The 72,089-nt window shown below is 37.5% G+C and overlaps 1 protein-coding gene across 2 annotated transcripts; it reads right to left on the minus strand.

Annotated features, from left to right (window-relative positions):
- Positions 1-42,711: 42,711 nt before the first annotated feature.
- LOC132635961 (nuclear transcription factor Y subunit A-3-like) lies at positions 42,712-48,875 on the minus strand. Of its 2 annotated transcripts, none has more exons than XM_060352580.1 (6): positions 48,511-48,875; positions 46,225-46,623; positions 45,872-45,984; positions 45,142-45,213; positions 43,604-43,771; positions 42,712-43,525 (listed from the first exon to the last, which is right to left on the minus strand). In XM_060352580.1, the coding sequence occupies exons 2-6, from the start codon at positions 46,526-46,528 to the stop codon at positions 43,184-43,186; spliced, it is 999 nt and encodes a 332-aa protein (XP_060208563.1). In that variant the 5' UTR covers positions 46,529-46,623; positions 48,511-48,875; the 3' UTR covers positions 42,712-43,183. The 2 variants fall into 2 exon arrangements, with proteins under 2 accessions (XP_060208563.1, XP_060208564.1); XM_060352581.1 differs by having other exon boundaries at positions 46,234-46,623; positions 48,511-48,870.
- Between the last annotated feature and the right edge of the window lie 23,214 nt (positions 48,876-72,089).

The raw sequence follows: 72,089 nt of genomic DNA on the forward strand, positions 1-72,089 counted from the left end.
CCAGTTTTTTAGTTAGGGGTGCAGGTTGTGTATCTGTATACATGTGTTTAGGACCCCCTCGGCTTTGCTTTTCCATGTGTTCTTTTCTTGAAGGGTTTATTTTATGTTGAGCCTAGCATGTTTAGGTAGTGTTTAGGTATAATAGAGTAGTTTTGACTTATATGGTAGTACTTTTGTAACTTACGGCATGTTTGTGTTGTTTTTCTTTAAAATGGTAAACCCTCAAAATATTGATGCATGCTTAAGAGTAGCTACGAATTGATGTGATTGGTTCTTTTCATGACATGATGATTATGAGGTATCATGTAAGATAGATGATCGCTTGGGATGTTGTGTTAAAGTTGAAATCCCTATGCCATTGTGTGAGTGAGTTGTTAGTATATGTTCATGTATTTGCATTTGCAATCTAAAACTTGCCCTGTTAGTTGTGCTTAATTAATAAGGATAGTTTGGTTATTGAAATGATCCTAGCCTTTCTTTGTCTGAACAGTGAAGCCAATTCTGCCTTAAAAGCCTACCCAATCCATGAATATTATCACTAGTCTTCCTTTTTGAGCCTTTAGCCTTTTTCTTGATTAGCCGTAATTAGCCCATACCCTTGTTTGAAAATATCCCATTGTTTGCACCTATTCCCTCCTTGACACTAGGAATTGATGAAATAAGGCTAAAAGACTGAATTAGGGGTGAAACGTGTGTGAAACCGTAAGTTGGGGGTGTTGCGAGTTACTTAGTAAAGAAACTGATGTGGTTGATTAAGTAGTTGTATATATATATAAGAGAAAAAACAAAGAAAAATCAGAAAAGGATTGGAAAAAAAAAGGATAGCAGTTTGAAATAAGTTGATAAAACCACACTGAAAGCAAAGGAATAAAAAGAGGGAGAAGAAAAGGAAAAATGAGGTAACAATAGTGTAGTGTTCAAGGAGGGCGAGCCATTAATATCCAAATATGTACCATTCCTGTCCCGAAGCCTACATTACAACCCGATAAAAGTCCTAGAGTGATCTCAACCGAATAGACTGAAGTATATAGCATTAAAAATAAGGGCAAGCCTATGGTAGGTGTATTTGTGATACTTGAACTTCTTTGTGTGAGAGTGTTTCTCTTCTTCTTTGACTTAGTCCCTGTCTCATTGTACATATGTCTGAGGGACATTCTTTGGTCTGTGTGAGGGCGTTAGGATTAAATTATGAGCACTCCCTAAAGAAAATGACATTTGTGTGCACATTGATGCGTCCGATAATGTGATGTCATGGATTAAAACATCACTGTGAATTGTAGCGTCCTTGGTATTAGTCGTGTTCTAATTTTGAAAATTGAGGTGGTTACTGGTGATAAACATGCGTGCTTGTAGTTCGGAGTATAACCATTATAGACATCTTTACTCTATTGTATCTAAGTTAGTCAAGTCGTTTGTGTTGTAGGACTTGCTGGTGGACAAGCAAATACTTTAAGTTGGGGGTGTTGATGTGCCGAGAAATTACGGCACATCTAATGCCTTTTTATGATAAGTTTTACTTGTTTTTAAGTGAGTCTGTGTCGTTTTGATGTGTTTTTATTGTTTTTCAAGGAATTGAGGACTATAAGGCAAGAATGAAGATTTTCATTGAAGTTGGGAAATTTGGCAAAGGACGGGCCGCACTTTGAAGTACGGCTAGCACTTCCATCCTGTCCCTCGCTGGCAAAATCCACAGAGCACTGGAAATTAGAGGCCAAGGATGGGCAAAAAGGACGGACATTTCATGTCTGTTCAAATTACCCATACCGCCTAAAAGTTAGCCCAGATTTATATTCGTGAGATTGTTCATCTGCATAGGGTTCCTATTTCTGTCATATCCGATAGAGGCACGACGTTTACATCTCAATTTTGGAAGAATTTGCATCTGGAATTTGGTACTAGATTGGACCTTAGTATAACTTTCCACCCTCAGATAGATGGTCAGTCTGAGCGGACTATTCAGGTCCTAGAGGATATGCTCCGAGCTAGTGTGATTAACTTTGAAGTCTATTGGGGTCAGTTCTTACCGTTGGCTAAGTTTGCTTATAACAATAGTTATCACTCGAGCATTGATATGGCCCCGTTTGATGCTCCTTATGGGAGGAGATATAGGTCTCTTATTGGATGGATTGATGCTTTTGAGGTAAGGCCATGGGGTACAAATTTTTTAAGAGAATCATTAGATAAAGTCAAGGTGATTTAGAAAAAGCTCTTGTCTGCTATGAATAGGCAGAAGGAGTACGCGCATCGGAAGGTCTGAGATCTTGAGTTCATGGTTGTATTATTAAAGGTCTCACCTACGAAGGATGTGATGAGAATTGGGAATAAAGGTAAGCTTAGTCCCATATTCATTGGTCCATTAGAGATTCTCAATCGTGTGAGGGATGTAGCTTATGAGTTGGCTTTGCCCACAGTTTGTCAGGTGTCCATCCAGTGTTCCATGTCTCTATGTTGAAGAGATATCATGGTGATGGTTCATTTATCATTCATTGGGATTCTGTCTTGTTGGATGAAAATATGTCCTATGAGGAAGAGCCTATTGCTATTTCAGATAGAGAGGTTCGTAAGTTGAGGTTGAAAGAAATAGCATCCGTGAAAGTTCAGTAGAAGAACCGTCCCGTTAAGAAAGTTACTTGGGAGACAGAATCCGATATGCGAAAGAATTATCCCCATTTTTTTACTGAGTTAGGTACCTTCCCCTTGTTCCTTCTTTTTTCCATTAGGGACAAACGATTGTTTAATTGATATCTGATATAACGACCCGCTAGATCGTTATGGGGGTGACTTAGAAAACTAGACCTCCGTTAGGAATTTTGAGGTCACGGGTGAGTCCGTAGCGTGATTTTATGTGTATATGCATGTTTTGTTTGCATTTGTAGTGCCTTGAATTGGTGTTGGGATTTTTGGGTGAAAACTGGTATAAAAAACCCGAGCTATTGGTCAAAATGAACTGCTACAGCGGGTGTGGGATCGCGGCAGCGGGTCCGTCATAGCGGGTATAGGATCGCCGCTGCGGGGAGGCAGGACTTTCATAAGGTCCGCCATAGCGGGAGCTATCCAGCTATAGCTAGACTACTGCAGCGAGGCTTGGACCACTGCAGCGAGGCTTGGACCACTGCAGCGAGGCTTTGACCACTGCAGCGGTTGACGGGAGGCAGAATCCGTGTTTTATATTCTTAATTCCGAACCCATTCCACACATAACACCAAAACAGTCTTCAAGAACTACTATGGCAAAAAATTAAGGCTAGGGCTAAAGTGCGCTTAAAAGGTAATTCTCAACCCTTGACCTTATTAATTCCATCATCATGATAGATTCCATGACTAGTTAAAGGTCCATTAATGGTGAATGAAAGGGCTAAAACCCTAGAACTTAAGAAACCCTTGATTACTGAATGGGTTATCAATTTTATTGTTGTTTAATCATCTAGGAGTATATATTATCGCTTCATAGGATGAGAACTTGTCTATTAATGGTGGAACTTGTTGAATGAGACCCAGGGTTTCATAAAGATAATAACTTTGTTATACAAACTGCTTGTAAAAGGGTTAGAACGATTAGAAAACCCATGAACGGATAGATTATAATTATATGGGTTAATATTATGATAAAATAACCCTTAGTAGTAGTTCACCCATTTGAAATGGTTAGAAGTAGTTGAGTTCTTTTCCCCAAGATGTTGTATTGTTTGAGCAGATGACTTGAATACTCGTATAGCTCTATATTTCTAGACATTGAACGTTCAGAAGCTTTGCGAAAGGGGAAACCTATCGCGGAGTGATTACATTGTTCCAGTTCTGCTTTGAGATAGGTTACGGTCTACTTAAGTTAGACTTTGATTATTTGATTGTATGTGATACGAAATTGATAGGAGAAGCATAATTAGGGCTTCGGATATAAAGTATCGTTGATAATTCTTACAGTTTGATATAGATTGATTAATTATATGATGAATTGATATGAAATGATAAAAAAGGAGTTCATATATACTTTTCTTATTGACTTGAAGTAATCCCTTATTTATGATTATTGATGAATTGATTTTTGAGTCTAGATATGATTTGTGATATGGTGAGTTGTGTTCCCTAATATTGATTCTTGATTGTTCACATTCCTTATTAATTTTGTAACAGAAATACATTGTGATGAGAAAGATATATAAATATGAAAAGGCTCGTTTTACGAGAGTAAAGATGTGACCTAAGTTTAAGGCTCATAATTCGAGGTAAGATTCTGGAGCGAGGGTACATGGACACCATGGGTCCCCCGTAAGTCATGGCTAATGGGTCAAACACTACCATTTAGCATGTGTTTACGGATATGCGACAGAGTTGAGACAATTTGTGGTTTACGATTGTGTTTGGTGATTACGTGGGTTAAGTTACTCTTATTGATTTCTATTTGTGTCGATTTACCTTATCCCTGTGTTGGCTGATATTTCGGTGTCGGATGATTTCTGTTGATAGTTCTAGAGATTATGTGTTGTTATGTCTATCTGTCTATTTTATTGATTTTGGGACTGTATAGATGATATTGATCTTAGTCAGCGTATGATATCTATCGGTACATAGTGTTTGTACTGATACTACCTTGTTGTATTCTTTTGAATGCATATTGTGATCCAGAGACTTCTACGAGACCTCATATTTAGCTTGAGGCCAGTTTCCGACAGATTCGAGGGTGAGCTATTATCCATACCAGGCCGCCTGAAGATCCTTCCTATTTTAGATGTCTATTTCATTTTAGATATTTATGTTATTTTTAAACAGTGGTTCTTTCTTAAACAGTTATGTTAAAGTCCTTGCACGGTGACTTTCGGATTTTGGGTTGTAATAGTTTAGACTTCCGCAGGTTTTATTTAATAATGGCATGACTAGACTTTTGGTGACTTTATTACTTGTTATATCCTTGAATGCTTTAAATTTGGCTAAGTAATTTGATAATGGTTTGGATGGTTGGTTAAATAGATGGTTCGCCCACTAGGGAATTTGGGTGGGTGTCACTCACGACTATTTGGGTCGGGACAGGTTTAGATACTATAACATAGGTTATGACTTGTATCGTGGACATTGATTAGTGTTGACTTGTACCTTGTTGTTTTACGTGTTTATCTTGATTTGTTGTCTTTATATATGTTAGCTAGTCTTAGTCGGCTTATGATACCTACCACTGTTTGTTGTTTGTACTGACGTACACTTGCTTTATTCTTTTATGAATGCAGAGTACCAGGTTGGATCTACTTCTACCCCTCGTGGCTGATTATCGAGGTTACTGTCGAGTCTATTCAGGATGAGCATGAGGACGTTCGCTGCTCGAAGACTCTTCCTACTACTTATGTCTCACTTTTCATTTTGAGACTACTTATGTATTATTATCACTATTTAGACTTGTATTATTTGGTTTAGATGCTCTTGTATGACCAGACCAGTTACTGGGGTTGGATTTTCATTAATTCCTCACTTTCTTTATATTATTATCATGAGACTTACGTGATTCTATTTTCTTCCACTTTCCTTATGTTTTATGATTATTGGGATAAGGATTCACCTGCCGAGGTGGGAAAGGTAGGTGCCCGCATAATTTAGTGAAATTGGTTCATGACAAGTTGGTATCAGTGCCTTAGGTTACGCGGTCTATAATACAAGAGCGTGTCTAGTATAGTCTCATGAATTGGTACGATGAGCTCCGTATCTATCTGCGAGTGGCTATAAGACATTTTAGGAAACTTCCCATTCTTTCATTCTCTCGTGCGACTTCATTCAAATTAGTATCTAGTAGATTCCAATTGGTATATGAACTTTCTTATCTTAATCACCCACGGAGGGTAGAAACTCTTCCTCGAATTCGTATGTGAATGGTCGATCTATGATATGTTGTGGTATGGTACAAGATGTGTTATTCTGATTCGGATGCGTGATCAAGTTCAGTTTCTAATTATGGCTTAACGATTCGATTGTTTGGAGTCGCGATTAGATTTGGCTGTTGTGTGGAGTCGCGATTAGATTTGGTTGTTGTGTGGAGTCGCGATTAGACTCATTTATCATGGGGAATTTCTTGAGAAATGGGGAAGATTTTTGTTGAAAACGTGTAGGGAAGTAAGGCTTCTTAGGATATCTCGGATATGAGTACTTTCGTGATATTAAAAAAGAAAAAACTTTGGTATCTGACATGGTTGTGAGGAAAAGGTTGCAATTGATGTGAGGGTGAATTTTGTGTTCGGTTGTGAAAGGTAAAAAGGGTTCGGCATGACAGAATGGTACCGATGTAAGTGGTCATCTGAGCTATGGTTATTATGGAGTATTGAATCTTGTGGAAATAATGAGGCATGGTTTGGTAATAGTTGTACTTATACGTTCATGTGATATCTCGGAGATATGGCAGTAAAAGTCTTTCTTGCTATAAGCTCGTTGATGTTAAGGGACCACTCCATTATTAAGTGAATGATATGGGCATTCGCTTGATCTATAAATTTGACTGGGTTGTCGACTTATGAGAAGCTAGTAATCGACTGATAGAAATGACTTCAATTATAGGCGAATACGATAAGTTAATGACTTAAGGAGTTACTGGTTGTTTCACTTAGATTTGAGGAGAAATATTAATATTGTTTTGTGGTTCGTTTAGCTTAGATGGATAAGTAGTTTAGAGGATCGAGTGGATTTGAGTGTTTGTTGGTTGATAGTGATAAAAGTGATTTGAAATGAAATACGGGAACTGAAGGATTAGAATGAGGCATCTTGCTATCTGGTTCAGGGGATCAAGGTTCGTAAGAGTTGAGGTGAGGTAGTATAGCTACTTGAGTCATATTTGAAATGCGATGGAATTATATCATGACCTTCAGTAAAAGGTGTGACCGATGAGGTTGATTAGTGTCTTCGAGGTTAAGGGCAAAAGGGGAATTGCTGAAACGAGAGCAAGTAATGTGAGAGATTGGTTTGCGATGGTACAATGTAGAGTAGGTTTCAGAGTTTATGGATGAGTTGGTATGTTCGATTTTGTCGTGGGCAAATGGAGGTCAATGGTTGATAAATGGAACGATTATCAGTGTTGAGGTTTATAAGAAGTGGTTGACGAATGGGACGATTATCGGCAACTAGTGATAAGCATATTTCAGTGAACTGACATGTTGAGGTTTATAAGTAGTGGCTTTGTGGTACACCGTTGGATAAGTTTTGTAACATTCTACAGTGGATGGGTTAGCATGCTTTAAGAGAGAAGATTTTTTAAATCCCTATTATGTGATGGCTAGAGTTATATTCTCGAGATAAGACCGTATTCATGGTAAATATCATATGATACGAGTTATATTGACTGGGTGTCTTGGATGAATGTATTTGGATGCCAAGGACTTGAAGATTATTGTGTTAGGTTTACGTAAGAGGTTGCGAGAGTTGTTGCTTTCAAAAATGTTACGGGCTTGTCGAGGTATTACAATAGGAGATTCGATGGTTAAAGGGTTATATTAAGAGACTGCAGGTTTTGGCGTTAAAAAGTTCGGGTCATATCAGATTTGTGTATCGGGTCAAGGTTGAGAAACATGAAGATTGGAATCGTAAGGTATAGCTCTTCGGTACTAAGTTGATAACTTGGATAGGACTCAACTTGTGGAGTCGAAGGTAACAGACAAGATTTGTTATGCATGAGGAAAAGTTTAGAATTGGCTGCCACAGATGTGCGATAAAACTGTGATTCGTTTCAGAAATTTGGAGTCAGTTCAAATGAGTATTGGTGGTATTTGAGAGTTATGCATTCATTCAGGGTCAACATTATTCGAGTTAAGCTTAATGGTCTATATTTATATTTCCAGGAAGATAGATTTACCAAGCTTTGTCAGGGTTTTGTGGATTTGATGACATTTTCTGAGAATTGTTACTTGGCTAGAATAACGGTTCACAAAGAGCTTAGTACAGATTTAAGGAGGAACTGTTGTGCGAGAGGTTTTTATAGTGATCAGTTGAGTTCTGATGGACTTTGCTCGGCCAGATATTCAGTGTTATGGTTCCTGTATTGTGATTTGAAGGTTTAAAAAGACTTGGAACTAGCCAAGTTGGCTGTCGGTAAGATCAGTTTTGAAGGAATTGCGTAGAGATCTCAGATGGATCAAAGATTCTTTCTGGCAAGAGTAAGTCATGGTTTTAGGTTTGTGGTGTGTGTGTTCATGTGTTACTAAGATATCACGGTGCGAAAAACGGCTTAAGCAAGTGTGAAGGATAGTTTAGCGGAATCGGAATATCTTCTCGGTTCAAAATGGGCTACAGTTTGTGGCCACATTTTGAAGGATTATGTTGGTTTGGGAAAGTGTTTGTGGGACCCATTGATCGCGTTCAGACTTGCAGTTTTATCAAATTAGAGAATTCAAGTAAAAGCAATTTATTTATTCGAGAATCAATTGTAAAGGAAATTCGAATACGAAGATATGAGAATTAGAGCTTGAGATAAGTTAAGAGAGTTACGACTAGTAAAGTGAGGGAGATATGAGAATTCGATTTTGATCTGAGTTTAGAGAGTTGTGACTGGCACAGTGAGCGAGCAGGTTCTTCTGAAGGTTACACCCACGTAGGGTGTCATGCGATTTGGGAAGGAGGACAAGTGAGCCTGAGGTGTATTGGCCTATTTGAGACTATGAGCCCGTTTGGATTAGCTTATAAGTTGCTTATAAGTTGTTTTCAGCTTTTTTGAGTGTTTAGCTGGTCAGCATAAAGTCCTTTTGTGCATAAAATAAGCTCAAAAAAATAATTGGGCCAATTTGACTTAGCTTATCTAAAGCAGCTTATAAGCTGAAAACAGCTTATTAGCCAAAAAAAATAAGTTAGACTACCCCAACTTATTTTTTTTAGCTTATAAGCTGCAAACAGCTTATAGGCATAAGCCCATCCAAACAGGCTCTATCTGTTGTATTGACCCTGTGTTTTACGAGTTAGTTTCCCTCCAGACCGGTCAGGTGTTCATCCAGTCTTCCATGGTTTTATGTTGGAGCAGTACCATTCTGATGGTTCATGTATCATTCATTAGGATTTAGTTCTGAGCAGTGAGAATCCTTCCTAGTAGGAGGAGCTCGATATGTATACAAGATATCCCTAGTTGTTGCGGCCTCAGGTATCTTTCCCCGTTCTCTTCTTTGTCGCTCGAGGACGAGCGATTGTAACACCCTATTTGGTCGTTATAGTCTTTTCGGCATTTTCGCCCTTTCCCGAGCATTGATTAGCTCACTTTCAACCGGAGGTGACCGTTGACACGCTTCCCGACGTGTCTAGACTTGATTCGGGCGGCGTTTTGTGAAATATGAGTTTTAAGCGAAAAAAGTTGACCCGAAGTTGACTTTTGGGTAAACAGACTTTTTTTGGATATCCGTCAGTTCCGAGAGGTCCGGATGGTCATTTAGAACTTGTGTGTGTATCTGGTCCGGTTCCAAATGCACTCAGATGCATTTTGGGACTTAGTTTGGGAAATTAGAAATAAGGTAGGGTTGACTCAGTCAACGAGACCTTAGTTGGAAATTCCGAGGCCACGGGTGCGTTCGTAGCGTATTTTTATGTAGATATGTGTATGTGGTGTATGAGCAGATGGCCTCGGGAGTGGTTCTGTAACGATCCGTCCAGTCGTTATTTAATACAACGCGAAACTTTGCCAAACCTAGGTCTACGATCTTAAATAATAAGCCCATGGGGTGTTTTAAGGATTAATAATGGGAAAATCAGTTTCGAAAAGAGTTAAAACTCGTGGGCCCGGGGCAGAAATTTGACCACTGTAGCGGCAGCGGTCCCATTATAGCGAGACCCTGTCCGCTGCAGCGGATGAGGCGGGGCAGTGGCCGCGTTTCTGGTCACTTAGTTTATTTTTCGCCCTCCTTTTTAATAAAAGACTCTCCAAGGCTGCTTTTAGGTTTCCACAAGAAGGAAAAACCCTTGACACCAAGAAAAGAGATTCTTCCTACTTTCTCCATATATTTCCCCACGATTATCATCTCTCATGGATTCAGATGAAGGTTAGGAAGGCGAGCAATTCATTGTAATTCAATTAGTTGTTCGTCATCAAGGTAGGTTATGGTTTACTTGAGTTAGACTTTGATTAATAAGTCGTAAATACACTTAAAGTTGATGGGAGATTGCATGATTAGGTCTTCGGACACATAGTTTGGATGGATATATTCTGAAACCTAACGAAAATTGTGTGTAAATAGTAACACGGGTAATAATGAGTAATTATTTGAGTGCTACCGTCGTTAAGGTTTATGTGTACGGGATAGGAATTGATTATTCATTATGGCTAGAAAGGGGTATTGCGTGGTTTAGAATATGTATTCCTAGGAGTATTCGATTTCCATCATTATTTTCAAGTATACTGAAATATTCATATGATTGTCATACTTGCTAACAAGGGGTTTGTATTGGGGACTGGAGGAAATCATGAGAGTGCTACGCCTATCAAGGGCATGATCTATGACTTGCTTCATTCATTTGCATCATTACATACATTGCATGTGGTTATGAGAAAATAAATGGAGCAGAAAGTCTGAATACGTGTCAGTCATATTAGCTAGTCATATGGCCGAGTTGGGTTGAATATGAGGTACTATTTGTCAGCCACTCCTTGGCAGTGATTTAACGGTGAGTATATTTATGTATTGTGCATCCGCGTTGGAGGTTCTTTTCGGAGCGGAGGGTTTATGGCTCGGGTCCGATAATTATCTGGAACATGTGGTACATGGACACCATGGGTCCCCTGCAAGTCATGACTACCGAGCAATGATATCAGTTAGCAGGTATGTACAGCGTGATTGGGCCTTTGCATCGTATCTGCATTGCATTACATTCATACCTGCATGTCCCGAATGTGTGTGTGATGTCAGTCTATTATATTGCATTGTACATCTCATATGGTTCTGTCGAAGTCGTGTGAGGTGGTGATCATGATGAAAATAAGTGTAAGAATGATTTACTAGGTGGTAAGTTTTCCCATGGGTGCATCATATCCTAGTAAGTGAACTGGATAGGGAAGCTCTACGACCACAAGTTAGGAGTTAGATGTTAGTGTAATTGAGGAGATGAAAATTAATTAATTGGCTCAGGGGAAGGTGGAAATGGGATCTCTAGGACTAGCCATATAACCGGTATTTCTATGGGAATAGGAGAAGTGAATAGTGGGGAGTAGAAAGGTAAGTTCGTGATCGCGAAATAACCTATATTGAGAGTCCTGAGGATCCTTGGCTTATCTTCTTATCTTATTGACTTTATATTGTGTTGCATGAACTAATCTTAGTCGACCTATGATGCTTACCAGTACGTGTGGTGTACTGATACTACTCTTGCTACAACCTTTTTAGTTGTAGATATGTTGCAGGTTTTAGTTGAAATTTCTTCGTGTGGATTTGTCAGGCATTCTCCCACAGTCTCGCTCATCTCACTCCAGACAGAGGCTAGGTCATTTATTTTGTCTTCTTGTATAGTAGGAGCTCTTGTACCTATGTAGACTAGGTCCTGGGGGGTTTTTTCAGTGTTCTTGTATTTAAAATAGAGTCTGTATGAGCTTTTACTTTAATCATGTGATTTTTAAGAAATTGTTTATTATAAACTGGCTGCATTTTTGGGTTGGTTGGTAAGGACTTGCTTACTAGGCTAGTAATATGGTAGGTGCCCGCACGACCCGTGGGTTGGGTCATGACAGGTTCGGGATTTCAATTGAGACTTAGAAAATCTTGTGGGAATTCTGATACCTGGTGCTCGCATTGGTGGCACCGCCGTTGCGGTGGAGTGGCGCTAGGGAGGCCCAGTATGTTTTGGCCTAGACCGCTGGGGCAGTCTATTGGGCGCTGTTGAGGCACCGCCATTGCGGTCCACCATCGTGGCGGTAACGGACCTGTTATTTCATTAAGTGAGTTTTAAATAAGCCCTTAGTCTATTATTTATTACCATTATAAAAATAGAGCTCCTGGGATCTGTTCTTGGAGATTTTTAGAGAAGATTCTTGTTGGTAAGTTTCCCTATCCTTTTACTATTTCATTAATCCTAATCACCTTAGAATTCCCATTCCCTTATCAATTCCTTAGTTAAGGAAGATTAAAAGTCGGTTTTGATGTACATTCTATCTAGGCTTATTAATGATGAAATTGATGGTGTTTATGCTAGATTTTGATGAATCTAAGGTTATTGATCATATATCTTTCATTATTAGACTTGAATTCTTGAATCAAAGAGTTAGGGTTTATACCTAAAATTGGGGGTTTCGAAATTATGTGATTCCTTGATTTAAATTAGCAATTAGTTGTTGGGTTATGATTTAAATCAGCAATTAGTTGTTGGGTTATGATCACCTAGTGATTAATTTGATATTTTGCTCCCGAATTTCCCGTTTTGACTTGTGGTCCCGTTTCCCTAAATTCTAGGGTTGGATTTGACCTAAATTGAAAGATAGCAATATTAGTATCATTCTTTATGATTTCTAATCTAGATTTCGAATATGCCTAGACAACTTTGGTTTTGAGACTCAGCAGAAAGGCAAGGCAAAGGAGTGATTTGTTGGTGTTGGCTATTTGGCCATCTAGGTAGGTTATGGCTTACCCTTGGTGATACTTCGTATAGCGAACCATACATTTAAATTGTATTGTCGAAGAAAGCATGTAAGCCTTCGGGTATGAAGTTGGGTTGGATTTTGTCTTAGGTTGGGCCCTGTTGCGTGATTGGGGCTAGCCACCCCGTTGTGTTGTGACTTGATTGTTCTATTTGTTGGCTTGATGCCACATGTTGCTAGTAGTTATTGGAATCTGTTGTTCCTTCTTGATTATGATATTGTTAGCGTACCCCACTGTTGGTACTTGTGACTCTGATTTATAGTTGGCATACCCCTTTGTTGGTACTTATGATATTGAGCATGATTATTGATGTTGATACATGCATTGCACGCACTCTCATTCTTCATGATACACTGTTGAGACACTGATGAAAAATTGTGATGAGCATGGCTCGATCTTTAAATGAGAGTGATGTGAGAGTCCGATATCCGATGTTAGTTCCGGAATCGTGGATTGAGAGAGTCCATGGACTCCGCGGGTCCCCCAGGATGATGTAGGTGAGAACTCCCCGTGGGCAAAGATCCAGGGTCCCGTCTGTCTGTTGGGCAAAGATCGGGGACGGGTGGCACTTAGACTTTGCGAGTCACCTTGGGTTGTGCTACTGAGATGCCGATATTTCCATCCGGAGTACATATGTACACAGCATTTGCATGGCATTGCATTGCATCCATACATTATTGCATTACATTGCATCACGGCTTGATTTGGAGATGATTTGATGTTGTACTTATGATGTTGGATTCGGACTTGATATATTGAGAATTTGCACATTTGGGATTAGATGCTCTACTTAGGCATTGATGCATACTTGGCTTCTATTATGTTTGACTTATACTTGTTGGTTTATCTGTCTATCTCGCTTTATTATCTTAATTGTGTTAGCTATGCTTAGTCGACCAATGATACCTACCAGTACTGTTGTATTATACTGATCTGCATTTGCTGCATTCCTTTATGAATGCAGAGTATCAGGTTAGGTCTTCTTCCATCTCTCGTGGCTGATTGTCGTCTTCAACACAGTTGTGAGGTTCAAGGGTGAGCACGGACGCTCGCTGCTTTGAAGGCTCTTTCCATTTTATGTCTTATTTTTGTTATTTTGAGACATAGACGGATTTATGTAATCTTATTCCAGACTTGTATATTTTCGTTAGAAGCTCTTGTATGAGTTAGACAAGACCCTGGGGTTATTTCTTATTCCGCAATATCCAATTATATAATATTGTGAGACATACGTATTTATTCTTTTTCGCTTGCTCGATCATTTATTCTTATCTTTATTTATAGTTGGGTTGAGGGTTCGCATACCGAGGTGGGGAAAGTAAGTGCCCACACGATTTATGTAAGATTGGTTCGTGACAGCGATTGTTTAATTGATATCTAATGTAACCACCCGTTTGGTCATTACGGCTAGTTTGACCCCGTTGATCCTTTCCCGAGCTATATCAGTGTATATTTTACCTGCGCGGATAGGTGGTATACTTTTCGAGGTCTTTGGATATGATTTGGGTGTCTTTGTGGGAAATTTGGGCTTAAAGTGAAAAAAAAAGTTGACTCAAAGTAGACTTTTTAGTAAACCATCCTTTTTCGGGAATTCGTCGATTCCAAGAGGTCTGCATGATCTTTTAGAATTGGTGTGTATACTCGGTTCGGCTCCCAATGCACTCGGGTGAATTTTGGTACTTGGGGCGAAAAGTTAGTTTTGAGGTATCGAGGATTGACTCAGTCAACAATACCTTCGATGGGAATTTCGAGGCTACGAGCACATTCATAACGCGTTTTTATGTATATCTGCATATTTGTCCGGGAGGTTTCGGGATGATTCCAGGTATCGATTCCAAGTTTGGAAGACACCAGAAATTTCTGAAGACACTAGAAATTTCTGGTGTCTGGTGACCGCTTTAGCGGTGTGGTGACTGCGGAAGCGGCTGACGGACCAGATTCTTATTTAAAAGCCTTATGAAAACTCTTATTCCTCCCATTCATTATATTACATTTTCTAAGCATCTTAGAGGCGATTTGAGGAGACTTTGGTCAGATTCTCATGAGGGCAAGTTCTCTAATCTTAATCTCTTTCATTTACCTTTTCTAAGTAAGAATTCATGGTAGTAAATCCATACAACTTGGAAGATTCTGGTTTCTTTCTTGAATAAGCTGTTAATTATAAAACCTAGATTTGTTGGTGGATTAAGCTTGATTAATTATGGAATTGATGATTAGAAATTATTATTGCATGATTCCTTCCTAATTAGTGGCTAATTTATAGAATTGGGAGTTAGGGTTCATACCCAAATTTGGGAGTTTTGCCTAAATCCGAATTTAAGTGATTGTTAGTTCTTCTAGATTATAATTGATGGGAGTTGATCACCTAGAACATTAATTTCATGTTGAGACCTATAGATTCCTAATTTCATCTTTCTAGTTCATAAACCCCATTCCATAGGTTGGGATTTGGATCTTGAATAGAAGTAAGGGTTGAATGATGTTTCTTCCTGATTCTAACTTCATAATTCGAACATGATTAGACTTCCATTATCATGCGGCTCAAAGGATGGGCAAGATTAAGGTTTGACTATTGGAGATTTTCTATTCGGCTTTCCAGGTAGGTTACAACTTACCTTATGGTGAGACTTCGATTAGCGAAGCGTATGTTTAGTTGACGTTGTCAGAGAATGCATGTAAACCTTCGGGTACGGAGTTGGGTTGGATATGGCCACAGGTTGGACCTTGTTGAATGATTTGGGGGCTAGCCACCCCGTTGCGTTGTTGACTTATCTTGTTCTATTTATTTATTGGCTCGTTGCCACGTTAAGACATTGGATATTGGGGATCAGTGATATATCATTATTATGATATTTCGGTGCTTGACTTTGATTTGATATTGAGATGAGAATTGAGATTCCAGTGTGGCTTATTGTGTAGCCTCATTAGTGATATTGCTTGTGCACCATATGTGGTACTGTTTGGGATTGACTTGGTTGTTTGATATTACATTGCATCGTATTCATACTCATTTCCATGATACATTAATAATGCACTGTTGTCGTACTGAGGATGGAAAGTGAGAAGGAAATATAGATGTGTTGAAACACATTGTATATCGAGTCATCTCTGGGTTGTGTGCAGAATGACTGATATGAGGTGTATTGGTGGGAATGGAGTCATCTCTGGGCTGTGTACGGAGCGACTAGTACATGGACTTTTGGGGTCCCCCATGGGTTGTGCTACCGAGATGTGATGTTCCATCGGTCGAAGTACATGTGTACGGTGCATATGCATTGCATTCATCATTCATACATTATTGCAATGGATTGTACCCTTGGTTTTCTGTGATATGGTTGTGATATTATTGTGATATACTGGTTCAGATTGGTTATACTGAGACTTGGCACAGTTGGGTTTAGATGTTATAACATAGGTGATATGATTGTGATATACTGTTTTGGATTAGTTATACTAAGACTTGGCACAGTTGGGTTTAGATGTTATAACATAGGTGATGACTTGTGTCACATCCTAACCTTACTAGGGTGTGATGGGCACCCGACCCCATATTCGGAGCCGAGCGAACCCTCTGACTCTTATCACATACATACTCTTGTCGGACTTTTAAATCAAATAGAATGAAATACATAGTAATACTTTCAGAAATATTCTTTCCGTTATTCTCAGATCAAACCAAAATTCATAATCATATAGAATTTATATCATAATACAAATGACACATCGGCTGATGGAGCCGCTTACAGAACTGACAGCCAATACCCACGACTCTGTCTGTAAAGTCTCTAACATTAATCAGACATCATAGCACATGTACTCTGACTCGGCAGCACTCCAGGAACAAGTGGATCCTGCCAACTCCGCTGGAACATCTTCTATAATAGCTTCAACTCATCTGGGTGTACCTGCGAGGCATGAAACGCAGCCCCCAAAGAAAGGGGGTCAGTACGGAATATGTACTGAGTATGTAACGCATAGAATACAGAGAACAGAACCATAATCGACACAAGCAGTACAAAAGTAAGTACACCATTTAGAATACCAAACTACTTATTTTTCAGAACGCAGATCGTATCTGCCTATGTCATATGTCGGAAGAAGTACAGAAAGTAAGTGAATCATCCAGAATGTCCAAATACTTGTTTTCCAAACACAAATCTTATATGCCGAAGTCATATGCCAGAAGAAGTACAGAAGATAGGTGGCTTATCCAGAATATCAAAATGCTTACTCGAAACACAAATCATGCATGTCAGAACGGTGTTCGGTCCCTTGCGGGACCCGGGGAACGTGGTAGCCACCCCATCTTTGGCGCCACACACATCATACTCCAGAAGATTTACTCTGTAATCTTCGTCACACATAACACATCATAGCATATACACGGTACCCGGTACCCGGGAACCGGACAAATATACACGAGAACCCGAGAACCGGACACATCATACTCCATATACACGGTAACCGGGGACCGGACACATATACACGGTACCCCGGAACCGGACACATCTAACTCCGGAATTATATATATGGAACTCGGCCCTCAAGCAAGGGACTCGGCGAACCATACGCACGATATATACCGGCCCGGGACTCGGCGAAAGAAGTAATGACACATGCACGAGCAGAGTAGTGAGAAACTAAATGCACATAAATCAGTTTTTAAGACTCGATGGATAAGTATACTTACCGACACCTGAAGGCTCAAAAACAAGTTTCGAGTCAATCCGACTTAGTATAAGAAAGTTATGAGCGTTTGAAGTCTTACCACAGGATTCAAGCAATTAGAAACCATTTACGAAAGTTAGGAACATTAACACTTACAGAACTCTTCCGAAAGCATATCAAAAGTGAATAAGAATCATATACAAGCTCGGAATCACAGAATAGAATAACCCCAAGATGCATATCATACCTTACTTGGCTCTAGGACATGCCCAAAGAAAGGAAGGGTAAGTCTTACATACCTGTCCCACGACCATCTAGCTATGCTTATTTGTCCAAACTTGCTAGTTTACATTCAAGAGAATTGACATAATCATTAGATTCGTCATCATATACTTGTCTTAGTCTTTCAAACAAGTTCGTCTATAATCTGCCGAAATTTCGACAGCATCTCCCCTGTAAATACACCATCCCCGAGAATCTAACTCGGCCAATTTTATCAACAACAATCCGAGAATACAACTCGGCCAAATTATCAACAACAATACCAACAATCATACTAATAACTTCAACAATCAATCCAAAGAACATTCTAATATTAACAACTCTTGTCGCAAAATTCAACGGCATTTCATTTATATTCAATTCCAACACATATAGTCAAGCCAACATCAATGCTTACACATTCAAATACTTGCCCAAGGCCTTACAAACACAATTCAAGAATACTTCAAACAAGTCATACAATATTCAAAACAATCTAGCTAACATGCCATTTCACCCGAAACCTTCCAAATGCAACGAGAACCATAACAACACACTTTCTTCTTTCAAATTCAACTACAACAACCCAACTTAAAATCTTCCAACACATGTCTCACTTCCAAATTCATGAATTATGTCAACAACCCATTCATTAACAAATTTATTCTTACAAATATAAGAAACCACACTAACGTCACACTAACTTCTTCAATAATGCACAAACAATTTCAATTTCATTTCAAGGCACCAAACCTTCATTTTACATCATGGAATTCACAACACAACAATCAAACTACTAAATAAAATTAATTCATCACTTCTATACCACACCACTTCCATTCGGCCACAACACTACATCCATATTTTCATGAATTTCACCCTCTTCTACATACTACAATACTCACAATCATCCATAACACATGAAAGAAGATTGAATACATACCTTTTTCACTTAGTTTCTTCATTCGGCTAGACTTATAGGTTGTCCAAATGAATGATTTGCTTGTTCCAACAACCACTCCATGTTGTTAAGGACACTCCAATTGGTAGAAAAGCTAGAAGAAAACAATTTTTCTTGACCAAATTTTCCATGGCCAAGTTCGGCCAACCCCTTGGCCGAATTCCTTTGGGCTTCTCTCTTTCATGTTTCTTGAATTTTCATGAAGAGTAAATCTTGCTTGGTAAGCGCTCTCTCTCATATATATATATATACACATAGTCCACACAAGACTTGGCCACATGTCCTCCATCTTGGCTTGAATTAATTTGTCCAACAAAAGGGGTGGGTCCCACATGCACACACACACACACTACACGGCCAAGATGGCCTTTTCTTGGACTTTCTTGAACTTTATGAAATTTCCATTTTGCCCTTAGCCTTTCCACAATATTACCATGAACCATTTTGCGAATTTCCCTTTTTACCCTTAGTCTTTCTCAATATTTCCATACTAATAATATTCACAACAACTTGTACATTAAAATAATTTTGAAAATGGTCTTGCCTTCAACGTACCACGACTACCTCGAAATATCCGAACGTACAAAGTTCGGCCTATAACAACTTGTACCATGGACATTGATTGGTGTTGACTTGTACCTTGTTGTTTTACGTGTTTATCTTGATTTGTTGTCTTTATATTCGTTAGCTCGTCTTAGTTGGCCTATGATACCTACCATTACTTTTTGTTTTTACTGACCTACACTTGCTGCATTCTTATATGAATGCAGAGTATCAAGTTGGATCTACTTTTACTCCTCGTGGTTGATTATCGAGGTTACTGTCGAGTCCATTTAGGGTGATCATGAGGACGTTCGCTGCCCGAAGACTCTTCCTACTACTTATGTCTCACTCGTCATTCTGAGACATGACTTGAGACTACTTGTGTATTATTATCATTCTTCAGACTTATAGTATTTGGTTTAGATGCTGTGGTGTGACCAGACCAGATACTGGGGTTGGATTTACATTACTTCCGCACTTTCTTTATATTATTATCGTGAGACTTACGTTATTCTATTTTCTTTTGCTTTACTTATGTTTTATGATTGTTGGGATAAGGGTTCGCCTATCAAGGTGGGAAAGGTAGGTGTCCGCACGACTTAGTGAAATTGGATCGTGACACAAAGGCCCAAGAAATCGAATATAGAAGCAGGAATTATAATTGTAAGATATATCGAAAACCAACCAAGACTTGGAATTCTGATGAGTAGCAGAAAATCTGATCATTCATAAGCTTATTATGATGCAGATTGAAAGCTTGCCCAAATACAAGGAAGTAACTGGTTTCTTGGTGAAGCATGGAGATAGTTTGGTAACTTGGAAGTCCAAGAAGCAATCCACTGTATCTAGAAGTTCAGCTAAGTCAGAATACAGAAGTACAGTTACAATTGTCTTAAAAATTGTATGGATTACAAGTTTGTCTAAAGAACTTGGCCAGAAAATTGTGCTATCAATGTATTTGTTCTGTGATAGAAAAGCAACACTATAAATTGTTGCAAATCCAGTATATTATGAGAGGGCAAAGCATATCGAAATTGATTGCTACTTCATCCATAAGAAGATACAAGTGGATTAATCAAAACTCAGTAATTGGGAACCATGGATCAACAAGCAGACATCATAACCGAAGGTTTAGGCAGACCACAACATGAACTGTTATTGTCCAAGCTAGGAGAGCTCAATGTTTTCACAACTACTGGCTTGAGGGGGAGTATTGGAGATAGCAATATAGGCTAGTCATGTAATGGCTAGCTATGCAATTAGTGGACAGTTCTGTAAAAGTGATTAGTTGAGTAGTTAGGAAACTAATTAAGCTAATAAAATCAGTTAGAGAAGTAATTAGTGAATAGTGTCGGTGGAAATGTGCATATATATGATGTAACTTTGAGCTGGTGAATCAAGAGAAATACACTTAGTATACGTAAAGATTGAACAAGACGCTTCTTGTCAACTAAAGATCTAACATAAAAAATAAAAAAATAAAAAAAAAAATAAAAACAGAGGCCCTTGTACAAACAAGAGGACTAAATTGAAGGGGAAAAACTACAGAATTTTTTTTTTATTGTGCTAAAAATATACACAAATGACTTATCTCCAAAGATTGATTGCTCTAACCAATTTCAATAAATAGCATGCAAACGCCTTATCTCCATATAAACAGTAACTCTCATTGGATAAGACGCCCCTAAAGTTAATTATTCGAAATTAAGACATAAAAATTCAACTTCAATTATATAATTCCATCTTTGGAAGACATCTTATATGAAATGTATCAGTAAAAGGTATCATTTTGGATTAATCCAATATGTTATGCAGATTGTATTCAATGTGTCAACTTGCTCCCCTGCTTTCTCGGTTCTCAATATCGATATTTTCTTAAGCTAATAATCGCTTATTTATCCTCTTTTTGTGTGCGGATAGGTAAAATGAAAAGTTCTATGCAAATTACAACAATGTCCTCCTATTCATTTTGGAAAGTATTCTAGTTCGAGAATATAGAGGATGGCTTCTTTAATGGATAGAGAAAAATATAGTGAAGAGAGAAAGGTTTGATCCTTTAGGCTACACAGTTAATTAGCTGTTACTGGAAAGAAATTGAAAGATATACACTTTTTGCATCTAAATTCTAATTGCATGGCTCCCACGGACAAATCTAATGGGACTCTAGGAACTACGGAGATAACAGAGAATAGATCGAGAGTTTTTTTATCACAAACATCCTCTCTATTTGTCTTCTGTTGATGTTCCTGGAGTAGTTTAGGTCGGAATACGGTTGATAAGGATGGAGAATTACACTTTATGGAGCCGAGCTATGCAATGGGTGTTGTTGACCAGAAACAAGCTTGGATTTTTCGATGGGACTATAGTTAAAGAAGATTTTGAGTCAGATCAAGGAATGCAATGGGACCATTGTAATGGTTTGGCAGTTTCATGGCTAACACCCAAGGTAAGTAAAGATTTACTGAGTGGAAATCTTTTTAGATCTAATGTGCATTTGCTCTGCAAAGACTTGAAGGAGAGATTTGGTAAAGTAAACATGTCTTTTAATTGCATGAGGAGATTTTTCATTTTGACACAGAGAGTTGCTTCAGTTTCTGTTACTCATGACTAAAGGAACCCTGGGATGAGTCTGACTCTATTGTTCACCCTTCATTCTGTGATTGTGAGAGGTCGACATATTACACAAAATAGTTCGAACAATAGAGATTGCTCCAGTTCCTCCTATGGCTCAGTGAAGGATACAACCAAGCTAGCAACAGCATATATTACTCCAATTGATGATGCTGCAGACAACAAACATTACAAGAGGAAGTTACAACAATGGAGAAAATGTAGAACCTATTGCATTGTTTACAGCCAGAAGAGATGGACAGATGCAGAAGTATAAGAAGAACTATAATTAGACGATGTATGATTACTATAATATAAAATGGTATACAAAGGATACATGTTACAAACTAATGAAGTGTGATCAGTGCCAAGTGAAGGGATAACTAAAAAAAAGAATTACTATCAGATAGTAGGTTATCCAGCAGATTTCAAAGGGGAGAAGAGAGTCAATATGGAGGCTAAAAATGGTGGAGATATGGAAATCAATATTGGATCTGTCAGGCCAACAAGTAGCATTCTTCAACACGGGATCAGTACAGCCAGATTCTCAAAATGCTCAACAGGACTTGTGAATGAGGCTAGTGCAAAATGGGTGGCAATTCCTTCTTTCCAATCCTAGTTGAATTGAAACGGATAGTACATACACGGGCCAATAATCATATGATTGGTGAAGAAAGTTTATTAGATAATGATGGATCAATAGAACAGACATGAAAAGTACAGCTACCAAATGGGGATTCAGCAGCTGTATCACAAATAGGAAATTTCCAATTGGCAGGAAATACAAGACAACACAAATTGTGATGAACAAATCCATAAATATTATGTCATAGATTCAATTTTGTGATAGATTTGTGACAAACTTTGGGCCGTCACATATTCGCTCGTCTTAAAATATTTGTGAAGGAATAAGGACTTCTCCAAAAATGTTATGATAGATTTGTGAAGAAATGTTCGTCTAAAAGAGATGGATTTTACTAATCGTTCACAAACTATTTGATGTAATAAAGGTTAAATCCATCACCAAGAGTGATAGACTAAAAAAGATAAGTATGTGACAAATCCATCACAATATTAAATTTTTTAAATAAATTATAATTAGATAATAAATTTTATAATTTATTAATTAATAAACATTTATTTATTAATTACTCCCTCCATCCCAAAACACATACCTTGATTCAGAATACGAGGGTCAAACTAACTAATGTTGGTGTGAATTCGAACATAAAATCTTTATTTTATTTTTTTAAAGAAAAATTACATATTTAGAAAATACATAAAAAGTACTATAAGTCAAAAAAGTTAACAATTCAAAATATTTACAAAGTATTTGAAAAAACTATGATCAAGAAAACATTCTTTGACTGTTAAAATAGTAACTAAGAAAATCTTTTCGGGACAAATGGCGTATTCAGTTATTAAATGATAATTAAATCATTAATAATTTAGTTAATAAATCATATCTCTATAGGTTTCCCTCTCACTCTTTTATAATAACCACTTACGCTACATGTTTCATTATCTTTCGATATGAGACATTTGTTTTGCCAAAATTTGTGATAGAATGATCCGTCAAAATTTCGTCACTAATTGCTGAGACAGTATATTCCGTCACAAAATCAAATTATTTCAATTAGAATTTACCTTGTTAAAAATTTTGTGAGGGAATCACAAGGCCTTCAAATATTTGTGATGGAATTGTAACTAATCCTTATTTTCTTCATATATTTGCGATGAAATTGTGATAAACCATCATTTCCGTCACAAATTTGTAATTGAATTGTGACTGATCATCATGTCCGTCACAAAATTTATTCATATTGATGAATTATGTTATAAAATAATCACAAATCCGTCAAAAATATTCCATCACAATTTTGCATTTTTCTTGTAGTGATATCAATGATACAGAATGTTTTGTGTGTCCCGAATTTTACATTCAATTTGTCATCAGTGTCTAAGGTAACAAAAGAATTGAAATATTGTGTGAATTTTTTTCTTGAATTTTTTACTTTTCATGATCTCTTCATTGGTAGGGTGAAGAAGAATGGTCAGGAGGAAGATTGCTTGCATGTGCTTAGCTCACATCTAAGAGGAAACAAAGCTGAAAAAGGGAAATCCAAGGCAGTATTAAAGGACACCACTATAGCAGAAGTTTGGCATCAAAAAGGGGCATATACCAATGTCAGTACTTAGGAAGTTGAATAATTTTGATAGTAAAAAAGTTACAACAAACCATTACGGTGTAAGTTCATTAGTCAGCAGACAAGAATTCCTTTCGATATTAGTAAAAAATAAAGCAGTTGAGTGTAACGACCCGCTTGGCCGTTATTGTCTTTTGGGTGCTCTTTGACCTTTCCCCGAGCTTGTTAGCTTACTTTTGACCCGAGGGGACTGTTGATGCGCTTCCCGAGGTGTTAGGATTTCATTTGGGTGACTTTTTGAGAAATTTGGCTTTAAGCGAAAAAGAGTTGACTCAAGGTTGACTTTTGGGTAAACGGAGCTTTTTGAAAATTCGTCGATTTCGAGAGGTCCGGAAGGTCATTTAGAACTTGTGTGCATATCTGGTTCGGCTGCCAATGCCCTCGGGGGAATTTTGGGACTTGGGTTGGGAGATTGAAATTGAGGTATCGGGAGTTGACTCGGTCAACGAGACCTCCGTTCGAAATTTAGAGGCCACGAGTGTGTAGCGTGTTTTTATGTGTGTCTGTGTATGTGGTTTGTGAGCAGATGGCCTCAGGTATTAGTCAGGATTTCGGATTGAGATTGTGATTATTTTTTGGGAGAATCTAGTGCTAGTGTCTGCTTTGGCGACACCCTTACCGCCTCAACGGTCCCTCCATAGCGGTGGGAAGGGCCGCCACAGTGGCCATGTACATTTGAAGGCCAACCGTCACGGCGGTCTAAGTGACCATCCAGGCGGGACCACTGCAGTGATCCCGCCGCCACAGAACTGCTCTGATACCACTTTTGTCACGACCCGACTACGGGCCATGACGGGTACCCGGGGCTAACCACCGAGCACCACTCATTCTATTGCTTATCATACTCATTAAGCGTACATTCATTAATATAATATTCAAATAATAGGAAAACCATTTCTCATTTGGGAACATAATTACTTTTATATACATAAGCCCTTCGGCTATTAAAATAATAATACATATACAATAGTAACATCGTGAGACCATACTACCCACACATGCGTATCTACGAGCCTCTACTAGAGTACTAGATATATGGACGGGACAAGACCCCGTCGTGCCCAAAATACATATACATATACATACACAAAAGAATAAATCAAATAGCACCTCCGAAATAATGGAGTGCTCCTGTAAATCTGCTGATAGCTCCTACATGTCTGCACCGTCTCCCTGTCTACCTGTGGGCATGAACACAGCGTCCAAAGAAAACGGACGTCAGTACGACCATTGTACTAAGTATGTAAGGCATGAATGAAATGAACATGATAGAGAAATCATAAGTCATAAGGTGAAGATACAACCTGCGTAACCTTTAAGGGTGGATACATTTCAAAATATATATAATCATAGTGCGTGTATCATTACAGTGCATACATCATCGTATCATATCGATCATCATCGTTAACCCGCGTCCGGGTAACCATCATATGCCGCCCACTAGTGGTGATCATGCCCGGCCCTCTAGGCTCGCTGTAAACATAGCAGCCCGCCTTAGCGGTGACATGCCCGGCCATTTAGGCACGGTGGAATCGTATGCAGCCCGCCTTCGCGGTGACATGCCCGGCCAACTAGGCACATAATCAATCATAAATTCATCATTATTACACATCTCATAGGCATATCATAATCTTATCATAACTTAGCACCATCATACATTCATCATTAATCCTACATTAGAACTGGAAGATAACTATGGATATGTCGGGGTGACATATGGTCGTGAACCCCCGACTACGTTATGGAGTGATCATAATCTTCATGTCTCACCTTGGAGGAACTAGCAATTTAAGGTGAGTGTACACAAGGAAAATCATCAATGAAACTATATTTAGGATCATTAGCTTCATGGACATCTTATATTACTTTAGGACTCTTCATACTTATTTTCATCATCATCATCATCATTATCATGCTCATATCGTATCTCCTTTCGTTATCATGTGCGTAGATGATTTCTCATAGTCATGGACTCATAATTTCCGTTATTTAGAAAGATCATGGAAAGATAGAAAGATTATGCCATAGGAGTCATGCCATAGAAACAAGGGACTAGCCTTACATACCTTTTTCGTTTTGCTATTCTATTGTTTGATCGTTCTCCTTCGTTGTTCGCGTTTCAACCTTCAAGAGAGTTCATGCTCAAATTAGATAATCGATAACATAAGCGTGTTTGAACTAATGCTAGAGAAAATTAAGCAGCATCTCCTTTGTTTCTACTACTTTCTCCATATCATATATCAATTCCCAATCATCCATAACAACATTTACAATATCATCATCAATAACTTTTGTCAAATTCATCATTATCCAACCCCCATAATTTCCCCTCAAGGTCATCCATAATCATAATCACAATACAACGTTACATTAATTCTCATCTAATGTTTCTATCATGCTCTTGACATCATTCATAACGTAATTACAATCACAACATATCAACATTCATGATTCATTCCAAACTACTACTCAAAATTTACACTATTCTCACTTTCATGACCCATTTCCTATACCCTTCCACAATCCAAGTGTTTCAACTTTTCAACACCTTAAATAACATGTAAAAACCATAAAACTTACCTTAAATAGTGTAGGAATAAGCCTTGAGTTGAAATATTTCTCTTTCACCAAAACCCTAGTTCACTTCCATTGATATTCCTTGGCTTGGATGCACTTTAATGTGTTTCTTACACTTGATTTTTGTGGGTTTGATGAAATTGATCATCAATTTCTCTTGGCCTCTTGTATATGAAGTGTGTGGAAGTTTCTAGAGAAGTCTTTAGTTGTGGAGAATGAAAATGAAATGAAAATAATGAACTTGGGTGCTCTTTTTATAAATTAAAAATTTGTCGCGACGAAATTATACGGACACTTATACGGTCCGTATAAGTGACCGTGAAATTGCCTCAGTAACCATCCCTTTCTGTGTCAATTTGACGGCACATTATATGGTCCGTATAAATTTATACGGTCCGTATAAGTGACCGTGAAATCACCCCATCAACTTCTCATTTCTGTGTTCATTTTACGGCACATTATACGGTCCGTATAATTTTATATGGTCCGTATAAGTGACCGTATAATCCCATCAGTGAGGGACTTCACTGTGACGATTCTGCGGTCCATTATACGGACTGTATAACATTATACGGACCGTATAATCGGCCGTAGAACCCATCTTTTCTCCGATCTTGTTCTCGTCACTTCGTTTGATCTCCAATCCTTATGGAACCTTCTTGATACTTGTTTAACACCTCATTAACGATCTAAGGGACATTATAATTCTTCTCCAAGGCACTATCAAATCATCATTAACTTGTTACTCGTAAATCCTTTCTGACACACAACATATACCTTGCTCTCCTTAACAACTCTCGTCTCTCACCTCAAATGTCTTTGAAATCTTATTTAAAATCATCAAACGTTATTTCTTACTTTCTAACACATCGTGCACTTCGTTAGTTTATTCACTGTACGTTCACGGAAAAAATTTCGAGGTGTAACATTCTTCCCCCCTTTTGGAACATTCATCCTCGTACATTAAGTACTCGGGAACTCTACTAAAATTTCGCCAGAGTTTCCCCTGTAATAGGGCACTACCATCCTGTCACAACAGCCCACAATAACATTGCCTCACAGGGCTACAACACAATAGCAATATAAGTAGGCCAAACAGGACCCATATGCATAAAAAGAAAGCATACATACCTCATAATTTTCATGTTTCATCGTGGATCTCTTGTAGGGGCTGAAATAAGTGCGGGTATTTGGATTTCATACTCTCTTTCGCCTCCCAAGTCATTTCTTCCCGGTTGTTATTTCTCCATAAGACTTTAACTGAGGCCACTTCCTTATTTCGAAGCTTCCGTACTTGCCTGTCTAATATGGCAATAGGCACTTCTTCATATGCTAGCTTTTCTGTCACTTGAACATCATCTATTGGGACAATTCTCATAGGAGCTCCAACACACTTTCGGAGCATTAAGACATGGAAAACTGGATGGACTGATTCAAGTTCTGGAGGCAAGTCCAATTCATAAGCTACTTGACCCACCTTGCGGATAATCTTATAAGGTCCAATATATCGAGGACTTAACTTTACTTTCTTGTCAAATCTCATCACACCTTTCTTCGGTGACACCTTTAAGAATACCCAATCATCAGCTTGAAATTCTAGGTCTCGCCGGCGATTGTCCGCAAAAGAATTTTGCTGACTGGGCTGTCAATAATCGATCTCGGATCGCCTTGACTTTTTCTACTACTTGTTGAATTAACTCAGGGCCTATTAGCTGTACTTCCCCTATTTCAAACCATCCAATTGGAGATCTACACTTCCTTCCATATAAAGCTTCATACGGAGCCATTTGGATGCTGGAATGGTAACTATTATTGTATGCAAACTCGATTAGAGGTAAGTGGTCATCCCAACTACCCCCAAAATATAGTACACATGCCCTTAGCATATCCTCCAAGGTCTAAATAGTACGTTCGGCTTGCCCATCAGTTTGCGGATGGAATGTCGTGCTGAGCTTTACTTGAGTACCTAAACCTTCTTGGAAAGATTTCCAGAACTTGGCTGTAAATTGCGCTCCTCTATCGGTGATAATGGATATCGGAATACCATGGAGTCGCACAATTTCTTTGAGATACAACCTTTCATAATCTTGTGCAGGGTATGTGGTTCTGACTGGAATAAAATGAGTTGCTTTCGTGAGTCTGTCCACGATCACCCATATGGAATCATACTTGCCTCGAGAACGAGGTAACCCCACAATGAAATCCATGTTGATCACTTCCCATTTCCAAGTAGGGATTTCCATCGCTTGCAATAATCCTCCTGGCTTTTGATGTTCGATTTTCACTTGCTGGCAATTTGGGCATTGAGCTACAAATTCTGCTATGTCTCTCTTCATGCCATCCCACCAATATATCAAATTGATATCATGATACATCTTTGTTGCACCTGGGTGAATAGAATACCAAGAATAATGAGCTTCTTCTAGAATTCGACGGCGTAATTTTGCAACATTCGAAACACATAGCCTGCCTCGGTATTTAAAAATTCCATCCATTGAAGTTTCAAATGGAGACTTCTCTTTTTCATGAAGCGTGTCGCTATAATGGCTCAACTGAGGATCTTCATATTGACGCTCTTTTACTTCCATATTCAGGGACGAGACTGTGGGATCATTAATACCAATTCCTGCACTACCTGAATCAATCACACGTACTCCAAGATTAGCTAGTTGGCAGAGCTCATGAATTAATTATTTCTTTTCCAAAGGGACTTCACATAGGATGCCCATTGATCGGCGGCTAAGCGCATCAATTACTACATTTGCCTTTCCGGGGTGGTATAAAATACTCACATCATAATCTTTCAATAATTCTAAGCACCGTCTCTGCCGCATATTCAACTCCTTCTGTTTGAAAATGTATTGAAGACTTTTGTGATCTGTATAGATATCAACATGCACACCATACAAGTAATGTCTCCACATCATTAACGCGTGAATAACTGCAGCCAATTCAAGATCATGAGTTGGGTAGTTCTTTTCATGTTTCCGCAGCTGTCTTGAAGCATAAGCAATGACTTTACCGTGCTGCATTAACACACATCCTAACCCAACAACCGGAAGCATCACAGTATACAACATAGCCATCTGGCCCTTCTGGGAGCGTTAAGACCGGAGCTGAAGTTAATCTGTCCTTCAACTCTTGGAAGCTGCGTTCACAAGCATCATTCCACTGAAACTTAGCTGACTTTTGGGTTACTTTCGTCAATGGGGCTGAAATAGAGGAAAATCCTTCTACGAACCTTCTATAATATCCTGCCAATCCCAGAAAACTGCGGACTTCTGTAGGCGTCGTAGGCCTTGGCCAAGTCCTCACAACTTCAATTTTCTGAGTATCAACTCTAATGCCATCATCCGAAATAACATGAGCCAGAAATGTCACAGAATTCAGCCAAAACTCGCACTTTGAAAATTTTGCATACAATTCTCGGGTTCGAAGAATTCCAAGAACAATACGTAAATGATCTGCATGTTCTGATTCTGTGCGAGAGTATACCATAATGTCATCAATGAACACTATTACGAATAATCCAAGAGAGGCTTGAATACATTATTCATCAAATTCATGAACACTGTTGGAGCATTAGTTAACCCAAACGACATCACCCGGAACTCATAAGGGACATATCTCATTCTGAAAGCTGTTTTGGGAATATATTCTTCTTTAACTCTCACTTGATGATAACCTGACAGCAATTCTATTTTGGAGAACCACTTGGCACCCTGTAGTTGATCAAACAAATCATCAATCCTTGGGAGAGGATATTTGTTCTTTATCGTCACCTTGTTCAACTGCCTGTAATCGATACACATTCGTAGGGAACCATCTTTCTTTCTTACAAATAGGACAGGTGCTCCCCACGGTGATGAACTGGGTCTAATAAACTCCTTCTCAAGCAAATCTTTCAACTATGCCTTTAATTCTTTCAATTCTGCCGGAGCCATTCGGTAAGATGTTTGGTGTCCGGCAACACATCAATAGCGAAATCAATCTCTCTTTCCGGAGGAATGCCTGGACGTTCATCTGGAAATACATCCGGAAATTCATTCACTACCGGAACGGATTGGAAAGTTGGCGACTCTGCTTCGGTATCATGAACTCGGACTAAGTGATAAATATAGCCCTTAGCTATCATCTTTCTTGCCTTAAGGTAGGAAATAAACCTACATCTTGGAGATGCTGTATTACCCTTCCATTCGAGCACGGGTTCTCACGGAAATTGAAATCGAACTACTTTCATTCGGAAATCAACATTAGCATAACATGAGGCCAATCAATCCATACCCACAATCACATCGAAATCTAACATTTCCAGCTCAACTAAATCAGCTTTAGTCTAACGGTTGCATATCACAATTATACAATTTTTATACACTTGTCTAGCTATCACGGGATCACCAACCGGAGTAGATACCTCAAAAGGTTTTATTGGCTCTGGTTTCACCCCAATACGACCAGCAGTATACGGAGTAATATAATATAGGGTAGAACCCGGATCTATAAATGCATACACATCATGGGAAAATACTGGTAATGTACCTGTAACCACATCTTGGGACGACTCAAGATCCTGTCGTCTGGCTAAAGCATACATACGGGGCTGAGTGGCACCTGAAGTAGATGCTCCCCCTCTGCCTCTACCTCGACCTGCTGACATCTGGGGAGTCTGCCCTACCGGGCGCACTGAGGAGGAACCAGCTGCTGATCCTGTGGGCTGAGCCCCACCTCTACCATACCTCGAGGGACAATCTCGCATAAAATGCCCAGTCTGTCCACAAACATAGCATGCATCTGTGCCCTGGCGACATCCCCCTGAATGTAATTGACCGCACTGACTACATCGCGGCACTGGTGGTCTCCTCTGACTATGATCACCCCCAAACTGAGAAACCTGAAGCTCTCGAACTCTGACTCTGTCCTGAAGGAAAGGAGCGATCAAATCTCCTATCTGCAAATCGTGGAGGCGCACTAGTTGTCGGCTGGCCTGAATGTCTAGGATATGTCTGCCTCGATCCCCCTCTGTAATCACTACCTGCCCCCATAGATCTAGCCCTCTTACTTTGCATTCTATCAATATCACGATCACCCCTTTGCGGATGTTGTTGTCCTTCTAAATTCTGGGCATGAGCTTGAATTCGGGAAATATCTATCCCATCTTGCAACGAAGCCGTCAAACAATCCTTAAACAAATGTGGCCCTAAGCCACTCACGAATCGATGCACTCTATCTCCCATGTCACCCACCATATTCGGGGCATATATAGCCAAGGAATTAAATTGAAGGCTATACTCCCGGGCACTCATATTTCCTTATTTCAGATTTAAGAACTTATCCGCTCTAGCTCGGCGAACCTCGGGTGGCAAATAATGGCGGATGAAGGCATCTACAAATTCTTGCCAAACGAGAGGAGGTGCATCCTCTTTTTTTGATGATAGCCAATTATTGTACCATAATACCGCCACATCTCGGAGTCTATAAGATGCTAACTCCACAGATTCAGTTTCGAAGGCATGAATAATCTTCAACATTTCATCAATAAAACTTTACGGGTCTTCATTCGGCTTTGACCCAAAAAATCCCAGAGGATTTAAACTCATGAACTCACGGGCTCTGGTACTGGCTGCCCGATCACTTGGACCCGCATTCTTCCGTTGTCCCTAGGCGGCAACTAACTACGTCAATAGATGAATAGCGTCGGTCACTTGTTGACCCGAAGTAACCGGTGGAGGAACAGGAGCTGAAGCTCCTCCTTGTTCTTCTACATTGGGCGGGGCGGAGGAAGTGTTAGATGGGGCCTCATTATGTGACTCGCCCTCTTCTACATTCATTGGCGGCTCTCTTTCTACCCGCCTTTTCATCGTAGTCTTGCCCTTCTGGGCGGCTGTAGCTTTTCCCTTTGGCGGCATTTCTGGAATCATAGCACACTATTAAGGAGGAGATAATCTTATAACACAACTGTATCGCACGATCTCTTAAGATGAAAGATGGTGATTCTATTATGGCTTATTGTATGAGGATTGTGATTCTATTATGGCTTATTGTATAGACTTATCATTGATATTACTTATGTTCCCTATGAGGTACTATGAAGAGTTGTGATCCTATTGTGGCTTATTGTATAGCCTTTTCATGATATTGTTGGTATGCTCGTGCGTGGTACTTGTGATATTGAATTGATTATTGACATCAAACTCATACATTGCACGCATTCTGATCCGTCATGATATACTGTTGATATATTGATGATGTCACGACCCGACTAGGGGCCATGACGGGTACCCGGGGCTAACCACCGAGCACCACTCATTCTATTGCTTATCATACTCATTAAGCGTACATTCATTAATATAATATTCAAATCATAGGAAAACCATTTCTCATTTGGGAACATAATTACTTTTATATACATAAGCCCTTCGGCTATTAAAATAATAATACATATACAATAGTAACATCGTGAGACCATACTACCCACACATGCGTATCTACGAGCCTCTACTAGAGTACTAGACATATGGACGGGACAAGACCCCGTCGTACCCAAAATACATATACATATACATACACAAAAGAATAAACCAAATAGCACCTCCGGAATAATGGAGTGCTCCTATAAATCTACTAATAGCTCCTACAGGTCTGCACCATCCCCCTGTCTACCTGTGGGCATGAACACAGCGTCCAAAGAAAATGGACGTCAGTACGAACATTGTACTATGTATGTAAGGCATGAATGAAATGAACATGATAGAGAAATCATAAGTCATAAGGTGAAGATACAACCTGCGTAACCTTTAAGCATGGATACATTTCATACATATTATATATATATATATATATATATATATATATATATATATATATATATATATATATATAATCATAGTGTGTGTATCATTATAGTGCATACATCATCATATCATATCAATCATCATCGTTAACCCGCGTCCGGGTAACCATCATATGCCGCCCACTAGTGGTGATCATGCCCGGCTCTCTAGGCTCAGTGTAAATATAGCAGCCCGCCTTAGCGGTGACATTCCCAGCCATTTAGTCACGGTGGAATCGTATGCAGCCCGTCTTCGCGGTGACATGCCCGGCCAACTAGGCACGGTGGAATCGTATCGTCATATAATCAATCATAAACTCAGCATTATTACACATCTCATACGCATATCATAAACTTATCATAACTTAGCATCATCATAAATTCATCATTAATCCTACATTAGAACTGGAAGGTAACCATGGCTATGTCGGGGTGACATATGGTTGTGAACCGCCGACTACGTTATGGAGTGATCATAATCGTCATGTCTCACCTTGGAGGAACTAGCATTTTAAGGTGAGTGTACACAAGGAAAATCATCAATAAAACTATACTTAGGATCATTAGCTTCATGGACATCTTATATTACTTTAGGACTCTTCATACTTATTTTCATCATCATCATCATTATCATGCTCATATCGTATCTCCTTTCGTTGTCATGTGCGTAGATGATTTCTCATAGTCATGGACTCATAATTTCCGTTATATAGAAAGATCATGGAAAGATAGGAAGATTTATGACATAGGAGTCATGCCATAGAAACAAGGGACTAGCCTTACATACCTTTTTCATTTAGCTATTCTATCATTTGATCGTTCTCCTTCGTTGTTCGCGTTTCTACCTTCAAGAGAGTTCATGCTCAAATTAGATAACTGATAACATAAGCGTGTTTGAACTAAATCTAGAGAAAATTGAGCAGCATCTCCTTTGTTTCTACTACTTTCTCCATATCATATATCAATTCCCAATCATCCATAACAACATTTACAATATCATCATCAATAAATTTTGTCAAATTCATCATTTCCAACCCCCATAATTTCCCCTCAAGGTCATCCATAATCATAATCACAATACAACGTTACATTCATTCTCATCTAATGTTTCTATCATGCTCTTGACATCATTCATAACGTAATTACAATCACAACATATCAACATTCATGATTCATTCCAAACTGCTACTCAAAATTTACACTAATCTCACTTTCATGACCCATTTTCTATACCCTTCCACAATCCAAGTGTTTCAACTTTTCAACACCTTAAATAACATGTAAATACCATAAAACTTACCTTAGATAGTGTAGGAATAAGCCTTGAGTTGAAATATTTCTCTTTCACCAAAACCCTAGTTCATTTCCATTGATATTCCTTGGCTTGGATGCACTTTAATGTGTTTCTTACACTGGATTTTTGTGGGTTTGATGAAATTGATCATCAATTTCTCTTGGGTTCTTTTATATGAAGTGTGTGGAAGTTTCTAGAGAAGTCTTGAGTTGTGGAGAATGAAAATGAAATGAAAATAATGAACTTGGTTGTTCTTTTTATAAATTAAAAATATGTCCCGACGAAATTATACGGACACTTATACGGTCCGTATAAGTGACCGTGAAATTGCCTCAGCAACCATCCCTTTTTGTGTCAATTTGACGGCACATTATACGGTCCGTATAAGTGACCGTGAAATCACCCCATCAACTTCTCACTTTTGTGTTCATTTTATGGCACATTATACGGTCCGTATAATTTTATACGGTCCGTATAAGTGACCGTATAATCCCATCAATGAGGGACTTCACTGTAATGATTTTTCGGTCCATTATACGGACCGTATAATCGGCCGTAGAACTCATCTTTTCTCCGATCTTGTTCTCGTTACTTCGTTTGATCTCCAATCCTTATGGAACCTTCTTGATACTTGTTTAACACCTCATTAACTATTTAAGGGACGTTATAATTCTTCTCCAAGGCACTATTAAATCATCACTAACGTTTTACTCGTAAATCCTTTCCGACACACAACATATACCTTGCTCTCCTTAATAACCCTCGTCTCTCACCTCAAATATCTTTGAAATCTTATTTAAAATCATCAAACGTTATTTCTTACTTACTAAAACATCGTATACATCGTGCCCTTCGTTAGTTTATTCATTGTATGTTCACGGAAAATTTTTCGAGGTGTAACAGATGATACTTGAGAAAACACTGTTATGAGCTGGGCTCAGTTGGATGAGAGTGACGTGAGGACCAATATTCGATGGTTGTCCCGGATTTGAGGTTGTGCGTAGCGATTACCGAGGGAGTTGTCAGAATTGTGAGGTAGCGGTTGCCGAGGTTGTGCCGGAACTGTGAGGTACATGGACTTCGCGAGTCCCCTATGGGTTGTGCTACCGAGATGTGATGTTCCATCATCGGAGTACATGTGTACACAGCATTGCATTGCATTCACATTCCATACATTTTTGCATTGCATTGCATCGCATCATGGCTTCAATTGTGATATTCTTATGATGTATTTGTGATATACGGATTCGGACTGAGTGCTTGAGAATTGACACAATTGGGTTTAGATGCTATAACATAGGTGATGACATGTACTTGGATTTTGGCTCCTGTTTGACTTATACCATGTTGATTTACCTGTTTAGCTTACTTTATTAACTTGATATATGGTCGCGCCCCCAAAACCCACCTTAGACGTGATCGGCATCCGACGTCATGAACAACATCAGAAGAACCTGACCGATCACTATTAACACTTGAACCCGCCAGGTTCAATATCACCTCCGACAAATTTAAAAAAAATCAAATGAGTCATGATATATGAATTAAATCAGCGGAAGTATTCAATGTCATAAAACTTAATCAAAACGTAGCACATGCCCAAGAGTTAAACAACTCGACAACTACCCATAATAATGTCTACTATGGAGCTTCTAAGATAAAGAATGATTGTCTAACACATCGGGACGCAACCCGCAAAAATCCTAAAATAATGAATAACTATAATTAGGGTGTCCCACGAATGAACATGTGGGCTCACCAAGTCAGCAACAACAGCAAATCTTTCCTAAGCGCCAGAAGCATCAAGAACCTGCTCTTCTCCGTTACCTAACATACCATCAAAAACAACAATGGTATGCCTGAGTACTTCGTACTCAATGAGTGCCTCGGGGACAACAAGTAATACGAAAATAGAGTACAATAATACTTAAAGAAATCAGTTCTGAAAACCACATGAAATCAATGTAAAACAATTATTCAACTTGTATATCTCAGTAAGCATTATCAAAACCGATTAAGAAGCCTCTTGTCAAGTTACAACTTTCAAATAGGCACTTCAAATTGATCATGATTATCAATAACAGTTCCATGAAAGAGTAAGAATATCACACATGCCAATACAGGCCCAAGAATCAATCACATCGAAGGGATGACCATAGTGGTTCCCTAATCATAGCGCACCACACCGGAATATGTAATTCTCGGTGGCTATCCTTCCTCCCGGATAGCTAGGCATAAACAGCACTCCGGGTAGCGAACCCGACAGTGGACACTCTTCCTCCCGAATGGCTAGGCAATTACCACACTAGGATCCATAGTGGCTACCCTTTCTCCCGAGTAGCTAGGCCAAACACAAAAATAAAGTTCATAGCATAGAAGCCGATTCACAATTTGTCTCAAAGTAGTCACACCATCAATTAGCATTAAAGTTCATTATGCCATATCGTAAAGATAAATCATTTCAAAGAACGTCTTGAAAACGTTTACACTTCTTAAACTAAGATTTCAATGTCATAGTTCAATATGAAAAACATTATTACCAACCCTTAGCCATCCTTATTGACCATCTCTTATACAAGAAAGCAATTGTGATTTCACATATGTATATATAGGATAATACGATCAAGGTTTAATGTGGGCTTATCCCCTCACGCACACCAACCACAATCAAAACACGAATTAGGGTTTTTAAAGTATGAGAAGTTCACCTCTCTATTCAATAAAGAACTTTTGAAAAGAAGGCATACATCCAAAATAAGGTTTTTAAAAGAGTGACATACCTTAATTAAGCCTTGCGTATCCTAACAATTCACCTTCTTAGCGAAGAACACCCAAAACCCTAGCTTGAGTTACTTTGAGAAGGATTACTTTGCAAACCCTAGGTTTTTCATTCAAGAATCATGTTAAGAACCATGAGTTTAATGCTAGGATTGATTAATAACGTTAAATATGTTCTTACCTTAGAGTTTGGAGACTTGGAGAAAAGAATTTCGTCCTTAGGGTTTATGAGAAAGTGAACAAGCGATAAAATTAACTGAACCCGCTATATATATACACAGCTGGCGGCGAGCGAAATACGCCCAGAAATACGGACCTTATTTTAAAATACGGGTCGTATTCTGTGGTTGTATTTAACGTTAACAAAACAGTGAGCAATCTAGGGAACGGTGAAATACGCCCAAAAATACGGACCGTATTTCAAAATGCGGGCCGTATTTAATGATAGCAAGAAACAGTGAGCAACCAAGGAAGGTGGGTGAAATACGCCCAAGGCATACGGGCCGTATTTTGCCGTATTTTAAAATATGGGCCGTATCCTTTGGCCGTATTTTACATTAACCAAAAACAGTGGAGTCCGATTCTCCAAGACACTTTCACACTTAGCTTGGATTTACGGAGTGTTACATATGTGCTAGCTAAATTTAGTTGGCCTATGATACCTACCAGTACTTGTTGTTTGTACTGACTTGCACTTGCTGCAGTCTTTTATGAATGCGGAGTTCTAAGTAGGATCAACATCTGCTTCTCGTGGCTAATTGTTGTGCTAGATTTGCTGGAGAGTCTTACAGGGTGAGCACGGGGACGTTCGCCGCCTCGGAGATTCTTCCCTTTTTTTATGTCTTACTTGATATTCCGAGACATATTCAGACTTTTGATGTATTTTTGATATTTCCAGACTCGTAGATGTTAGTTAGTTGCTCTTGTATGATTAAATAGATTTCTGGGGTGGTTGATGTACTTCCGCACTATTCTATTTATTATTATGTCAGACTTACGTATTTCTATCTCTTCCACTTATTTATTTATTATTTCACGTATTTGAGATTGTTGGATAAGGGTTCGCCTACCGAGGTGAAAAAGATAGGTGCCCACGCGACTTAGCTATATTGGGTCGTGACACTGAGTCTTTTCATTTGATATTTATACATGTGTGGGTCTCTATAAAGTGTTTACTTACATTGGTGTGCAATATTTCCTTAGATTAGTTGATGACTACACTAGATGAACATGGATTTTCTTACTGCTCTGATGTTATTATTGTTCTTCGAAATTTTCTTCTAATGGTTGAGAATCAGTTCGGTAAGATAGTGAAGATTCTGATGTCTGATAATGGCTCAAAGTTTTTTAATCATAGCTGCACTAATTTGTTTACAAACCATGGTATTGTCCACCAAACTCTTATCCCTACACCCCACAGCAAAATGGGGTGGTAGAAAGAAGGCATAGATGCATCCTTAAAATAGCTAGAGTAATAAGATTTCAAGGTAATTTGTCGGTCAGGTTTGGGGTGATCGCATAGAGGGAGTTGTTCGTGTGACCAGTAGAAGACCTGGAAAATAAGTTTCCATACCAGATACTCTATGGAAAGGATCCTGACTTATCATATATGAGGGTGATAGGGTGCCTTTGCTATGCCACAAACCTACCTAGGAAGGACAAGTTTACTGCAACGGCAATCAAAGTAGTGTTACTAGGTTATGCAGACAGGGAGAAGGTTGACAAACTCTCTGACCTTGGATACAGAAGGGCTTTTGTGAGTAGGGATATTGTATTTCAGGAGGACATGTTTACTTTTCACTCTCAAAAGGCTCCCAGCATGTTTCCAAGTTGCCCATTACGTAGATAACTTAACCGCTTAATATATATCACCTCCTTTAATTATATAAATTATCCTCACGAAGCCGTAAAACCTCAGGCCTATTCTAAGTGAGAATGATGTGTATAATTATAGGAGATGTCATATTTTATGTGGTTAACTTAACTACCTAATAGATGTTTGAGAACACGTGCAAAAGTTTTTCCAGAATTTGAATCGAAAGTGTCTAATAGGAACAATTTATCATGTGTTCATGTGCTCAATTGGGACAAATCGTAATTTGAATGTATAAATGAAATATGCTAGTAAGTTTAAGAATTGTCTATGTATTAATCCTTTTTTCGAAACATATCATACGCATACACTAGTTGTTATACATACATAAATTATGCATGCATACATACACTAGATGTCGTACATACCTACTGTCATATGTACATAGAGTAAATACATCATTACCTCCCTGAACTTAGACCGTATTTTCAAAAAGACACTCTAATTTTGCAGAGGTCCTATTACCCCCTGAACCAATTCGAAGTGGAATTAATACAACCTTCCACACTCAATATCAGTCTTAATGAAGAGTGTAGACATCACGCACCACTCTTATTCTGACACGTCATTATTCTATTTTTATATTTCTTCATTTTTCTTTTTCCTTTTTCTTTACTCTTTTCTCTCTCATTTTCTTTTCCCTTTTCTCTTTACTGCGTCTCCAGAAGTTCATGACTTTTGTTCCCCTTATCACTTCTCCCCACCATTCTCTCTTCTTCTTCTTCTTCTTCTTCTTCTTTTTTTTTTTTTTTTGTTTTTTACTATAAACAAACTAATTGTTAAGTTTAATCAATGAAAGAGAAAAAGAAAAAAGGCAATGAAATATGTTAGGATTTATTAGCCAAAAAGCTTATTCGCCGGTGTCACCATTTTTTTGGACAAGGTGAAATGTTTTTATTTTAAAGCACTGATCAAAAACACTTTCTCAGATCTTTCCTTTGTAAACTCAAACCCAATATCTAACAAAAGAGACTGAAAATATTCTATCTTTACCAAAAAAAATTGACTTTCTACAACTTTTTTTTCCGGATCTTTTTCCGTCAGCGACGAAGAACAGCAGAGAGAAGGGCAGAAAAAAATTTCGGCCAAAACGTCATATTCTTGGTAAAATTATAGATAAGAGAAGGACAAAATATAATATGTAAAAAATAAAAAGTAAAACCTCCAAATCTCTAGCTTAAAAACTTCCCGTCTGCAATAGAGATTGAGGTTCAATGAAGAAGAAGGGAAAAACACAAGAAAAGAACGAAATAAGAAGAGAAAACAGGAAAATGAAAAGAAAAAATAAGAAAGTACATTTAATAAAAGAAAATGCTATAAAAAACATTATATTTTAACAAGTTTTTTGTTGCTCACTCTCTTAAAGAGAGTGAATCACACGCCCCATGCCCATAGGTGTAAAAGGGGTTGTTAATTCCACTTTGAATTGGTTAAGGGGGTAATAGGACTTCTAAAAAGTTAATGTGTCTTTTGAAAACGATAAAGGGTCATATTTACCCTTGTACTCTTCAAAAATGGTTGGTTATATTTGCCTTCCGTTATACTTTTTAAATATATTTGCCCTTACCATCCTACTTTGGATACCCCTGAACCATTAATTGCCCTTGTCCCCACCTTATTATCCTATGTGGATTTTCTTTACAAAAAAACTGTAAAAACAATTCAAACGATAATTCATCGGATCAAGTTCAGGGTTCATCAGGTAATGACGCGACGAATTCACGTAAGGGGTTAAAACCTGGATTTATTATATTGATCTGTTTAGCTAATGCATTTGGAGTGGCATTCATTGGACTAGTGATTATTTACTTGTATTGGAAAAAGAAAGACACTAGTGGTTACAACTGTACCGGAACAGGGAAATCTGGTGGGAATGAGGAGAGAATGTTTTGTGATTTCCCATGTACTAATGGGTTTCCGAATAATGATTCGAGAGTTGAGACTGAGATGGGAGGGGGTGGAGGAGCTAGTGGTGGGGAAGGCCATGTTGTGGCTATTACTTTAGGGCGCAAGTGGGTCGGTTTATTTGGGTTGGTCGGGTTTAATTTAATATGTTTAAATTGAAAGAAAATAATATCCACATAGGCGACATGTAGGATATAAGGTGGGAACATGGGGAGTTAACGGTTCAGGGTAAATATGACTCTAAAGTGAGATGGCAAAGGGCAAATATATCAAAAAAAATATAACGGAAGGCAAACATAACTATTTTTGAAGAAGAATACAAGGGCAAATATGACCCTTTTTCCGGTTTGAAAATAAGGTCCAAGTTTGGGGGGTAAAGATGTATTTATGTACATACATACACCGATCATCATTCATTCATACATACATACATACATGCATGCATATATACATGCAGTAAAAATCTGTGATAAAATAAAAATCTAATTATTTTTTTTGCAATAATTTAAAAGTATTGCTAAAACGGATAATTAGTAGGCTTAAGTCGTATCCCGTAAGTTTTTTCTTTAATTTATGTAGATGTCCATACATTCTATTTAGTGTGCTACTTGAATACATATATCAATTCAAGTTGTCACTTAATTCTTGTGACTTTCGGGATGTATTTTGTGACATTGGAGATGTACTTTGCATCCTATATTGCTCTTACTTTACAATATCAGTTAATTTCTTCTTTTTGTTCGTCTAGACAAGAATTTTGCGCATTCAGAACTCCAGTAATGAACTTGTACTCCTTTAAAGTTCTACAATGCAAATTGCATATATTTTCTTAAAATTAGTCTAAAAGTTTACTCTTATGATGCATGAGTTCATTTGGATTTTACGCTGGTGCTGCAAACAAAAAATCAAACTATCATGCAGCATTCGTTATCGTGTTGTGATATGTTGTAGACTGTATTAGATTTAGACATCTTACTTGCTCCTTCAGTCGCAGCTAAACATATCTTGTGCTAATAGTCTTCTTCTTTTATATCCATCCGGTATCCGATACCCATATTGTGACCGAACTAATTCAGATTCCCATCACATAAAACCCATTTGAGGGAGAAGCGCTACAAGATTTATTCTATAGTCCGGACTCAAACACGAGACCTCTAACTAAGGATAGAGGACTCTTATCCATTCCATCACAACCCCTGTTAATGCTGCTAATATTGTCTAATACCGCTTAGAATACAATCTAATCTGTTGATTAATTACACGACTAAAATTCTATTCATCACCTTGTGTTTCAAATATACCTTTAAAAAGAGTGTACACTCAACCAGGAGTTCGCTTTATGTTCAAGAATCCCAACTGAAAAAAGCAAAAGTCAGAAGACGCTTGAGAAACTTCTAGTAAATATGACATGACCTTATATTATTGCATGCAGGTACATAAATTTTCCCAGCCATTTCAGGAAGAAAAAAAACTTTGTGCATAATTGCATTATACTCTATTCCATAGAACATTCTTAGTAAACATTAACAATCGTCATCGATTGATCCAATAGAATCCGCAACACAAATTGCACACAAGAATTGAACTGTAATTAATTAAGTCATCCAGGTTTAAACTAAAGCCCTCATCAAGATAAAGCATGTTGCACAACCACAGAAGATATATTAAGCATGAAAATGGTTCAATAAGTTCACCTTGTTGCACAAAGCCCAAGTATTAACAATGAGAACAATACAAAGCACAGTAAAGTGAAATCCACAAATGCAAATAACAGTAACAAATACAAACTTAAAAGTGCAGGATGATCAACACATGGCTCGACCAAGAAAAGGAGAAAACAGCCTTATTCTCCGCTATTTCTGATTAAGAACAATATAATTTTCTTGCCCTTCTTGATGACAGGCAGGACCAACTTACGCTCTATTTATCATTAACCACAAACCATATACCGCACCACAACCAAAGCTTAGGAAAAAGTGCTGTTGATGATTTCAATTCTGGAAAAGGAAAGAGTAACATAGCCAAGGATGAACTGCCGATTATCCATTTGTGTGCACCAATAAGAATGCATTCTGTGTTGGCACCGCCACCATGGATAACACAAGCCTGCTGTCAGGTTCCAACATGCATGAAATCTTCAGCTTCCTGCACGGTAGGACCCATGTGAAAAGAGAAGCCAGAGACTCGGAACTCTGGCTGCTGGAACATGTCATCGCCACTGAAGATGCTTGTCACATCAGAACCAGATTGGGTGGGAGTCCCCCAACTACCACTCTCTGAGTGCTGAACCATCGAACTACATAAGTTGCCACCTCCCTGTCGTTTAAAGATATTTCTATCGTACTTTGGAGATGAAGGCTTGGATTGCTGCATATTCTTTGTGTTCAAAAAGCGCCCTCCAGAACCCCTAGCTCTCTTCATTGCGTGGCGATGTCGAGACTCGTGAAGATAGGGCTGAGTCATACAAGACATGGCGTAAGACCACAATTTCATTGTTAGCAAGTGCAAGAGTTATGTATTGGACGGACGTACCTTTCTGTCTTTGACAAGCTTATTCTGAGCCTCTAGCTTGGCACGGACCAGTCGCCTTTTGAGGATAGCACTGTATTGTTTCGCATTCACGTAAATGGGCAAACTCTCTGTGCATTCAAGAGGAAGTGCAACTCTTGTAGAGGTGATACCCACCATTTGAGGATAAATCTAGATAAAGCCAAGATCGAAAAGAGTTCCATATTAACAGCAAAACATTCAGTACCAAGTGAATAATATTCTAGGTTTTCATTTAAGTTGAAGATCGAGAAGCTCAGCAGAGCATTATATGAGACGAAGAGCTCTTCATTTGCAATAAAGACGCTAGATGAATTGCTAATCTCTGCTATTTAATAACTCGAACAAACAACTGCTAGTTGCTAGGAAGAGAGGGCATAAGTTAGTCGCGTGTTGCATTCCATAGGTCTTGCAAATCACAAAGTTCACATGGTAAAAGAAAGAGAGCTGTTTTGGTGCATCATTTGTTTCTCCACAGATCAGATTTGTTTTGGTTTCTTGTGTTTAATAAAAGAAACTCTATCTGTTTTGGTGCATCATTTGTTTCAATTTATGTGTTTACTTTTCCTTTTTAGCCAGTTTAAAAAAAAGAATGCCCTCTTTCTACGTTTAGTAAGTTTTTATTCCAAATTTTCGCTCTACCCTTGATGACACTCCTTTATGGGAATATGTCGTACACACCTTTAGTTTAAAACCACAAGATTCAAAAGTCTTCTTTACATTCTTAAACTTCCTGCCAATCAAACTAAGACCCATAAAATGAAATGGAAGGAGTATGATAGTAGAGAAAATATCACTTTACCAGCTTACCAAGTAAAGCAACCCAATTAGGATTTTGAGAGGTCAAGCCTATATGGAGATTGTCCAGTAAGGCAGTATTGTAAATTCAATAATTCCATGCAGTATAATTTACTTTTAGTTTGTTAGTGCTGACAAATCTCATAGTATCAGGGACTCTAGGTTTAGTGAGAAAACAGAGACAAAATTGGTAAACGATAAGTGTCCAAAGATACTTGATAAGTTAATAAACTTCAAAAACTGGAACTCAATCACCAAATGGCTCTCACCTCTAGCTCTACCTCGATTCATTTCAAGTTATTTTAAAAGCAAGAGCAGTGCATCAAAGATGACCAGCTTTAGCTTCACTATTCCTCTTAAGAACATATACCATATACAAAATCAATAGCATTAAGTTTAATAGTTACTCGTTGACAAACAACAGAATTTATGAGAAGCACCAAATGCCACTCAGATCCAAGAAAAAAAGATGAATGCATAAAATGAGACATTTTGACATGGAAAATAAAACAATTATACCAACATGAAAAGGTGAGAATACGAGCCACTTGGGTCGCAGTGACATTTAGCAACATCAGGCAGAAATAAACTAGTCCAAATTTGACTCTTCCATTCCAGTAACCTTATATTTTGGATTTTGAGTCATAAAAGAAATACTATAAAAGATACAGACAGCATTCTAACAAATATTTGTAGGTAAAAAGCATGTAGTCAAGGTTACTTACGATGGCATTTGATCCATAAGTAGTAACGAGCCTTCCAAAGTAAGTGTCAGCCCAAGGGTAGGATAGGCAAGCCTAGAAGAAAAAGTGACTGATTAATTTTACAAGTTATTTTGCTTTCATAAATCTTTTCGTCTGAATTGCTGAATGCAGATTTAAAGTGCACTCCACAAAATGCATCTCTGTTTTTCCCTCTTTTTCTTTCAGGAACAAAAATAGTTCCAATGTTGTGCCACCTATATTCACCAATAACTCATGCTAAACATTACGATATGTTCAAGAAAGGCAGAGCCAGATAGTAATTTACTGAGTTGTAGTGAGTTGGAACAGTGAAAAATGCTAAACTTAGAAAATGGAGCAATTTCATCAAAACCAGGTTTTTTTTTTTTTTATCAATGACTTTCCTCTGGTAACCAGAAGCAAGAACAGGAAACAGAAACAAAGGAAAGAAATTAGAGGGAGAGAAATGTTTTAGACTTAAGAGTTTAAGAGTATCTTAACTCCCCAGCCACACACACCCCACCCCCCACCCCCCCACCCAAAAAAAAAAAAAACCAAAGTCACGACAGAGGTAGTGGAAGATAAATTGTGAAAAGGAAAAAAAGAAGGATAAATATCGGTGGATGACACCAACTATTTGCACCAGTAAGTCTGTGGCAGTAGTAGCAAGCAAACAATGAAAATGCAGGTAATAAGTAGAAGATTATGATGAAAATAGGTAAAAATTACAGACCGTTGGATGATTATGATGCACTTGCGGCTGAGGAAGAGTGTTGGTTTCCCTTTCGCCTGATAAGGATGCTTTTTTTCTACTCTCTGCTTGCACCTCATATATTCCACCCCAACCTATGTGGAGACATATCATGTAATTGATGTCAGCGTACATATAAAATATATGTGTCAACGATATAAAAAGCTAAATTTCCTGCTACAGCCTATTTGCGGTCATATTGACAAGAACATCATTCAGGTTACTAATATTCTGATATTTCCACCACAAGGAGATGAGGTCTCAATGTGTTACCCTTTTGAGCACCCTGTCCGAGAGAATTGAAGTTTAACAAAAGATTACATTCCAGTTCATACATTTTGTACCTGGATGAGCTGCAACATTTTGCAGAACAGTATTGCTTTTTGCCATTGCGGTCTCTGCATGATTAGATTGACCAGTTGACAGAGTAGAAGTTGAATCCTGATCTTGGAACTGGGATTCTGATTTCTTGATATCGGAGTGATGTTCCAATGCAGAATCCACTCCAGTCAGCACACTCTTAGAGGGAGCATGTTCTGGTTGGTCACTGGAGTTCCACATAGATGAGCAACTCATGAACAGAGGAGCAAAAGATTGACCATCTTTTCCAGGGCAACCTTTCTTCGAGAAACTTAGCATCTTCTTTGAAACTGGTGCTCTAGAAGCTTTGCACCAAATATACGGAATACCTCTATGCTACTGTAATACACTTTAGCTCTCTAGACTGGAGTTACCTGATTAAATGGGAGCAAAACACACATATTAACAAGGAAGAAGAAGGCTGACTGACATAAATTTCGGGTAATAGACATCACAAATTACACAAGGACAGCCTACCAATAGGAAACTGAATATGATGACTCATAGACTACTTATTAATGATTAGTGCTCCTGCCAAAATTGAAGAACAGCAACAGATAATAATGTCCAGATATCAACAAAATGAGCACCAGAGTCAGCCAAGGAGAAATAATTGTTCCCCTCAACCAACAGCTTCACCACAAGCCAATAAGAAGTAACAAGCAAATTAGTGGTCTGGTCACCCAGTAATCAGTATGTTAACTCTGCTCTTCATTTACTAAGGGCACATGTTTATTATCACCTCAAATAAAAGGAGAAGTTGGTCCAAGAGGAGTAGTGAAGACTGACGAGCAGATAGAACTCTGACACATAATGTCAGAATATCAATCTTTTTTTTTATGACAAGGGAACCCGCAGCCGCTACCCTTCGGGTGCGCGCAGCGTAAACCCCGCTCCTACACAATAGCTCGCAAACCACATAGGAGAGATAACCCGCACTAGGCAAGCCCAGTGCGACGAGCTCAACCCAGAAGGCAAATCCCCTGCTGTTGTAGGTAGGGGGTTTCGAACCTGAGACCTCCATTATGGAAGCCCCATTTTCAACCAACTGAGCCACCCTTGCGGGTTCTTTTCAGTTGTTTATAAAAAAGAGATAACACAGAATCTCTCCAAACAGAAGCAACAGAGAACAAAAAGTATTAGACCATATAGAAGTGAATATCTTGTTTTTCCTTCATTAACCAGACTTGTTCAATAGTTAAAACAATGTTACCATGTTCCAAGAATTTACGCTTAAACCTCAGATTCAGATAACTAGAAGAGGTGAGAATGAAAAGAAGCTTCTTTAAACTGTCTTCCAGACTACTTTCTTTAGGCTTCATCGGAAAATTGCTTCAGTTAATCAAATGACCAGACTTTTATTCCCTGGATTTTTCATATTCCATTAAACCCAATATACATGAGAAATAACTGAATATGCTCAACCACTCAAATTTTTTTATTTTTGCATTTGAAATTTATATAAGCAAAGTTTTACACAAGATTCAGGGAAAAACTACCAAAATCGCAACTTCCTAAAGTTAAATGCAGCAGCAAGTAAATAACATTTTAACTTATCATCATAGTAAGTATGAGAAAAAGCAGAGGCGTCGTGTGCACAAAACAGTAGCTTTTTTATAAGGTACATAATTTGTTGATGTAGCAGATTTAAGTTCTGGTATACAAGTGGTATAAAGAAAGTTGAGAGCCTACACCATGATACAAATACCAATCACTCATCTATGCTAATAGGAACCTAATGGTTGCAACAAAAATTGACTTTGACTAGAAACAAAAGATTGCCTTTATCTGCATAAAATTGAATTTTACCCCATCAAAGACTCTCCCATTTCTTTCCCTACAAAGTACCTACCCAAGAGCAAAGGAGATAGATCCCATACCCTATATATTCTTTCCCTCACTAGATATCAAACCCTTTTGCACAAACAGTACATGTTTCGAGCAGCCAACTTTATCAGGAAATTTGGAAAAATTACAAGATCCAACCAAGCTATCATCATTTTTCTTCCCCCTTTTATCTTATTTTGGTTAAGCCAAGCAATCTTTGAACTGCTTTTTGGCCTCAAAGCTAATAACATCCTAACAATACCAACCAAGAATCTGACGTTTGAAACAGAAAGTTCCATGAAAACATCAAAGAAATATGCTTTACTCCTGTTTTACAAACCCCATATTTGCAAACTCCTAAATTCATTCAAGAAAGTTGTAACAAAAAAGGAAAGAAAAGAAAAAATGAGATAAGCTAGTGAAAGGGATGAGACCTTTTACTTGAGAAAGATGGATCCATTTGCAGGCATACTGATACAAACATCTGCTTAGCTTTTTGGCTCTTGGTTTGATGCTATCTTGTGCTGTTTTTTTTTTTTCCCCCACCTGAAGACTACTTCTGTACTTCTAATATACTAGTACTATTGCCTTTGCTTTTCCCAATTCTCATATAAAAAAGACTTAAAAAGAAAAAATGAAAAAACAAAACTATCTCTTCAGTCATCACATGTACAATACAAACAGTGAAGACAACACCACCACCAAGTCCTACTTCACTCTCTCTTCCCTCACCCCATCCACCATCTTTTGTTTTCTTCTGAGCATGTTCTTGATTTTTGATAATGACTAGATCACCCACCTAACCTAATTATTAGTATTTATGACTTTGGAGTTAATGATGGAACTAACTTTGGTCGACGAGCTTTTACTTGTTCATTTAACAGTTACACATAGACAAATTAGAAATACTATTTTTGATTTTAAATTTACCTCTTGGACACCTCAAGGGGATAATTGAATGAAAGCACTTTGAGTATTTATCAAAAGCATAAATAAGTCAAAATATACTTATAAGCGAATTTAATTTGCTTATTTATAAATTTAGTCAAACAGCCTCTTTGTTTTAATTACAATAGTTGGTTATGTTCTATATTTGAAATAAAATTATCTTGTAGACTAATAAATTGTCAAAGGATTATAAGTTTAGCCAAACAACCTCTTTGTTTTAATTACAATAGTTGGTTATGTTCTATATTTAAAATAAAATTATCTTGTAGACTAATAAATTGTCAAAAGTGTTGATTGAGGTGTGTTACACCAACAGTAACAACAACAACGTATCCAGTGTAATTCACACGTTAAATCTAAAAAGAATAAGATATACGTGGATCTTATCCTTACAATTAAGGTGTGGTGCAAACTAGTAATCAACACACCATGTCATAATGAAGTTTACCTCTTCAATTTTATATGTTACACGACAAACAAGTATGGCTTAGTGGTAAAGTAGACATTTAATGGGGAATATGAAAAACTATGATTTTTGGGAAAAAGAAACTTATATACTACTATCTTACTTTTGTGCTTAATTTAATATCGTAAACTGTTCAAGAAAGGGAAAAAACAGATTCCTTTAATTTGATAAAATTTCAGTATGAAAGAAGATAGACTTTTGGAAGATACATACCTACCCCATTGAACCACATTGAAAATGAAAGAAGACTTTATTATAGTTGCCTTCATGACAGGGAAAGAGGGTGCCCATTTCAAGGCAATAGTCTTCTATGATCATTTATATTATAATTTTGAATAGAAAAAAATAATTTTTTCAAATTTTTTGTATGTTATTTTTAAATTTCTCAAAAGAATTGAGGTGCTCCAAACAAAATAAATTATTTAATTCTACAAGTAGTTAACATCTTATGGTCTCCCATGCCTCAATCCTCAACTATTAGCGACCCAATAAAATTATAACAATTCTTTTTGCAAACTCAAGCATCTACTTCAAAAATATAATTGTTTTCTTCTTGTAGATGGTGTTCCTTTACAAGAAAACCATATAAGTTATAAATTCAAAAAGAAAGCATAAATATCAATGAAGTTGCTTTCACACTAGACTAAGGCAGCTCGCAAGGGAAAAGATAAAATATACTGTATTTATTTTATCTAGAACTAGAATAATGACATCTCCACATATGACATCATATAATTGGGTTGCAGCCAGCAAAAATTCTCAAAAAAATAATGAGAACGGAAAAAAAATTAATAGTAGCACGAGATGAATAATTTGATAATTTAAATCGCTATTATTAACAACAATCTATTATTATCCTCAAGGGGACAACTAATTAGAAGTCAGAAATCGAACTGCAATGATGATAAATTAGAATTCTTGTGCACTATGACCAATATTTTGCTAAATGTATCTTCCTATTCTTTGTTAACCAAGTATATGAACGAAGAAGGAAAAAAAAACTAGAATCCATCATGTGTTTTGTTTTTGTTAGCGGAAACATAAAAGAAAGAACACGAGATTTAACGTGGTTCGGATCAAAATGATCCTACGTCCACCAGAGAACAATTGTCTTTATATTATTAACAAAGGAAGGGGAGATTTCTCAATTACACCTAAAAGAATTGTTCTCTCAACTCTCTACTTCCTACAAAGGATTGTATTATTTTTGGTATGATGAACAAAGGAGAATTGCCTCTTCTTTTATAGGCAAACAATGACTAGGGCTCCGAATGTGCTACATGGACATTTCAATTCTCCTCTACATCTTAGCATCCTTTGGCTCCAAGCAATGCATCCTTTGGCTCCAAGTAATTAAGCATCCTTTGGCTCCAAGTAATAGAAAATCATCCAACTAAAATTGGCACATGAGTTGTTCTATCACATAACAAAAACCAACTCTTTCAATCTCCACCTTGGTTTGCATCACGAGCAAGCGTATGAACAACTCCGGCCAAAAGCTTCTAAGTTTACTGGGCAACCCCGTTATAAGAAACAAGAAGAATCAAACCATTGCTGAACATACCATCTCCACCTAACAATTGTTCTTGCGGAGTTGCATCAGTTGATATGTACTCCAGCTAAGTCCTTGCAGTGTGCAAACTTAGCGAGCGGGACTATCTTGGTCAACATGTCTGCAACATTATCGTCTGTGATAACCTTCACAACCTTGATAGTTCCCTTTCCAACAACATCTCGAATAAAATGGAATCTGACATCAATGTGTTTAGTGTGCTCATGAAATCTCTGATTTTTAATTAGATGAATAACACTCTGACTATCACATCTAAGAGTTGATTCCTGCTGAACCAAACTCAATTCTGCTACCAAATCTTTCAACCAGATAGCTTTTTTCACTACCTCCGCTGCTACCATATATTCTGCTTTTGTCGTAGACAAAGTGACAATCGACTGCAGAGTCGATTTTCAACTAACGGCACTGCCAACAAAAGTAAAGATGTATCCAGTTGTGGACCTCCTTCCGTCAAGATCACCTGCATAGCCAAAATCCACATAACCAAGAATTGAAATACCTCCACCGCCTTTTCGAAAGGTCAGACCAACATCAGAAGCTCCCTTGAGATATCTCAATACAGATTGAGCAATATCTAGACCTGTACACACCATAGCATACATAATGCTACCAACTGCGCTGGCATAAGGAACCTTTGACATATGCTCCACATCATCCTCGGATTAAGGCATTTGTAACTCTGAAAGTTTAAAATGAGGAGCTAACGGAGTACTTACAGGCTTGTACGTATGCATATTGAATCTCTCGAGGACCCTTTCAATGTACCTCTTCTGAGACAGATGCACAACACCGTCTTCTCTTGAAATCTCTGTACCAAGGATTTTCTTTGCAGCTCCCAAATCCTTCATGTCAAATTCCTTACTCAACAGTTTCTTCAAAGCAATTATCTCTATAATGTTGTTAGCAGCAATAAGCATATCATCAACATACAACAATAAATAAATCATTCAATTAACAGACATCTTCTTGTGATACACACAGCTATCAAATTTACTCCTTGAGAATTTATGTGTAGTCATGAATGCATCAAACCTCTTGTACCACTGTCTAGGGGGGTTGCTTCAAACCATACAAAGATTTCTTCAGTTGGCATACATGATCTTCTTTTTCCTCAGCTAGGAAACCTCTAGGCTGATCTATATAGATTGTCTCTTCTAGATCACCATGCAAGAAAGCAGTTTTGACATCAAGTTGTTGAAGCTCCAACTCAAATTATGCGACCAATGCTAGTAGCACGTGAATTGAGCTATGCTTCACGACTGGATAGAAAATCTCATTGTAGTCAATTCCCTCCTTCTGACTGAAACCCTTTGCAACCAATCTCCCCTTGAACCTAGCATCTTCCACTTCAGGTATTCTCTCTTTCTTTCTGTAGACCTATTTGCATCCAACTGTCCTCTTCCCCTTTTGCCTTTGTACTAAGACCCATGTTTGATTATTGTGAAGAGACTCCATCTCTTCAGCCATGGCTAACCGCCATTGTACAACATCCTTGCAAGAAGTTGCTTCAACATACGAGGAGGGCTCCAAATCCTTAATCTCTTCTTCTGCAGCTATGAACGCATATGCAATCGGGTTTGCTTGATCTATAAGGCATTCTGGCCTTCCTATCTACCTCTTCTCCCTTCCCTTCGTAATTATGTATGGTTCATTGACAATAAGTTCTTCAAGATCTACATATTTTGACTCATCTTTAAGTTGAGTCTCTTGACCCTTTTCCTTGGTAAGCTCCACCTGCTCGTTCTTCTCGTTTCCCGAAAACTCCACACAAATTTACGGGGATCAAGTATAGAGGATTCATCAAAGGTGACATCTCTACTAACTATAAATTTGAGTAAAGACAAGCACCAAAGTTTGTACCCTTTTACTACATCCACATACTCTACGAATATGGCCTTCTTAGCCCTTGGTTCAAGTTTTTCTTCATTAACATGATAATAAGAATGACGCCCAAATACTCGTAAGTATGAATAGTTAGAGGTTCACCTGACCATACCTCATTCAGAGTCTTGAAGTCAGTCACTGATATTGGAGATCGATTGACAATAAAAGAAGCAGTGTGAACTCCTTCAGTCCAAAATACTTTGGACATTTTGGCTTGTAAAAGCATACAATGATCCTTTTCAACAAAAGTTATGTTCATACTCTCGGCAACTCCATTATGTTGTGGGGTGTGCCTGACAGTCCTATGTCTTGAGATTTCATGAACCTTGCAGAAATTATTAAACTCTTCACTGCAAAACTCCAAGCTATTGTTTGTGCTAAGATATTTGATTTTTCGCTCCATTTGATTCTCAACCAAAATTTTCCACTCTTTAAAAAACATCATTTTTTTCCTTCAAAAAAAGCACCCAAGCCTTTCTTAAGAAATCATCAATAAAAGTGAGAAGATACCTCTTTCTACCCTTTAATGGAAGTTTTGAGGGACCCCATAAATCTGAATGAATGTAGTCTAGCGCCCCTCCTGTCTTGTGCTTGTTAGTGTTGAAGCTGACTTTCTTCTGCTTTCCTAGAATGCAGTGCTCATAAAATTCAAGTGTGCTGATCTTATCACCTTTCAAAAAGTTACTGTTGCTCAACATTTCCAATCCACGTGCGCTCATATGACCCAATATCATGTGCCATAATCTTTCCCTGTCATCATTAGATAACTGCACTGTAGATGCATTTGCAGAGTCAACAATGGTGCTTTCTGTCAATGTGTAAAAGCCATCCTCCACCTTGCCTTTTAGCATGACTAAAGAACATTTAGTCACCTTCATAGTTCCTCCTTCGCTTATGTGCTTGTAACCTTGTTCATCCAGAGTACCCAGGGAAATCAAATTCTTCTTTAGATTAGGAACATGACGGACTTGTATAATATTCCTCACAGCTCCATCATGGCAGCGAACTCGAACTGAGTTAATGCCAACTATTGCACAAGTTGAATTATTGCCCATTACTATTGCTCCTCCACTTTTCTCATAGTTGCTAAACCAGTATCTTCATAACATCATATGCAGAGTACAAGCAGAGTTTAACACCTATTTGTTTCCATAACTTCCATTATTGCACAATGTTGTGAGTACATAATCATTATCAGAATCATATACCTGTTCAACTGTGGATGCACTCGCCTTTTCCTTGGACTTTGACGTTGGGCAATATTGTTCAAAGTGCATGTAACGACCCAAACTAGAGGGTCATGATGGGCACCCAAGCCCTACCTGCCGAGCACCGCTATCATGAACAAGATAGAAATCTTCTAAGTCGTATGAGAGATATGCTGACAAGGAATGAGCCCATAATGATATACTAAACAACTAAACTGGATAAAACTGTACAATAGAATATAGACCGTGTCTAACCATACCACGACTATCTACAAGCCTCTATCGAAATATCTGTCATAAAGAAGTCGGGACAGGGGCCCAACGTACCCGTATATACACAAAAGAATAACATACCAAAACTCAACAGCAACTCCATAACAAGAGGAGTGCTCCCACGTCAGCTGAGCGCCAACCTACTGAGGCGGATCACCAGTCTGTCTATCTGCACATGCGGGCATTAAACGGAGCGCCCCCCCCCCCCCCCCTCCCCAAAAAAAAGGGATGTCAGTACGGATAAAGTACTGAGTATGTAAGGCATGAGAATAATAAGAAAGAGACATGAAAATATAGAATATAATAGAAGCATCCTGTGTATCTAACCTTCTTCTGTAGACCAATGTTGTACACATATACTGTGCATAACTGCTATGCATGCATGAGATCATACATATACATATGCGTATATAACGCCTGTAAAGCCTCTGTGGGCATCCCATTGTATCGTACCGGCTTCTATAGGCATCATTATCTTCATCATCATAATCATCGTGGTAGTGTGTATATAACGCTGTCACCTTCTCCATAGCCCATATATATATATATATATATATATATATATATATATATATATATATATATATATATATATATATATATATATATATAATACATAGTATACGCGCATATAGCGCCTGAGGGGTCACAGGTCTATATATGCATATATAAATGAAATGCAATACATAATCATACTAAGAATACTAGTAACTCCAGAGATCATACTGAATCTGTAGGAAGACTTTCTGAAGATACATTATGGAATATGAATCAAATGGATCACCCCTATCTCTAAGAGTAGAACCATTATGGATTAACGTTACGTGTACGTCTTGTTCATAAGGATCACGCTAAAAAGGAAAGAAAAGGGGTAACCTTAACATACCTCGTTGCTTACTTAATCACTCAACATCTATCCTCCCGAGCTTGCAAATCTACATTCAAGACGATTCATACTAAGGTTAAGTCGTTGAAACGCTTATAAGGTCAAACTAAACTGGTAGGTAAGCTAACGAAATTGGGTAGTATTTCCCCTATATTACTTACTTCCACCAATCTTCAAACAACACCCAAACATCACTAACAATATCAACAATATCATAGCCAAGAGATTATATGCAAACTAGACTCAAATTAATCCCAAATCCCCCTTCAAATTCCATCCATAGCCAACAACTACAACCCAACACACCTTATAACCTTTCTTCCATAACTATTTTCACATTTAAGCCTTGCTAAGCCTTCATATCAACCCAAAATAAGAAATAAAGTGAGAATCATACCTTATCACTTGAAGAACTTCACTTCACACAATTTACTCCAAAGCTTATCCACCACAATTTCAATTAGAAGCAAGAACACACCTCTTCCATGAACTAGCTTAGGGTTTCAAGGCTTGATCTTCTTTGGAAATAGCTTGGGATGATTTAGAATGTTTATGGGTGTTTGAAAGAGCTTAGAGGTCTAAAAGGATCTAATTTTTAGTGATAAATGAACCTAAAGTCGTGGCCCTTTAATTATAACAAAAGAGAAATTTTCGACCGCCTTAATTTCACGGTCACTTTCACGGACCGTGAAAAATTTCAGGGGCCGTGAAATCAGTCCAGTAGCTCCTCTCCACTGCCTCTAATTCACGGTGGCCAACCACAATTTTCATGGCCCGTGAAATTATTCACGGTTCGTGAAAGTGGGCGTGAAAATGGTCCCAGTCCCAATTCCGACAAAACGTATTCTTTCCGATTCATTTAACGCCAACCTTCATACTCTTTCCCAAGCATGTTTAAAAACTATACATCTCTGAGATACACTCATAGGCCTTATACATGATTTCCCAATAGAAGCTTACAATAAATGACTTAAGATAAAACTTTAACGTATACGAATAATGAGGTATAACAGTGCTCCTTCTTGCCGCAACCCTAACAATATGCATTCTTCATGTTCACACAAGACTTTAATCTGTGATTTGATTTGCTTCTTCCCTGTTGGCTAGTCCGGCCTCTCACAAAGAGCCTACTTGCCTGATCATCTCTGTCTCTTTCAAAATCACATCACTAGAGTTAAGTGCTTGCCACACTTGCTCAAGGTTAATAGACTCCTTGCTATACTTCATTGAATTCTCGATATCATGATATCCTAAAGTCAATGAAAATAACAAAGCAGATGCAAGCATCTCCTTGTCCTTTTTAATTCCTGCAATCTGTAAGTCCATGATAAGTTTATTGAACGCGTCTAAATGATTTTGTAACGAAGTACCTGACCCCATCTTAAATGTTTGAAGACGCTGTTGTAACAACATCCTTGTTGTCACCGATCGATCCTGGTAAAGCCCTTATAGTTTGTCTCATAACCGCCTGGCTGTCTCTTCGTACTTATACTAACCTCACAATGCATGTTGGGTGCAAGGGACACTTGGATTACACTCAATGCATTCCCTTCAATCTTCTCCTTGTTGGAAGCCGATGTACTATCGGGATATTTTCCGTCAATAGCATGGATTGAACCTTCCCTCAGCAATAACACATCATCTGGATCTTCCAGATATTGAAGTTGTTGCGTGCACTGAATCTATCGATTTCAAACTTCATGGAACTCATCTTTTTTGGTTCTTCCTCCTTGGATCGTCAAAGAGCTCGAACGCTCTGATACCAATTGTTAGCGGAAACGTAAAATAAAGAACACAAGATTTAACGTGTTTCGGATCAAAATGATCCTACGTCCACCAGAGAACAATTGCCTTTATATTATTAACAAAGGAAGGGGAGATTTCCCAATTACACCTGAGAGAATCGTTCTCTCAACTCTCTACTCCCTACAAAGAATTGTATTATTTTTGGGATGATGAACAAAGGAGAATTGCCTCTTCTTTTATAGGCAAACAATGACTAGGGCTCTGAATTTGCTACATGGACATTTCAATTCTCCTTCATATCTTAGCATCCTTTGGCTCTAAGCAATGCATCCTTTGGCTCCAAGTGATAGAGCATCTTTTGGCTCCAAGTAATAGAAAATCATCCAACTAAAATTGGCACATGAGTTGTTCTATCGCATAACAAAAACCAACTCTTTCAATTTTAATATAATATTGTTTGTTTTAGTTGTTCATGCGTGATATATTAAAATTAAACAAGAATACTAAAAGCTTTCAAAGGTAAAATACTCCCTCTGTCTCAATTTACGTGGTACCATTTGACTTATCACGGAGTTTAAGAAAGAAAGGAAGACTTTTGAAATATGTAGTCCAAAATAAGTCTTATATAAATTTGTGATTGTAAATCATCTCATAACATTAAATTGTTTCTAAATATAGAAAGATGACATTATTTTTTAGACATACCAAAAAGGAAATGATGCACATAAATTGAGAGAGAGGGATTACTTATTTTCAAGTAATAATATAGACAATACAAGCATCTTATCGTAACAAATTTGGCTCTAAATGCAAAAAGGGTTTCCTTAGAGAATGAGAGTTATCCATTTCCCTTTAAACCTACTTTACTCTTTGAACCAGTGGAGACTTTTCTTTTCTTTACTTCTTGTGGATCAAAAGCACAACAATAATTATAATAAACAATCCGAAATACATATTCTTGTCTTGTTCCCTTGTAACCACATGTCCTAAAGCTCAGAACAGAATTGAGCAGAATAAAAATGCACCAATATTTAAAAAAAAAAAAAAAAAAAAGGAAGAAAGGTTGGAAAATTAACAACCAGACATCATATTAACGTACTTGTTAATTCTTGAAAAATAGTCATGCCAATATAAAAAGGGTGAGTATAACAGTCCAAATTCGATCTTATCAACTCCTAACAAACTTATTAATTACTACATCAAACTAATAAACAATGGCATTAGTTTAATTGTCCTTTATTTGTTCCTAATGGGTGCCAGATTAAGTCACTTAAACTAATTGTTGTCGTGATGCTGGACATGGAATTTAAATCAGCTGAAGGCCAAATGTCTTTAAGTGTTTGGTTACTAAAAATATTTTAAAGTCAAAAGATGCCTTAAATGATAGAGCTGATGACGTGCCTATTAACAACAATAAAAAAATGTGCGTCACAGTACACTATCAAATTAACGTTAGATCTTCTATCATGTTGCATCTGATGAGTCTGAACAGTGAACATATTCCATCAAAGAACTGACTAAAATGGGGAAAAAACTTACCGAAATCGGGGTTTATATCAAATCACATTAATTTGTTAAATAATAAAATTAAAGAAAGAATATGTATTACTCCCTCCTTTTCAATTTAAGTGTCTTACTATCTTTTTTTGTCTGTCTCAAAAAAAGTGTTTCTTTCTAAATTTAGTAAATTTGAGCAAGTTTATACCACAAGATTTAAAGAACTACACATATTTAGTTTAAGAGCACAAGATTCAAAAGTCTCTATTTGTTTTTTAAATTTCGTATTCAGTCAAACTAAGACACTTAAAATGGGACGGAGGGAATAGTTAATCATAATTAGTGGTAATGGTGTATATAAAATACAAGTTATTAAGTTGGTGTAAATTTCAATTTATAGATCAAGAGCTGGCAAAAATCTGAGTATGTTGATTTTCTACCTTTTGTCCCACACTTTCTTTTTAGATCTCAAGTGATTCTGGCATTAAAGTTTTCAATTATGTCATGTAATTAGACAAGATAGATACACAGAATCAACAAAAAGTTACTGAGCATATAGTATCGTATGTTGGGGAAAATGTATATATCATCTACTACTACTACTACTTGCCGACATGGAGATAATTTTGAATTTTCGTTATTTAATGCTTCATTGGTAGTGTACGTCTTGCTTTTGAATATGTACTCTTCAACTTAAGGTCGAAAAAAAGATGTTCTACTTACCCCCACGCGTGTCCTATGCCCATTTCGAGTTCATCTAGGGTATTTTGAGTAGTTCAGCAGAAAATGGTGCAGGTAGGCATTTGAAGTTTATCAGATCTAAAATTCATAAAACACTTTGAATTAAATTATAAATTACAAATACATTAGTCCAAGTAAATATTGTCGGCTATTATATTGGATTAATTATGTAAGTCTAATACATGTGGATTTAATTAGAGAATTATACATTCACATACGTAATTAAGAACTCAACAGAGAAAATAAAATATCTCAGAATCTAAGGACTGGTTGTGTGTTGCACAACCATCGTGTGACAAATTCCAGGAAGTTTCTAGAATCCCACGCGATAGCTATTCGTCGCTTGAAAAGGAACATGAACTCCAGCTGGCCTTGAGAAATAGTTGCGCGCCACGCAAGCCATAGTAATGACAATTTATTTTTGGTACATTGAAAAAACTAAATAATACTAAAATCTTTCAAACGCTACACTGTGTAAATCTGCTAGGAGCAAGAACTCTATCTCCTTGATTGCATCTTCCCATATTTTCAAATTTTCATCATGTTTGTGATCTTCATTGATTTGCCTCTCCTCATATGTGGATAATCTCCACCTTAATGTAACGTAAACTAAGCCAGTGACCTATGTATTTTTCCAGGGTCATAGTGTGATGGCTCAAGTTTGCCTAGAATCTTACTGTTTCAATCTTTGCATTTTTGCACTACTCCGTGTAAGATATGTATGAGCACTGAGCAGCCCAATCTTTGTACGTTCATATTTAGCACTTAGACAATTCTAAATTAAATGATAGAGTCCATCAATAATTTCTTTCATTATTAATTGAGTTTCAACATAGTACAACAACAACATACCCGGTGTAGTCTCATAAGTGGGTTCTAAGGAGGGTAGAGTGTAAGCAAATCTTACCCATACCTCATAGAGGTAGAGAGGCTGTTTCCGGAAGACCCTCGGCTTGAGTAGCACATATTAAAGCGGTTTTAAAAATAAAATATAGAAGTAAAACAGACATAACAAATAATAGAAAATTCATCACATATCATTCACAAAAATGGAACAGTACAAAAAATTAATGCGATAACTGAAGCAAAGAACAACGGGTAGTAACAAAAATCGAAGGACAAGAAACTACGAAACTAGTACTAATGCAACTGGTATACAAGGATACCACACCCAACTAACTACTAAACTTCTACCCTAATCCGTGTCCTTCAAAACCTCCTATCTAAGGTCATTTCCTTGGTAAGCTGCATGAGTGCCATGTCCTGTCTAATCACGCTCTCTCCAATACTTCTTCAGCCTACCTCTACCTCAATAGAATCCATTACTCAAATGGTCATTAAACTATCTGAAATTACTTAGAAAGTTATGTTTCTTTTATTTGTAACAGAAAAGTCACTTAACTATGCATTTATCATACATACGGTCACTCAACCAGCCAAATACCTGTTTTACCTGCTAAATTATCAACCTTTCTCCTTTTTTTTTTTTTACTTTTTAGATATTATGATATATTTTTAATCTATATTATACTATAGAACAAATAAAGTTTATTATAAAATAAAAAAGTGAAAAATAATTTTCAAGCATATATAATGTTAAAATAATTGAGCATAGTAAAAGAATTACTTTGATTAATTTTCGCATCAATAATTTTTATAATAACAATATTTTTAAAAAAATTACACAATTGATAATGAAAGAGAACTAAAGCTTTAAAACATATATTCAATGCATGTAATACAAAAACATATTTAAAATAGAGGTATATTTTATCATATACATATAAATACTTGAATACTGTGCTAAATTGTTTTATTATTACACCATTATATATGCTTGAAAATTATTTTTCAGTTTTTTCCTTTGTAAATACAATTTATTTGTTCTATAGCTAAGTCCATTATATAAATTAAAAAGATAAAAAAATATAAAACAATGAAGATTGATAATTTAGAAGGTAAACTAGGTATTTGGCCAGTTGAATGACCTTCTGAATTTGATAAAGTACGTATTTGGCCGGTTAAATGCTCTTTTGAGTGTTACAGACATAGTTAAGTTACTTCTCTGCTACAAACAAAAAAAGAACATGACTTTACTAGATAACTTCGAATAATTGAGTGACCATTTGAGTAATGGACTAGATTTTAATACTAGTTTTAGTGTAAATAATAGTTGTACTGGACATTAAACAATTTACACTTTAAAAGTTGGTTCTGCTCAATTTTGGACTAATAGTCACTTTCCGTGTTAATCATTCACCAATCACCTTGCCAGACCATAATATGTCCAATAACAAGTTTATACAACCTTTGCTTATATGGTTTAGAAATTTATGTTGTAACTTTGGTTGTATGCTAAATCCTTTTGGATGTGAAAGTTACTTACAGGTTTAAAACTTCCCCACTTTTACACATTGATGGAACGTGTAAATAAAGTTCCAGAAACTCTCAACTATATAGGTCCTCTCTCTGCCTAAGAAGAACACTTTTTCTATTAAAAGTTGTTCTGTAAGTAAGGAAAGAGAGAGAAACTGATTCTTCTCAACATACAAAACAATTGCTTTCGCTTCAATCCTAGTCAAGAAGAACACAATGGCTGATTCGAGTATGTTTTCTTGACTGAATTTCTTATATCTTAAGATTGTGAAAACACATGTAGTTCCACAATCCTGAAATTATTGATAGGATTTTATATAGATTGTTTATGTGAAAATCCTTACATGTGGTATCAGAGGCAAGTTGAGGAACTAATGGTTTTTCATTAAAATTAATGATTACTTTCAATTTTATGAACCCTAATTACGGTACTTTGGGATTAGTTTTGTAATTACTGCTAGTTTACGAAAAATAGTTTGACTATTTTAGGAGACTGGTTTACTGCACAAATTATATTAAGTTCTGATTATGCTTGTAGTCTCTGGTTTTGATGCATGATGTGAGATATAGTATTTTGTTCTCTATGGGTTTATCACTTTATCTCCAATTACTCTATAGAATATTAATTGTTAATGGTAAAAGGCTATAAAGTGGGAAAGCTGGACCAAAGGACGTGACGGGGTCTAGTTTCTCTCTCTGTGCATTTTAGTAAGGTGTGCTAACATAAGCCTAGTAGACTAAAACGATGACCCGTACCACCAAAACCACCGCGACGCCGGTGAAGGTAGTAACACTGGAAGACGGTTTCAATCACTGATATTTGGGAGCTTTCTACTTCCTCAGTTTCAATCCATACCTGAGGAGGTGGAGGAAACGGCTCAGACACAGATTCACAGACTTCTATACACCTTAAGGCTTATGGAGAGGGGATTACACCGGCGACTCGTCGGCTTCAGTTCTCTGAGGCAGTCTCATCAAATCATCCATCGCCGGTTGTACAAAGTGATTTCAAAGAGATTCGTCTTGCTCAAAAAGGTAAATCTCTTACTTATGTACCTCCGTCTACGATGCAAGAGAAAGCATATGTTAAAATCGATGAGGATAATGTAAAACCCCAACTCGAGTTCTGGAAAAATGCCCTAATTGGTTATGTGATAAGGGATACACCATTTTTGAAGACTATGGATAATTATGTAACTCATTACTAGAAGAATGTGGCAAAACCATAGATTCTAGCTCATGATGCAGGTTATTTCATATTTAGGTTTGAATCTAAGACTGATTGTGATAGGATTTTGATGGGGGGTCCTTACACTTTTCATAATAGACCATTTGCAATCCATGATTGGAAGCTGAACTTTGAATTCAATCCGGATTGTATCACAACAATTCCATTGTGGATTCTTTTCCCTGGGTTGCCTGTGGGTTATTGGTCGAGTGAAGCACTTAGTAGTACTGGCAAGTGTTGTTGGTAGACCACTTTACACTGATAAATTCACTGCTGAAATGGAGAAAATATCCTATGCTAGAGTGTTAGTGGATGTGGATGCCTCTCATTCTCTCCTAGAATCTATTGAAATTCTTACACCGGCTGGAAGTTTCCAACAGAAGGTTGAATATGACTGGAAGCCCAAGTTCTGCAATCACTGGATTTGGCCATTATATGGAAAATTGCTGGATTAGGGAGGATAAACAGCAGCCTGAGGTTCCATTAAAAGAATTGCCTAAGAAAAGAAGAAGACAGAGAATGAAAAAGAGATAGGTAAGACAAGAATGGGCTGCTAAGGAAGTGATAACACCTGCAAATGTGATAGTTGAGCCAAGAAATGGCAAGGACAATGCTGTTGATCTTGGTGCATCTTCTACTTCAGCTGGCCTAACTGACTCAACTATGTCCATTATAGGGGTTACTAGCCCTAATAATTTTGCTAAGCTCCAAGACAATTCCACCAATGCTAGACCTGGACAAGCTGGAGACCTTGGGGTTGCTCTTGACCCCAAATGATTATAGTAACTTGGAATGTGAGGGGTCTCAACCTACACCTCAAACGGAAGGAGTTGATACTCTTTCCGAAAAAGAACAATGTTGATGTGTTTGGGTGTCTTGAAACTAGAGTAAAGGAACATAAGGCAGGGAATATACTGAGAAAGGTAGCACAAGGACGGAATACATGTTGCAATTATCCTATGGCTCCTAGTGGTAGAATCTGGTTGTTTTGGAGGCCTCATGTCACTGTCCAGATCATCACCAAGAAAGAGCAATTTGTCCATTGTTTTGTTGGAAATTCGGCATCATCTTTCTCTTGTTATTTGGCTATTGTATATGCACATAATGAAGCTCATATGAGGACTGAATTGTAGTAGGATTTGGGTCAAATGAACATCACACAAGAAGCATGGCTCTTAAGTGGTGACTTTAATGCAATTTTGTCATATCATGATAGGTTGGGATCACCAGTGGTACCTGCTGAGACCAAAGACTTCCAAGAGTGTGTGGACAGCCTACAACTTACTTCTATCAGATCAAAAGGGTGGTATTATACATTCTGCATTAAGCAGCAACGGGCTAGTAGGGTGTATACAAAGATTGATTGGGTTTTTGGAAACTTTAAATGGATCCAGGATTATGGTCAAGTGGAAGCTAATTTCTTGAATCCTGGAATGTCAGATCATTCTCCTGCTCTCATTCAATTTGCACCACAACTGAGCTTACATCCAAAGCCTTTCAAGTTGTTTAAAACAGTGTTACATCATCCTGACTTCAAAGATATTGTCAAGATAGTGTGTAATAGAACTTATAAGGGGACAAAAATGTTCAAACTATGGAAAAAACTAAAACAATTGAAGGTTGGGTTGAACACCTACATGGCATCATATTAGCAGAAGCTCCACAGAGCTAGACAAGAGCTGAGTATTACACAAGGTCAAATGGCAGTCCAGCCAAATGATCAAGTGTTAATAGATGCTGAGAAGCATTTGTTAGGTGAGATACACAAGTGGATTCTGGTAGAAGAGCAAGCTCTACGACATAAATCTAGAGCCTTATGGATATCTTGTGGTGACGCCAACACAAGGTACTTCCATGCTCAATGCAAAATCAGGGCCAACCGAAACACTATATCTTATATTTATGATGAAGCTGGCAACAAAATTATTGACCCAGTATTGGTGGAAAAGGAATTCATTTCTTTCTTTACCAATCTAATGTGGTCACAACCTGAGGAGATGCCATACCCTAACTCTGTGGTCAATATGAAGGGCCCTTGTCTCAATTATCAGCAAAGATATGCTTTAGTTCAACCTGTCACAACTCAAGAGATTTGGGCAGCTATCAAGGAGATGCCTCATGAAAAAGCACCAGGTGTGGATGGATTCCCTGTGGAGTTTTTTGTTCATAACTGGGAGATCATTCAGGGTGATGTGGTTCAGGCTGTGAAGGAGTTCTTTGAGACTGGTAAGCTTCTAAAATCAATTAGTTGCACTGCAGTTACTCTTATTCCCAAAGTTCCTTCCCTACTATTATAAAAGACTATAGATCTATTGCTTGTTGTACAACAATTTACAAAATCATCACCAAGGTCTTGACTAATAGGTTAAAATCTGTGATTAGTACCATAGTAAGCCCTACCCAATTAGCTTTTATTGAAGGGAGAAGTATCATTGACAACATTTTATTTAGCCATGAGTTATTAAAGTGGTACCTAAGAAAAAGTTTGTCAGCTAGGTGTGTAATGAATGTGGGCTTAAGGAAAGCATATGACTCTATTGAATGGTGTTTTCTGAAGAGTATGTTAGTAGAGTTGGGGTTTCCTTTTAAGTTCATTCAGTGGGTAATGGAGTGTGTGAGTTCTGTGTCTGTGTGTAGATCATTCCTATGGAAAGGGTCAGCAGATATCTCAAAAAGAACTCTGGTTTCATGGGCAAAACTATGCCTCCCCAAGGCTGCTGGTGGGCAAAACATTTTGAATTTATGTCTGTGGAACAGGGTTGCCATACTTAAGAAACTATGGGCTCTAACTGAGAAAAAAGATAGTTTATGGATAAAATGGGTACAAAGCTATTACATCAAAGGTATCCCCTTGGATTCTTGTCCCACCCCTGCCAATGCCACATGGGCGGTAAGGAAAATTATAGATGCTAGAGAGTATGTTTTACAGTCTGTTACTCTACAAGGTGATTTGCTTGCAAGGCTGAAAATTGTGGTGACTGGATCAAAATTCTCAATACACAAAATGTACCTGCATGCCACAGTATCCAAAGGTTGCTTGGAGGAGTATTAGTTTGCAGGCAGGAATTCATCCAAGGCACAAATTTGTTACCTGACTTGCTATTTGGAACAGATTACCAACAGTTGATAGATTGGCAAAGATTGGGATAAAATTTCCTCCTACTTGTATCTTCTGTAACTTGCATGATGAAACATTGACACACTTGTTTTTTTTAGTGCCATGTAGTGCATGATTTATGGCACAAGGTGTTGATATGGCTAGGATTCCAAAGGCAAATTGGAAGCTGGAGTACAGAGGTCCTATGGGTTGCATAATGGGCAAAGAAGAAGTCAGGCAAAGGAGCAATTATTAGCTGTTTGTTTGCAATGGTGATAGGACTGATATGGAGGGAAAGAAACTTGATCAGGTTTCAAAAGGGGGACTACTGTGCTAGCAGACTCTTAAGAGAAATGAGCATTTATATACACATCAGAGGCTTGGGAAGGTCCAAATGGCAAAGCATGCTATCAACTCTCAATTCCATACCTTGACAGTACCTGATGATCAAAGCTGTAGCTGCTGGTGTTTTCCTTATTTTTGTTTAGTATAGTTGAGATTAGTTTGTGTTTGCACTTCTATGTTGCTATAGTTTGTCTATTTTTTCTGTTACTACTTCTTGTAATAGAAATGATAGTGTAGTACTCCAGTGCTGCTGTTGTTGAGTTAGTCATAGAATGATAGGAAACAGGAGGTCAGCCCTGTTTGGGTTTCTAATGAGCACTTTTGGTATTAATAAAATCTTTTATTTACCCAACAAAAAAAGGCTATAAAGTGAAGAATGATTGTTGCATAGTCATTATTACATTTACTAAATAACAGTTCCTTTGAGAACTTTTCCTCAATACGTGTGAGGATATTTTTATGCAAAAGTTTAGCAGAAATTAAAAGTTTAACAACTTACTTTTGATGAATACTAACCGGCAAAGTCACGAACTTACGTAAAGCATTGATTTTTTTTTTTGATTGCTTCAGTCTTAAACCTTTGAATTCATAAGATTTAAGGTTGTTAAATCTATAATTATCTGGAATTATGTATATGAGATTCGTTAATCACCAAAGTGGTCGAATCTTTGAAGGTTTAATTCCAAAATTAATGATTGAATTTATATAATATCAATTACCCATTAACCTAGATGCTTATAAACGATATAATATTTATGGGTAAATTGAAGTCCTTGATTATAATACATTTATGGATCGCCCAAAGGTTGATTATTTGTTGTTATAACCATTGAATATTAAGACGATAATTTAGATGTACCGTTAGTTTTATTTATTTATCCAAAGATAATAAATATTACTAATTGGCGCATTAAAAATTATCGGATTACGTTAAATTCATATTTAAGCATCATTATGTTTAAAATTTGTATTTTGATGTTTTGCCCAAAGGAGGATATCAATATACATTTACAAGTATAAACCATTTCTGAATCTAAAAGTATGTTTAAGTTCAAACTCAAAGCACTAATGAATGAGCATGTTCTATTTGCAGCATTTGCTCTTCACTCGCACTCTGCTTCTGTTACGACCTTCAATGAACTTAACATCCTAGATTGGTGCGAACAGATCAAATTTCATCTTGGAGTCTTAGATCTTGATGTTGCACTTTCCGCTGAGAAGCCAACTGCTATCACTGATACTAGCAGTATTGAAGAAAGGTCCTATTATAAGTCATGGGACCGGTCTAACAGATTAGGCCTAATGTTTATGCGAATGAATATTGCGGGCAACATTAAGACTACTCTTCCCAAAACTGAAAGTGCCAAAGAACTTCTGAAACTTGTGGAAGAATGCTCCCAAACTGCTGATAAGTCTCTTGCTAGGACACTAATGGGTATTTTGAAAACCATGAAGTTTGATGGTTCAGATACCATGCATGAGCATGTCATTGAAATAGCAGACATAGCAGCAAGACTTAAGACTTTGGGAATGGAAGTGGATGAAAATTTCCTTGTATAGTTTATCATTAACTCATTACCGCTTGAGTATGTCCCTTTCCAAATGAACTACAACGAAAGACAAATGGAACGTGCATGAATTGCATGGAATGCTGGTTCAGGAGGAAACAAGGCTAAAGAATCAAGGAATGCACTCCATTAACCTTGTAAGTCATCAAGAAGCTGGAAAGAAAGGAAAGAAACATGGTAAGGGAAAACAAAGGCAACATAATGTTAATGAGTCCTCCTCTCAATTACTTAAGAAGGAACAAAAGAATGATAAGTATCGTTTCTGTGAAAAACCTGGACACATTCAGAAAGATTGCCAGAAACGTAAGACATGGTTCGAGAAGAAAGGTGAGCCTAGTGCTTTTACATGTCTCGAATAAAATTTAACTGAAGTTCCTTGTAATACTTGGTGGCTTGACTCTACTTGCACTGTTCATGTTTCTAGTACGATGCAGGGATTCCTTATAACATAGATCATAAACAAGAATGAAAGATATGTGTATATGGGGAATAGAGTAAAGGCTCCAGTTGAAGTTATCGGGACTTATCATTTGATCCTAGATACTGGCCATCACTTAGATTTATTTGAAACTTGTAATGTACCTTCTCTTTTGAGAAATTTAGTTTCTTTACCTATGTTAGATAAGACTGGATACTCTTTTAATTTTGGTAATGGATGTTTTAGTTTGTTTAAGCATAATCATCTCATTGTTATTAGTATTCTTTTTGATAACTTATACAAACTGAATCTTGATAATCTGTTTGCCGAAACACTCTTAACTCTGTATCATAATGTTGGAACCAAACGAAGTTTGGTGAATAAACAATCTGCTTACTTGTGGCATAAACGTTTAGGTCACATATCCAAAGAAAGACTGGAAAGATTAGTTAAGAATGAAACCTTCTAGCATTGGATTTTACAGACCTTAATATTTGTGTTGATTGTATTAAAGGAAAACAAACAAAACACACAAAGAAAGGAGCCACAAGAAGCACACAACATCTTGAAATTATACACACCGATCACTACAAAAAAATGGGGAATTTGTGGAGGCTGAAAGTTGCAATTCGTGGAGGTTTTAGCCTCCACTAGTTGCTAGAAGAGGCTAAAACCTCCGTGAATTGCAACTTTCAACCGCAAATTACCCATTTATTTTTATAGTGGATATATGTGGTCCATTTGATATCACATCTTTTAGTAAGGAAAAATACTTTATCACCTTTATTGATGATTTTTCACGTTATGGATATTTATTGCATGAAAAATCTCAAGCTGTAAATGTCGTTGAGGTATTTATTAATGAGGTTGAAAGACAACTAGACAGAAAGGTGAAAATAATCAGGTCAGACAGAGGCGGTGAGTATTATGGAAGATATGATGAAACTGGACAGCACCCTGGTCCATTTGTAAAATTCCTTGAAAAGCGTGGCATATGTGCTCAATACACAATGCCTGGCACACCACAACAAAATGGTGTAGCAGAAAGGCATAATCGTACATTAATGGATATGGTTAGGAGTATGTTAAGTAATTCACCTTTACTCGTTTCGTTATGGATGTATGCTATAAGGACTGCCGTTTATTTGCTAAATAGGGTTCCTAGTAAAGCAGTTCCAAAGACACCTTTTGAACTGTGGACTGGTAGGAGACCTAGTTTGAGGCACCTGCATGTTTGGGGTTGCCCGTCAGAAGTTATAGTTTGTAACCCACAAGAAAAGAAACTGGATTCAAGAACAATCAGTGGTTTCTTCATTGATTATCCAGAAAAATCAAAAGGGTATAGATTTTACTGTCTTAATCATAGTACGAGAATAGTTGAAACTGGAAATGCTAGGTTCATTGAGAATGGTGAAGTTAGTGGGAGTAAAGAACCACGTAATGTGGAGATTAAAGAAGTTAGGGTGCAAATTCATCTACCCTGTACTTCTTCTAAAATTGTTGTTCCTGAAGTTGTATTGCCTAACAATCAGCAAGAATAACAAATAAATGATCCTGCTATTCAAAATGAAGCCATAATTAATGAACCTGCAGTAGATGAACCACAAGAAGTACCACTAAGAAAATCTCAAAGACAAAGGAGATCTGCTATTTCTGATGATTATTTGGTTTATCTACACGAGTCAGAAATTGACTTGGGAATTGATAATGATCCAGTTTCATTTTCACAAGCTGTTGAAAGTAATAATTCTGGTAAATGGATTAGTGCTATGAAAGATAAGTTGAATCTATGAAACAGAATAAAGTTTGAGACCTTGTTCAATTACCAGAAGGTTGCAAAAGAGTCGGGTGTAAATGGGTCTTTAAGACCAAACGTGACTCAAGTGGCAACATCGAACGTCACAAAGCCAAACTTGTTGCCAAAGGTTTCACTCAGAAAGATGGCATTGACTATAAGGAGACATTTTCACCAGTCTCTAGAAAAGATTCACTCAGAATTATAATCGTTTTAGTAGCTCATTATGACTTAAAGCTACATCAAATGGATGTGAAAACTGCTTTCTTAAATGGGAATTTAGAGGAGGAAGTTTATATGGATTAACCTGAGGGGTTTACCATTAAACGCAAGGAACAAATGGTGTGTAAACTTAAGAAATTAATATACGAATTTAAACAAGCTTCCCGACAATGGTATCTTAAGTTTAATGAAACTATTGTGACCTTTGGATTTAAGGAAACACTGTTGATCAGTGTATATATCTGAAGGTCAATGGGAGTAAGTTTATTATGTTAGTCCTGTATGTTGATGACTTCTTGCTTGCTACTAATGATCTTGGTTTGTTGCACGACACCAAGAAATTTCTCTCTAACAACTTTGAAATAAAAGATATGGGAAAGGCATCCTATGTGAGTGGGATAGAAATACTCCGGAATAGATCACAAAGATTATTGGGGTTGTCTCAGAAAGCCTATATTAATAAAGTGTTAGAGAGATTTAGAATGGAAAAATGTTCATCAAGTCCCGTTCCGATTCAGAAAGGAGATAAATTTAATCTCAATCAATGTCCGAAGAATGAATTGGAGCGAAAGCAAATGAAAGATATTCCTTAGGCATCAATAGTTGGGAGCCTAATGTATGCCTAGACATGTATGAGACCAGACATCAGTTTTGTTATTGGGATGCTGGGCCTATATCAAAGTAATCCAGGAATGGACCACAAGCTGCAAAGAAAGTGTTGCGATACTTGCAAGGAACGAAAGGTCATATGCTCACTTATAGAAGATCCGATCATCTTGATATGGTTGGATATTTAGATTCAGATTATGCTGGTTGTGTGGATACAAGAAAATCCACATTTGGTTATTTGTTCATGTTAGTTGGAGGAGCGATATCTTGGAAGAGTGCGAAACAGTCTGTTATAGTCGCATCCACTATGGAAGGTGGGTTTGTGGCATGCTTTGAGGCCACGGTTCAAGCTAATTAGCTGCAGAACTTTATTTCAGGACTCGGAATAGTCGACAGTATTGCCAGGCAGCTGAAACTTTATTGTAATAACACCGCAGCAGTCTTCTTCTCTAAAAACGACAAGTATTCGAAGGGTGCTAACCATAGGAATTGAAATACTTTTCGGTTAAAAAAGAAGTCTGAAAACATAACATATCAATTGAACATATTAACACCAAACTTATAATTGTCGATCCCTTGACGAAAGGATTACCGCCCAAATCATTTGTTGAATGTGTTGAAAGAATGGGCCTTATTGATGGCGATGAATGACCTTATGTAAAGACTCTATTATGTTTATGCAATTGACACTTTGAGCTCATTTATATGTTTTTGTTTTGCTTGTTTTCTCTTGTATACATTTTGTTGAGAATGATGATCACAGGTTCTCGCTTAGATAAGGATATTCTAAGCATAATTGTTGGACCCATTATGTATTCCTAAAGGTTGTGTTGGGTAATAGATTAATATTGTAGTACATAGAACGGACTATGTCAAATAGGTGATGTACGACAACCATGACTCATATTAGTTGACTTGTTCAATGACGACAAATGATGTTGAATTTAGCATTAATTGTGCACATAACGATTCGAATGTTTATAAAACCATTAAGAGAATAAACGTGTGCCAACTGGGAGAATGCAAAATTGTGGCCCACGTGGCCCATTAATTTGGTTTAATAAATTTAATTAAAAATAATATGCTAAATCTTATTGGATGTGGAAGTTACTTACCAGTTTAAAACTTCCCTA

Source organism: Lycium barbarum, chromosome 4 (genome assembly GCF_019175385.1).
Source record: "Lycium barbarum isolate Lr01 chromosome 4, ASM1917538v2, whole genome shotgun sequence".
Lineage (NCBI taxonomy): Eukaryota > Viridiplantae > Streptophyta > Magnoliopsida > Solanales > Solanaceae > Lycium > Lycium barbarum.

Coding starts and splice junctions, on each gene's coding strand:
- LOC132635961 (XM_060352580.1), bottom strand. CDS start 46,528: ATGCTAAGTTTCTCGAAGAAAGGTTGCCCTGGAAAAGATGGTCAATCT. Junction 45,985..46,224: donor AGCTCATCCAGGTACAAAAT/GTATGAACTGGA, acceptor GTCTCCACATAG/GTTGGGGTGGAATATATGAG. Junction 43,772..45,141: donor CTTATGGATCAAATGCCATC/GTAAGTAACCTT, acceptor GGCTTTATCTAG/ATTTATCCTCAAATGGTGGG.